General features: G+C 39.8%; 1 protein-coding gene across 3 annotated transcripts; it reads right to left on the reverse strand.

Moving 5' to 3' along the window:
- Positions 1-11793: 11793 nt before the first annotated feature.
- Positions 11794-41400, reverse strand: PNPLA4 (patatin like domain 4, phospholipase and triacylglycerol lipase). 3 transcript variants are annotated; one of them, XM_004063757.5, is made up of 7 exons: positions 41328-41400; positions 39593-39785; positions 35661-35755; positions 35370-35505; positions 25725-25790; positions 15639-15791; positions 11794-14340 (listed from the first exon to the last, which is right to left on the reverse strand). In XM_004063757.5, exons 2-7 carry the CDS (start codon positions 39770-39772, stop codon positions 14209-14211), a joined length of 762 nt encoding a protein of 253 aa, XP_004063805.1. In that variant the 5' UTR covers positions 39773-39785; positions 41328-41400; the 3' UTR covers positions 11794-14208. The 3 variants fall into 3 exon arrangements, with proteins under 3 accessions (XP_004063805.1, XP_018874360.1, XP_030861999.1); XM_019018815.4 differs by having other exon boundaries at positions 41343-41385; XM_031006139.3 differs by lacking the exon at positions 41328-41400 and adding an exon at positions 40943-41108.
- Between the last annotated feature and the right edge of the window lie 30689 nt (positions 41401-72089).

Here is a 72089-nt window from a genome sequence, read left to right on the forward strand (position 1 = left end):
TGTGAGCAGTTGGATAAGCCAGTCTGGGGCCATATGATGGTAAGTCTGGACCAGAGCTAGAAGTTGGGAGTCATCGACTGATGGATTGCACTTGATGCCTGCATTACTCAGCTTAGAATAGTGAGTGGGAAAAGCAGAGGGTTCACAAGATCATCTGAAGAGCTCTGACCTTGAGAGGTTGTGCAGAAGCAAAGAAGGTGACATTAGACACCTAAAAGAGTGCCCAAGGACTTAGGAGGAAAATGGCAGGAGGGTGCAAGTGTTTGGAGACAGCATGCCAAATACTGCCAGGACATGAAGTAAGGTCAAGAATGAAAAATGTCCCCTGCATTTGTCAACTCGCACCTCTTTGGTATCACAGCAAGAGCAATCTTGATGGCATGTTGGGGGCATACCCTACACCACGATGGAAGAAATGTTCCTAGGAAATGAGTAAACGGAGGTGGCAGTGGTACGACTACTGAGAAGTTTGGCTCTGAAGGTGAGTAGAGAGATACGGTGGTGCCTTAAGAGGAAAGTGGGGCCCTGGGAGGCTTTTATTTTTCACATGGGGGATATTGAAGCCTGTTAGTGGTGGAGAGTATGAAGGAGAAAGGGAGAGGTTGATGATGCCGGAGAGGGTCTATACATGGTGGAAAGAGCTCCCCGTAAAGGTAAGATGTGTTGGGCTACAAAGTCAACACACATTTCGGGCTTTGAGAGAGGGAGAGACATTTTCTCCATTTTGTAAAAGGGAAAAAGGGGAAGTTGGATATATTGACCGTGAGGTGATGGACTCCCCATTAGATGTGTTTCATTTCCTCCATGGTGTGGAAGATGAGGTAATATGCTGACTCTGAAAAGAATGGAGGTACCATGATAGATAAGGAGAAGAGAGGAAGAACAAAACCGTTATCCCAGTGGGGAAAGTGAAAGATGAATTTACTAGCAAGCACTGGTTACTGGCTCTTTTTAAGTGTTAAAATTAATTTAATAGAATTTGAAAACTAAGATTTTTGCAAAATGTGGGTATAATAAAAATATAACCTATAAATTATTTTATAAAGCCTTAACCCTCAAATTATTAACAAACCCCTAAAGTGATTCTATCATCTGAGGTAGAAAGACAAATACTATCATTACTTATCTTTTAAAAAGGTTACTACCAAATGCTCTATTAGTTATTAATAGTATTTTTCCTGGAATGGTAGTGGAATTTGTATATTCATTTTCTGTTAATGGCAATGGTAAAGCAATGTTCTCTAATGAGTTCAGAAACTTGCTCACCAACACTACTGTTCTATGTACAGAATGTTTCATAAAATTTCATATGAGAAATAAAACTTTTGATTGGGATATTTTCTGGTTTCTCTCCCAAACTCCCACCCTTCATTTCTTCCATTTTCATCAACCTACCTAACCACAACCTAACCCAGGCAGCCATGACACCAGCAGGCATTGTTGCCATCCTAGGCTTCTTCACTCCACAACCTTCCAGGCTCCCACCTGTCCGGCTCCCACTACCATCGTCCTTGTTCTCTGCTTGCAGTTGCAGACTATTTAAGTGTGGTAGGATGCTATAAAAACATGGTACTGTTTTCACTAATTGTCAAAATACATAATCTCAGCTAGTCTCTTGCATTTTCTCTGGTAGACCCCCACTTTTTCATAGCTGTTCCAAACTTAGATGATTTGCCTTTTATTCTGAAAGACAACAGACCTGCTCATGTTTCTCTTCTCTGTTCCCAAATCCCTTTGTCATAGCCAGCTTCTCTCTCTTCCTAAGATTATGCTTCTCTCGAAGAGTTCTGTCTCAGTCCTCCATCAGTGTTTTTGATCTGCCCTATGCCAACTTTCACCAGAAACTCGCTCAACAAATGGACTGCCTGGGTATTCTCTTCCTGTCTTCCATTCTCTGGCCCTTCTTTATTTGCTGACAAATATGCCCCATTCTTTTTTTCCCATCATCCTACTGTCCACAACCCAAACTAATTTCTATTCACACACCTAACTTTCAATTTTACAGCCCTCTCTCCATGTTTTTAATATCACACATCTTGGGAAAAGTTGGTTTATAAAATACAGCAATGTTGTCTGTATAATCTGTCACTAATTACACACTTAAAAATAAATTTGTATTCCCATCACCATAGAAACCACCATCTTAGCTTTGCTTCTCAAAACTTAATGCGCATACAAATCACATGGGATTGTAGTTAAAAACGTGGTTTTTGTTTAGTAGCTGGGAGATGGAGCCTGAGAGTCTTCATGTCTGATAAGCTCCCAAGGGATGCCCCAGGATTGGTTCACAGACCAGAATTTGAAATGCAAAGAGCCAGTGGATCATCATCCAAAGTCTTGTTAATTTTTTTTTTTTTTACAGGCTGTCATTTGAAGATTAAACCTAAAATCGTGTCTATCTATTTTTATCTTTTCCCTCTTTAACTCATTGCTACTTGTCTTCCAAGTGCGTCTTTCCATACAATCCGTTCTCTTCAGTCATCTCTGCAGTGTCACATCCAATAGATTTTTCCTCATCATCTCACTGGTTGCCTCTGCTGAATTCAACACAGACTACTCATACAATGAAACGGTACAACTGTGGCTTCTATGGAGGAAGAGATTCCCCTTATAGCATTACTGGGTAACATTTATGTTGTGCTTTCGAAAAAACCAAGTCATAAAAAGGTTTAAATATTTACCTCTTTCCATGTTGCTTGAGCCACAGGCCAACAAACTGAACACATGATTTAAAACCGAACTGTCAGGGTATCCAGCCCCTATGCCCACAGCAGGTCAGGGATGATACATGACTTAATCATGCCCAATCAGAATTCTCTCTTACACTTTCTTTCGGGCCTATTAAAAAAAACAAAAACAAAAGAAAGCTTATACTCTGTGGCTGTTAATATGATAGAATGTGAGTTTTGCTCTGAGAACAGCCATCTCACCCACCATCTGTAGATCTGTTGTGAAAACAGATGGCATTTGAATGCCTTCATTTCAGCTGCTATGCCCAGGTGGCCAGGAGATAGCCCTAGACTGTACAGCTATATGTACTTGTAAATTCCTTTCTCTTTCTTTGATCTCTCTGTGGCTTGTGGTAATTTGTGTTGGGCTTCCTTCACATGCAACAAAAAGTTTTGACAATAATCCCTCATAAATAATCTCTTATCTATAGATTTTTATGAGAAAAAATAGCTGAGAAAATGACACATCTACAATAGATAGAAAAATTTGGATATAAACAATCTTAGTAACTGTTTTTAAGTTTTATAAATTACCAATTTAACAATTGGGAAAATAATAAGTTAGCTATGTTTTTATGGGGTTTTCTTCTGTTTGTTTGAGACAGGATCTCATTCTATCATAAAGGCTGGAGTGCAGGGGTGCAATCATAGCTCACTGCAGCCTAGAACTCCTTGGCTCAAGCAGTCCACCCACCTTAGACTCCTGAGTAGCTGGGACTACAGGTGCACGTCACCACACTCAGCTAATTTAAAAAAAAAACATATTTTTTGTAAAAATAGGATCTCACTATGTTGCTCAGGCTGGTCTCAAACTCCTGGCCCCAAGCAATCCTCCTGCTTTGGCTGAGTCACTAGGATTATAAGCCTGAGTCACCAGGCCTGTCCAGCTATGTTTTCAATGTCTAAAATGTTACTTAGTACCCTACATATATATTAAGAATTAACACATTGGAAAAATTCAGCATTGTATTGCTCTTCCTGGAATATTTTCAAATGGCTAAAATAAATGAAAGTAAAAATGAAAATAAAAAGAAAAAGAAATTTCTCTTTACTCTGTTTTCCTAAAATAAAAATATCTCCAGCCAGGAGCAGTGGCTCATGCCTGTAATCCCAGCACTTTGGGAAGCTGAAGCAGGTGGATCACTTGAGCCCAGGAATTCAAGATCAGCCTGGGCAACATGTGGAAACCCCATCTCTACAAAAAAAATAAATAAAAATAAAAATTAGCAGGGTGTGGTGGCGCACACCTTTGGTCCCAGCTACTTCTGAGGCTGAGGTGGGAGGATCACTTGAGCCTGGGAGGTAGAGGCTGCAGTGAGCTGTAATTGAGCCACTGAACTCCAGGCTGGGTGACAGAGTGAAACCCTGACTCAAAAGAAAAAAGAAAAAACAAAAAACAAAAAACCTCTAATACCTCTTTAGAAAAATAGGCAAAAGACAGTGAGAGAAAATTCACTGAAGAATTTAAGAAAGTGAATATTAAGAAATTACATATACAGCATGGAATACTATATAGCCATTAAAAAGAAGGAAATTATGTTCATTGCAGCAATATGGATGCAGCTGGAGGCCATTATCCTAAGTGAATTAACACAGGAATAGAAAACCAAATACTGCATTTTCTCACTTACAAGTGGGAGCTAAATACTGGGTACTCATTGACATAAAGATGGGGACAGTAGACACTGGGGATTACTAGAAGGGGGAGGGAGGAGAGGGGAAAGGTTGAAAAACTGTTGGGTACTATGCTCAGCACCTAGGTTCTGGGATCACTTGTACCACAAACCTCAGTGTCACACAATATACCCAGGTAAAAACCTGCACATGTACCCCCAGAATCTAAAATAAAAGTTCAAAAAAATTTTTTAAATAGATTTAAAAAATAGTTAATCTTTTTTGGCTATTACTGAGCATTTATTCTGCCAATTGAATTTTTTTTTTTTTTTTTTGAGATAGGGTCTCACTCTGTTTCCCAGGCTGGAGTGCAGTGGCGTGATCAGGGCTTGCTGCAGCCTCTACCTCCCGGGCTCAGGTGATCCTCCCACCACAGCCTCCCAGGTAGCTGGGACTACAGGCCCATACCACCACACCCAGCTAATTTTTTGTATTTTTAGAAGAGCCGGGGTTCTGCCATGTTGCCCAGGTTGGTCTTGAACTCCTGGGCTCAGGCAATCCTCCCACCTTGGCCTCCCAAAGTTCTGGGATTACAGGCATGAGCCAGCGCGCCTGGTCTGGCAGATGAACTTTAACATCTACTTGTCACATTTTGAAAACCAAGGTTCTGAGTGCGATTGGCATTTGTAAAATTTGTGGTTTAATATATGGGTACTCAACACCAATATACAACGTAATTTTCCCATTCAGCAACATAATATGTCTAGTATCGCATAAGCAGATTTAATGTGCAGAGTTTTTGAATGTATCTTGCACATTTTCTGTGTGTTGCCATTTTTTTTGCTATTGTGATTTCATTTTTCTACTTTTAAAATTTCTGGTGATATAAAGTATTATTAATTTCAATATATTCTTATAGACATTTGAGTGAATTCTTTAACTTCTCATATTACTTTTTCAGTTGATTATACTGAAATATTTAGGCATTCAGTTACTTATTTATTCCACAATTATTGAGGACCAGTGGTGGGTTAGGTCATGTGCATGATACTAGAGACAATTTACAAATTGTTAGGTTTTGAAGGGAAGGTGAGGGTTAAAAAAAGACACACACACAGAAAGAGGGTGGCTCAACAGCAAATGCAGGCTTTGTGTCCAGCATAAAACCTAAAGAAGTGGGGGACCAGCTTAATGCCAGAGCCCACCGCTGCTTACAGGCTGGGGGTACTTATAGGTATAGGCAGGAAGGGTTTGGGCAGTATGGCTTGCTGCCTGGCGGGATGTTGATAAGATGTTCCCATGATAAGGTGGTTCTGGTCCTTGTTCTGGTGGGATGTCATCATGGTGTTCCTTGGATCTTTGCCCAGCAAGATATGATAGGGACGTTTCTTCAGTTGGGGCTTTGTCTGCCTTGTGATCAGGTGGTTAGGCAGGATGTTTCTCATGGCCCGAACCCCCATGAAATGTTTCACTTTGACCAAGGTCAGCACAATAGCGGGGAGCTTACATAAAGGTGCAGTTTGGACTCACATTCTTGCAAGGTTTGCAAAATAGCGGGGAGCTTACAAAATGATGCAGTTTGGACCAACAGTAATGATTCCAGTATCTTTTTTTTCATTTTATTGGTTTTTCTTTTTCTTTGTTGCTGCATTTTCCAAGTCTTGCAGAACGGTGTGTGGAATAGCAGAGATGTCAGGCACACGAGCCTTATCCCTGATTTAATGGGAATGCTCCCATGCTTCATGACCCAGAATGAGGCTTGCCATTTGACTGTGAGTTTTTAAATGGTATTTTATTGAAACTTCTTTTTATTCTTGAGTATAGCTATTTTATTAATCTATCATGCCCAGTGAAAGAAGAGCATTTTCAAAAGGATGGTCTGCTTTGACTGAATAAAGCCAGAAATGGGCAGTGTTGTGTCTACAAAAGAACTGTATGGGGATGATGCCAATCTCTCTGATACAGCACCTGGAGCATTACACATAACCCTCACAACAACATCAAAAAATACTTTTAAAATTTATTATTATTTTTATTATCTATGATTTTACATTATTTGTGCCAAAAGCATATTAAACTAATCCAAAAGGAAAAGCTAAAGATCAGTCCCAATAGCACTAGCACCATCAGACAAAACAAAACCACTGTGAGCTAATATCTCTAACAACATCTTCAAAACAGCAGCTGGGCCATCATGGCACAATCCTGTAATCCCAGTACTTCGGGAGGCCAAGGTGGGACGACCCCTTGAATCCCTCCAGGAGTTCAACGCCAACCTGGGAAACAGCAACACCCCATCTCTACGTTAATTAGCTGGCTGTAGTGGCATGCACCTATAATCCCAGCTACTCAGAAGGCTGAGGCAGGAGAATCGCTTGAGCTCAGGAGTTCAAGGTTACAGCGAGTTATGCATTCACTGCATAGTGTCACTGCACTCCAGCCTCAGTGACAGAGCAAGACCCTATTTCTAAAACTTAAAAAAAAAAAAGAAAAAAGGCAGCTGATTATGATTGAGCAGGCATCATTCATATCAAAGTCATTGAAGATGTGCATTACAATAGCAAAAATACAATAACTTCCCAGCAAACGGCAATAAACCTCTTGAGGAAATAAAGTCATTTTTTGAATTAATGCAAGGATACTATTGGGAGTGAGGATGGCACTGATCCTGCTACGCTTTTTGTGGGGCCATCTTCCCCCTTAGTCTATAGCACCATAGACTATTTTATTCTATTTATTTTTGTAATTTAATAAAATCCCCATTTTTAACCTTGTTTGTTGACTCATTTACTTGTTACTGCTTTCTCACCCAATAAAACAAATATTCCCTTAAGTCAGGAACCTGCTTTATTTGTTCTCATCTACATATCAAGTATGTAGCACAAATTCTGGCACATAGTAAATTCTCAATAAATATTTATGGAATAGACCAGAAAGCAATGATTAAATACCTTCTTTCTGACCCTTCTAATCCATAGAAATACTTTGCAAATCACTGATATTTTGAAATGTACATTAAAACTACATTGGTACCCTCTCAATCTTCCCAGTTATAGTCAATAATTTAATTACACCATTTAAGATGACATGCAGGCTAACCAGTAAATTGTAGCCACTAAGTAAATGTGATAGATCAATATAGAACATGAATTGTAGAAAGATCTTAAAGCAAAGTATTTTACAATGTTGATTGCATATTCTAACTCCATATGCATTCTTTTTTTAACAGTAAGTTAATTATATTTCACTGACAGAGATAGTGAAGGTATTGTAAAACACAATTAAAAATATATTATATATTGTTGTTATATAAAATAACAACAAATGAAAATGAAATCAATTGCACTTTTTCATGCTAGTGGCCTGGTGTACTAAATTGTTCAAGGACAATCTAGCCAACTGATTTTATGTTTATTGTTGCAAGGTGACAATGACCTATGTTAGATATAAAGTATTTGCATACTTACAGGTATATTTACTTTATCTTAATGTCCACAATGTGGCTAAAAAATAAGAATACTTTTTGGTTTATATAATTAATTGATTACAGAATTTCATCATGGAATGACTATCACCATTTAAGTAGCTTTATATAGATGAAATACATAAACTAAGGAATTTTTATCCATAGCACTCATAGAAAATAATGCTTTTGAGCAGAAATAATTTCTGAGATATTCTGTAGCCATAAAGTTAAATAAAACATATCTAAGACGTAAGAGGAGAAAGAAAAGGAAATTATTTTAAATAAAGTAGTAATTATTTTTGGATGCCATATTTTTTGTAAAGTCTTTTAAACACAAGTTGAGAATTTCAGTGTCTGTGTTGTTCTAAGCTTGCATTAGAATGTTTTCAAACTGCAGATTGTGATCCATTAGTGATTGTGAAATTATTTAAGTGTAGCATGACAATTTTTACAAATCAAAATGGAATAAAAACCTGAAAAAACATTACACATAATAAAAGTGTTTCATAAAAATTATTTTTATTTATATGAGTAAATAGTTACATATTTATATTTGCATATGTATACCTATATGCATATGGAAATATATGTGTAAAATATGTGCATGTATGTATTGGATTACCTTATAAAACAGGTCATATTCAAGAAAGATTGGAAGTCATTGAAGAAAATCTTGTACCAAACATTAGAATACATAGGTGGCTATAACATGCAACCAAAATGTATTCAGTTCTTAGTGTGTGAGGAGGATTTTGCAAAGACTGTCAGCTAAAAACAACTTCATGGTGAAATGTAAGGAATGATAATGTGATAAGCCATTTGATCTCCTTCAGCTCCTCCTCTCAGTTCCTGAGTGTTAAGGATGTTGTATTTGAAGGCGGACACTCCTACTCTTTTACCCCACACGTAAGTTCTAGTTAAGCACCAGGTTCCTAGTTGGGAGACAGATGACAACCTCTCCTGTTTTAAAGACACATGTCAAAGCTGCATATTTGTAAATGACAACCTAATCAAAGCCCCTTTATGTTTCCTAACTTTTAATGCTTACTTTAGGAGGAAAGACCTAGGTACCCTAAAACAAGCACAACTGTGCTGCCCTACACAGGAATTTTTTAACATAAGAAATTAATAAAGAAATAATTGTTAAGTTCTCATCTGCTTTTCACCAGTTGTTGGGCAGGTATTTATATACAGTTCATCTTTGAACAATATGGGGGTTAGGGGTGCTGACTTCCCTGTCCACCACTCCTGTGGTCAAAAATTCACATGTAACTTTTGACTCTCCCAAAATGTAACTACTAAGAGCTTACTACTGACTGGAAGCTTTACCAATAACATAAACAGTCAATTAAGACATACCTTGTATGTTATATGAATTATACACTGTATTCTCACAATCAAGTAAGCTAGAGAAAAGAAAATATTAAGAAAATCATAAGGAAGATAAAATATACTCACTGTTTACTTAGTGAAAGTGGATCATAAGGGTTTTTGTCCTCGTCTTCACATTGACTGGGCTGAGGAGGTGGAGGAAGAGGAGGGGTTGGTCTTGCTGTCTCAGGGGTGGCAGAGGCAGAAGACATAGAGGAAGTGGAAGGGGAGGCAGGCACACTTGGTGTAATTTTTACTGAAAAAATCCACATGGACCCTCATAGTTCAAACCCATTTTCTCCAAGAGTCAAGTGTACATTGACTCTAAGTGGGGTCCTTTAGCAGCAAGTAATAGACCCTGGCTGTGTTAAGTCACACAGAGCAGGTACTGGAAGGATATGATATGAACAGTTCCTACTATTGGCAGCTGGTAGGAGAACAGGCTTCTAAAACTCAGCTACTTGGCATCAGGTTGGCCATCCTAGGTCACTGTGGCTGCCACTGTTTCTGAGGTGACATTGACTTTCCTCAATCATTCTCTATTCCAGGTGGCTTCCTTTTCAGGCACAGGTCAGGTGATCAGAGTCCATTTTCCAGTGACAAGACTCAAACCTTAGGTCCTCAGGGATGTGTACCCTTGCTTCTGCCATATAAGGTTGCAATGGTTTCCCACTAACTATTCCACTAGTGCTGGTTGTAGACTGGATAACTGGAGGGGTTACCCCAATTTCATGCACATTCCTCCCTATCCCCATCATATGGCAGCAAATCCATCTCCCCTTGACAAGTACAATAAGATCATCCATTACCATGATTCTGTTCAGCCAGTAGGAGGAGGAACCAGAAATGGCAAAATAGAACAGATCATTTCCCTCACTGGGAGTGATTGGCGCTAGTAACCCCCTTGGATTTGAAATTGTCAAGAGATAGTTCTGACTGAGGTTGATCAGTAGAGCTAAATTGCCTAGTTCCATGACCTTGCCAGGAACCAAGTTTTGGGGTTGATGTGTCCACAGTGTCAATAAGCCCAGTGATCACCCCTTCGACCATTTTACCTTCTTCCTGGAGTAACTTCAGGATTTGAACATGTGTCATCCTGAGCCTTTCCTCCAGGGGGTCCTCTTGTAAGTGGTGGGTGTCCAGGTGAGTGTGGGTGAGGGGGTAATAGTGAAGTCCCTGTCTTGGCTAGCAACAGACACCAGCACATCTCGCTGTCGGACAAAAGGAGAAGCAGCCACCGTAAATCTTCCTCAAGCTTCCTGGCCCTTTCACATTGCTTGTGTGGCCTGAATTATCTCACATGATTGTTTTCTTAGTTGCTCAGGTGAGCTCCGTGAAGGGAGGGATCCACAAAAGTGCCCAGTAGACTTTTTGCACGGCCCAAGTCCAATCTTGCAAGGGACAGTTTATGAACCAGGGACCCACCTGCAGGGCCATGAGCTTGGCCATAGCTGGAAGGTCATGTTGCAAAGCCATTGAGCCCATCAAGGGAGGGCTGATATTCTTGGATTGGCTGGAGCTGTGGGGCTTTCCAAGAGTAGAGTACGCATATGCACTTTACTAGGTCTGTCCACAAAAGTGAATCTGACTATATAAAGGTTAAAGAGCACTTATAAACTCAGTGAAATCGGGCATTACATAAATGCTGCTTCATCTCGGCACAGTTAAAATGCAGCTGCTGTGACATGTTTTAGGTATGTGTATATGTACATACATATATATGTGCAAGTATGTTTGTTCATATTCATGTTTTTCACAAATTATCTTATTTCAAGATTAAGTTGGATGTGATATTATGACTTGTACATGACTGTGTACTCAGACATGCATTCTAAAGTATGAATAAAGTTAAATCATATTTTTCCCCTCTAAGTCAGTCAAAATGGGGAAATTATACTGAGTTAGGGGATATGTGTGAGGAAAAATAAACGTGTGTTAGCATTAAGTAAGCAGAGCTTTGAGTTGTGCAGTTAGAAAAAAATTGAAGTGCAGAACTAAGCAAATAAATGGTGAATTCTGCCCAAGGAAACTGTCAATTTGCAAATCAGAATCATGATAGCTGTCTAAAAATCTGTCCACTTTACATGAACTGCAATAACTGCCTTCCTTCCTACTTTATTTAGATAATTACTTCAACTTCTGATTTTATTTTGCTATCACGTAGACAAAATTTAGGCAAGAAAAATCCCAAAACACTGATCTTCCATAGTTAGGCTCCTCAATTGTAAAAGTAATAGACTGGATCCAAAAACTTTCTATGACTAATATTTATAAACATGTTTTTATGTAATTGTATTTATCTTTTTTAATCCTCCAAAAAATTAAAAGCATAATCACTAATATCTGTGTATTTTGAGTGCTCATGCTTGTTTAGAATCAAAATTCAATGCCCAGAGTGGTGAGACTGTATCTTTGCAAGCTTCTAGTATACACACCCTGCACCTGATATTAAGAACCCAGAATTAACAGTTTTTTTTCTTTCTTACTTTTTAATATATGGCTTGTTCCTTTAGAGCACTATTGAACTTCAAAACCAAACCTGTTTTCTCTAATTGTCAATGGAAGCACTGGGTTACCATAGTTACAAAGTAAAGTGTCTTATTGAAAAGAAGAAAAGGAAGACTAATGACATTTTTAATGACAGATTCAAATATATAAGGAAATTGCCCCCACAGGGAATTGGGAATTTATCAAGCTGCCAATCACAGTAATTACCCTACAAACATATCAGTATCTGGGTCAGAAAGTCCTTTCAGATTTTCTATATGCCAGTTCTACAATGCCTCAAAATTTTGATCCCACAAGTGAGGCAGATCCTGTTGTGAATGCCTGTTTTCAATTAGTATGGCTGCATGAGCACACACTCCAGCAAAGGTAAGCAGAGCATGCTTGGTAGCATGCTCACAGGAGAATTTGGTGCACCAGCCCCGGAGAGCGCCTAGTGTGCACCAAGTATGTGTTTCATTACACTGCTGTATTCCCCTCATGTAGGAAAGTTGCTGCAGACTGATATGTCAATGATCTTACAGTATTTTTAAAGAAAAGTACCAACACCTGGGTGATAAATTAATCTTTACAACAAACCCCCGTGACACAAGTTTACCTATAACAAACCTGTACACGTACCCCTGAACTTAAAATAAAAGTTAAAAAGAAAAGTACCATCCTCCCACAGGGTCAAATACATATGTAGTCGATACAAGATACTTCAAAAAAGTCTTATACAATGAGATTTGGTTTTGCAGCTTAAATTTCTTCAATTTAAGGGTACATCAACAAGGAATTTATTGAAATACAGTGTATCATACAAATAGAATATTCACATGAAATGATCAAAGGAAGGGGTAAGGAGAAAAGTATTAAAACTGAAAATTTACCTAGAGAATAAGTGGACATAACAATTGAGAATCTATCCACTTCATGTCACTTATGGAAACAACACATTAAGATTAAACTACATGTTTGCTAGAGTAGGAGAAAGCACATACCACAGGGACCATCATTACTCTAGAGTGGATCTATGCATAACTCCTCAAAAAGAGGCCATCGTTGGTGTTTATGTGCTAAAAGTTGTGTATTTTGGCTTCTGAGAACCATAAAATTGACTCAAAGAATAGTTTCAAAGAGTAAAAGAAGAAATGCGTGACAATTGAAGACATGGAATTAAATTGGTTTGTCTCTAACTGCCTCTTAGTAATCAAGAGTTCTTGCTTGGCAAAATCTCATAAAAACAGATTTAGGATTTAAGACAGTGTGAGTAAATTAGTACAAGCCCATACACAAGTCCTCAAAGTGATGGACAACTACTCAGAAAGTAAAAAACCTGGGATCAGTACAACATGATTTAAAAATGAGAAGTGAATGATTATTCTGGATTTAATTCTTATTTACTAGGCTACTTGGTTCTTTGTGTTTAGTAGTATTTTATCTATTTAAGTTCCCATAATAGATGTATCCAGTATATAGAACAATAGCTAAATACTCAGAGAGGCATGGCCAGAGAGAGAGAGAGAGAGAGAGAATGAATGACAACCAGCTTGATAATCTCCTAAACTGGGAGGTGGGGTTTAGGGGAGGAAGATGAGAGGGGATAAGCCTCTTCAAAATCTCCTAGGCTTCTGGATATCTGCCCCTAACTGCACTGGGAGCAACTGCACACACCTGTGGAAAGCAAACTGTTATGGTTTGGCTGTGTCCCCACCCAAATCTCATCTTGAAGTGTATGTAGCTCCCACAATTGCCACACGTTGTGGGAGGGACCCAGTGGGAGGTAACTGAATCATGGAGGCAGGTCTTTCCCATGCTATTCTCATGATAGTGAACGAGTCTCAAGAGATCCGATGGTTTTATAAAGGGGAGTTTCCCTGCATAAGTTTTCTTCTCTTGTCTGCTGCCATGTGAGACATGCCTTTCACCTTCCACCACAATTGTGAGGCCTCCTCAGTCATGTGGAACTGTGAGCCCATTAAACCTTTCTTTTGTAAATTGCCCAGTCTTGGGTATGTCTTTCTCAGCAGTGTGAAAATGGACTAATACACAAACCTTTGTTCCTCCAGTACTGATCAAAGGTCTTTAACCATGAGTTGCCTATTTCTCAAATCCTTCCTCTCCTACCTAGTTCCTTCAGTTCCAGAGCTACAGGGACACAGCTAAGTCACGGAAACACCCATGCTTCACGTCAAGATCATGCCACATATTCTCCATGGAACCTAAGTGGTGGCCCTCCATTTTCCATGTTCCTCAATTTACCCAAAGAACCTATCCTCCTCCATTTTTTAAAGGACACGACAATTCACCAAAAATGATTCCTTATCACCTAAGTGTATCCTTCTTAATGACGTTGTCAAATTCTAATAAAGTGCCTCTTATATCCATGTGCTAAGTAATAATTCAAATATTAAAAATAAACACAAATATTACAAGGAGTAATACAATTGAGTCTTGATAGATTTTCTAAAAAGGATTTGATTAGAAATTTCCATCAAAAACTATCTAAAACGTGTTTTGCATTATAAACTTTTATGCATTTTATTCAAACCAATTTTCTTTAAGTAAAAACTTAACAGTGTCATCAAAACCACACTGATACAAAGATTCCATTTTCCTCTTGCTTGGGGGAAAAAGGGCTTGGTTGAGTCTCACCAGGTTTGCCAGGGACAACTAGAATAAAAAGACCAAAATTTAAGCTGTAGGATATTGCAGTACACGTAAATATACACTATTTTTATAATCTAGGTTTTCTTATCACAGATACAATTAGCAGTAACAAAAAATCAGTAGGAAAAATTTAAACTTCAGAAGTTACCTCCACTGATATACTAAAGGAGGGTTTCTCAGCCTTGGTACTGCTGACATTTGGGGCCACGACGTCTTAACTGTGGGACAGTCATGCGCACTGCAGGACGTTTAACACCATTCCTGGCCTCTACCCACCAGACGCCAGTAGCACCACTGGGACATGATAACCAAAAATGTCTAGGTACAATATCATCCCATGTGGAAAACTATTAGACTAGATTAAGGGAATCAGTATTTTTATGTCAATTATTCATGTGGGTCCCTAAGTTTTTCTCCACTATTTTTATATATTTCATTACCTCCATCTTTCTAAGCAAATAAATGATTTTATTTAAAATTGCTCTGGGCCAGGCGTGGTGGCTGAGGCCTGTAATCCCAGGACTTTGAGAGGCCAAGGCAGGTGGATCACTTGAGCCCAGGAGCTTGGGACCAGCCTAGGCAACACAGTGAGACTTTGTCTCTGCAAATAATTTTTTTAAAAAAGTAGTTGGGTGTGGTGGCACGCGCCTGCAGTCCCAGGTACTTGGGAGGCTGAGGTGGCAGGATTACCTGAGCCTGGGCGGTCGAGGCTGCAGTGAGACATGATCTTGCCACTGCACTCCAGCCTAGGGGACAGAGCAACACCCTCTCTCAAAGAAGAAAAAAATTGCTCTGATATCCTACCAAGTTTATTGATGTAAAAAAGAAGTGAAGAAAAAGAAGTGACAGTTAATAAGCAGCAAAAATGGGTGGGCGCGGTGCATGTCTGTAATCCTAGTGCTTTGGGAGGCCAAGGTGGAAGAATCACTTGAGCCAGGGAGTTTGAGACCAGCCTGGGCAACCTAGTGAAACCCTGTCTCTACAAAAGATAAAAAAATTAGCCCCGCGAGATGGTGCACACCTATAGTCCCAGATACATGGGAGGCTAAGGTAGGAGGGGTGCTAAAAATAAAAAAAAAAAAAATAAAAGCAGCAAAAAAGACTTAATGCTGACAGTCCATAGGAACCCAAGTTCCTATGGCTGATACATGTTATAAAGTATTAAACAACACACTAAGGAGAAGATGCAACTCCTACCTACAATTATCAATGAACTTCCAGTGCTTGGGAAACACGTTGAATTCTGTGGGAATTTTTAGTAGATCAGAATTCTTCAAATATCACTGAACATAATTACTCACCATGATATCCTGCTTGGCGATATTAACATACAGATCTAGCTGCCCTTTGTCCTGCGGGGAGATGTCCAGTCGTCCACTGAAGGGGGAGATGGTTACTGTCCGGCTGACGGGCAGGATGGGAAGAGCGTTGGTGAGGCCTCCGTCCACCCACTTCTGTGGAAAGAAACATCTCACGTCAGCACATGTCAACAACACATCCTGCACAAAGAAAAGCAGCTTCTAATAATATGTGTGCCTTGGATATGCTTTTAAATTGCTATTTTTGAGGACTAATCCCATTGGGGATCTGTTCTGGGGGTAAAACAAATCTTGGTACACATATCACTTATCAATATAAGAACAACTCTGGACAGAATTTAACTAGATTATTGTCTGTAAGACTTGAATTCTTACTGACTACAGTGCATGCTTAAGAAGCCATGTGTAATTAGATTGGGGTTCATTATTTAATCAAACTAAAAAGTCAAATTTACTGTGGATGCTGAACAAAACATCCACCACCAGAGGAGGTTCCATTTTTATTATATGAATTGGAAACTGGCATTTTCTGTGGCAAACTTAAAAAGTAAATACAGCAACTAGAAATGCTTCTAATTCCAAAGTGGTTCCTGTGCTCTTGAAGCAAGGGGCATGTCCTGAAGCCATAAGGAATGGGAGTGCTGCATCAAAGCACACATTCCTCAGTAGGCACTCAGTGCTCTCAAGCCCACCGCAAAGGGGAGTGAATGATGGAGAAGGCAGAGGACAGAAGCATCCCAAGGAAGAAAATGAAAGAGTCTTGGGGCAATGAGGACGGACAATGAGGTGCTCAAGGTGTGTGCAGCCTCAGCCCCTAGCTCTACAGAAGCACACAATGAGAAATGGTGACTGAAGAACCACACAGACAATATTCCTTCTGCTATTCCAAGGCCAAACAGTCTCAATGCAGCCATGATCTGATGTATTCACATGATCAGCTATAGCACTCAATAAACACAACACACATGGAAATAACGCCCAAATTGTCTAAGTTTATCTGTTATTAAAAATAGCCTTCAGATAATATACAAAAAAACAAAAAGTCTGGTAACAGTTGAAAGTCCTGTATGCAGGAATCTTTAGTGAAGTTTGTAAACTGAGTTTTGCTTCAATGTGTAAAATGCAATGCAGATAAAACAAACCTTTGTTATTCAACATAAAGGTGGCAAGAGGAGGGAGAAACAGGCCAAAATAAAATGTTCTCAACTCACTTAAAACCATGCATTTATTTCTTCCAATGTGTCTTTTTCATGTCCTTCTTAATTGTGTTTATTTATTTATTTATTTATTTATTTTTTTGAGACAGAGTCTCGCTCTGTCTCCCAGGCTGGAGTGCAGTGGTGTGATCTCAGCTCACTGCAAGCTCCGCCTCCCAGGTTCACGCCATTCTCCTGCCTCAGCCTCCCGAGTAGCTGGGACTACAGGCACCCGCCACCATGCCTGGCTAATTTTTTGTATTTTTAGTAGAGACGGGGTTTCACCGGGTTAGCCAGGATGGTCTCAATCTCCTGACCTCGTGTTCTGCCCGCCTCGGCCTCCCAAAGTGCTGGGATTACAGGCATGAGTCACTGCACCCGGCCAATTGTGTTTATTTCTAAAGCTGATGACAAAATGACTGGTATTACATTATTTACAAAGGCTCTGGACAGCCACAAACTCCTCCAAAGGAAATAAAAGTAAATAAATAAAAGATAAAAATGGGTTGAAAATTCCTTTTGAGAGAATTGCATTTTGGTGGAGGAGAGAGTATAAGTAGATTGGATTAAAATAAAACTGACCTGCATAATTTGCATATTGTCATTATTTTTAAAAGATATAAAGATTATGATATATTATGTGTTATGTGTATTACACATACTTATTTATATGTGTATGTGTATATGCATGTACACATGTGTTTGTGTATGTGTGTTTATATATGTACCCATACGTATACATAAAATATAGCTGGTTATGTAACTGTATGATCTAAAAGGGAGGTTTGCAAAAAAAAAGGCTCCAAAATATCTGATTCTGTCCCAGAACTTGCTTTTTTTCCCTGATTGCTTTAGGTGTAAATATCAAATTCTGGAATAGGATAATACCCAGAAGGGAAAAGAAAGACAGCTTCCAAAATTATTTCATATTGTCAACAGAAGCTGTCATCAACGATGTAAAAATTCATACAGGTTTCATCAAGAAAAATTAAAGATATGCAACTTTAAGTAACAGCTCTTCTGATTTATTCTACTTAATGAAAAGAAGGGCAATCTGGCTCAGTAAATTAAAAAGTGTTCTAATTTACTGTGGGGTTAATGACTGCTGTTTCAGGGAATCGAAAATCCTTTTTCCAAATTTTGTTCACTCTTGTTAGCTTATTCTGATTAGATAAATGACAAGGGGAAATGTATAGCAGCTTATCAAATCACTTGATTAAACTTGCAATGATACCGGCTCCTTCACAACCCTTGATGCTATAGCCCCACTGCTCAGATATGCTAAATGTGGTACCTCTTACTCCTGATTTATGCTCTCACGAGCTGTATCACTTAGGACAATCACACATTCATTCGGGCATACAGATTCCAGCAGTTTCTGGAAACAACCGTCACAACAACAAATATTCTTCAACCTCCAAATTAAAAGTAGAAACATTTTATATCTTGTGCTCTACTGATAGTTTAAAATCTTGCATAGTAAACACTTCTGTCCATGAATTCTCTGGCTGTTCACAACATATGGCTGTGAGTCATTCCCACCTTCTTGCTTCATGGGCAGCATTTTACATGCTGGTAGCTACTTCCATGAGCTTCTGTGACTCCAAAATTGTCCTTAAGAAAAATAGCTGCTGATCTACCCCGTTAGAGTTTTCCTGTGCGTTTGTCAGTTTTCATCACATATCACCATCATCCTCAAAGGAAAAGGGAGAGCAAGTACATAAAAATTCCAAGGCAAAATAGTTTCAAAATCATACTCGTTACAGGCTGTACAGTGACCACCTCTCAGTCCCACTGCTAGACCTACTACTCTTTTCTCTAATCTTTGGCCATATTCTAAATGTGTTCCACATTCAAGTCAATGCCTGAGTCCTAAGACATAGAAATAAGCAACTGCTCAATAGAAAAACAAAAACAAAACAAAAAAACTCATGCCCAATTGTGGGGCAGACATCTACTGTGATTGTTCTCTGAAAGTTATAGCACTGAAAACTAGAATTAATAGAATCACTTCTAAAGAGATAAGGCTACCCATTACACCTAAACAGGCTAGAATATTCATCTGGCAGTACTTGTTAAACTTTGCTTTAGACATTGATGTGTTATGGGTAGCTATTGAGAACATGCCTTATGAATTCAAGTAACTGCTATTACATAACGCAAGCGGAAAACTTAAGAAAGGACCTGATGAGTTAACCTGTACTGAAAGGGCCAGTTTATTCATTCAGCAAGTGATCCCTGAGCATCCAGTGTGCGTCTGGATGTATGGTAGATGCTGGGGATATGTTTGTGATAGAACTTCCACGAAGGGCTCCATTTTCTTAAGGTATATTTTGCTCAGAAAACAAGTGAATAAAAAATACTTTGCTGGAAGAACGAATGTTGCTATCTATAATTATTTCAAATACCATGGCAGAGGGCCTAGTAGTTTAAAAGTGATTTCACATGTATAAATTAATATGCGAACCCTGTAAGGCAGAAAGGTCATGCTTGTATATTCAGTTCCCTCATGTTACAGAAGAGGAAACTGAGGCTTGCAGGTTTCCTTGCTATAGTTCACGGGGTGGTAAACTACGACCCACCACCTGCTTTAGTAAATAAAATTTTATTGGCACATGACCAGGACCTTTTGTTGAGATATTGCCTGCGGCTGCTTCCCTCTACTACAGCACAGTTGAGTAGGTGTGTTGACAGAGACAATGTTGAAAGTATTTGCTATCTGATACTTTACAGAGACTAAAACATCTATTGCTATAGAATATACAGGCAGAAGGGATAGTTGTCTTTTCACTTCAGGTTTTTTTTCTCGCACACTGTAAAATTCAGGGATGCTCGATGGGGCAGGGCAAATTAGAACTGATTTCTGAGGGGTGAGAAAGAAGTAAATGTGCTTTGAACAATAATTTCTTATTTGCAAACATATCTGCATTGCTTTCACGAGATAGCCTACAGACAGCAATGCCCAACAATGCTCTTGATTAGCAATTCCTAAAATAGAAGGGAGAGGGAAAGAGACAAAGAGATATCCACTTCCTTAGACACAGGTGAGAATCTTCCAATTACGGTGGGAAGAAGAGACAGATGAGATTTTTTAATCAAAGAAAGACAAGTAAAAATACAATTCTAAAAGAGAGGTTGAGAAACCTGCCGTACTAACCTCTACTAAGCATTGATTCTTGGTGCATTGCTTTCTTGGTTTTTGCATGTGTGAAGGATGATTAAAAATGATGACTCCAGATATCTACTTTTGAGAAGGCTCTAAAGGGTTAACAGTTGACCATCTATAAACACCATACAGAAAATTTTTCCTAGAGGACTAACATGTTGTTTCAAAAATTAAACAGACAGTGCAAAAAAATCTAAAAAGTGACTGAAGAATAAGAGCGTCTATTTCAGAATAATTAGAAATTGATATCCAGGTTTCCATCCAGCCAAATCTAGCTGGTGGCAAGGCCAGCTACCACTGTTTGCTATGACAGTGACAGAGCTGCATTTCCATGTAAAAAGTCTAAGCCACGAGGAAATAGAAGCCTAAGGACCACAGTATCAACCTCATATAAAAGCACAGTTACATGGAGTATTCCACAATTCTCTTTCCCACACAAGTGTCAATAATGAAAGGATAAATGACCCATAATGCCAAATCCGCATGGACTAGGGTAATACAACGGTGCATTTTCACGTTCCTGTAACAGTATATACTTAGTCTTAACCAAAAGGCCAAGAAGCGATCTTGTAATACTACACAGTCAAAATATTACTTGAATTCCAACTCAGATGAAAGAAACAATGCAAAATCCTACAGCTTTTCTTTTCTTTTCTTTTCAGACAGAGTTTCACTCTTGTTGCCCAAGCTGGAGTGCAATGGCATGATCTCTGCTCACTGCAACCGCTGCCTCCTGGGTTCAAGCAATTCTCCTGCTTCAGCCTCCCGAGTAGCTGGAATTACAGGCATGCGCCACCATGCCCGGCTAATTTTTTGTATTTGTAGTAGAAACAGGGTTTCACCATGTTAGCCAGGCTGGTCTCCAACTCCTGATCTCAGGTGATCTGCCCACCTCAGCCTCCCAAAGTGCTAGAATTACAGGCGTGAGCCACCGTGCCCAGCCAACCCTACAGCTTTTCTTCTGATCTGCATGTGCCAGTTCTGGAGATGATTTTATTCTGATATTTTAGTCACCTGCCAATGCTAATTCTATCTCTTAAAACAATTGAGTTAAGAATTCCTCTTGAAAATTTTCATTCTTATTCCAAATTGACAAGAATCTGTGAAAACATGGCCTAAATGTGTGAACATTCCTGTGGATTTATTCTACCATTGGAAAGAGTTCATATGTAGTAAAGAAAAATCATTAGTCAAAAATATAGGACTAAACTTCAATTTACTTCCATTCATTCACTGACAAATCTATTAATGAGTATGTACTATAAGTAAGGTATTAAAATAGTCATAAGATGAAGCCAGAGAAAGCTACAGAACTTTTTAAAATAATATTTTTTAAAAAGCAGTTTTCTTTTTTTTTTTTTTTTTTTTTTAAACAGGGTTTCACTCTGTTGCCCAGGCTGGAGTACGGCGGTGTGATCATAGCTCACTGTAGCCTCAACCTCCCCAGGCTCAGGTGATCCTCCCACCTCGGCCTCCAAAGTAGCTGGGACTATAGGCACATGCCACTATGCCTGGCTAATTTTTGTTTTTTTTTTTGTAGAGACGGGGTGTTGCCATGTTTCCCAAGTTAAAAAGAAAAAGCAATTTTCAAAGACATCATTCCACTTTAAATCACTGGTAGAGGGTTTTGAAAGGACTCATACTGGTATTTCCTGTGGTTGAAATTAATCTTAAGTCTTATTAAGGTATGATTCTTCTAAGCGATTAATAAAAACATTTTTTAATGCACATATTGGATCCACAAATATATCTTAATAAAATCCAGTAATACCCGCAATGTAGAAATGAGGAGGTCTGTGTATTTAACAAAAGTCACAAGTGGAGAGACTAGACTCTGCCCCTGTTGGCTGAGTCCCACTTTCTCTGCCTTTCCTGACTCAGTGCCGCAAATATAAGTAACGCTAAGTCCCTTTTTCCCCTTCTGCCACCTCCACTTTCGTCACTTCAGAATAACAACTAAAGACAACAAATACATCAAAACCTGAGCTGTATGAAAACATGAAAATCTAGAAAATAAGAGGTGTATTCAGCACAACTGAAATGTTTATGTAATTTAAATCACATAAAAAGCTTATACCCACATTAAAACACCGCATTTAAAGCAACATTCATGCTTCCCTGAAAATGGAAAGGAAAGATTCTAGAAAACAACTCGGCATAGAAGCCCTATTAGAATGTGGGAGGTGATCAGGCTTAAAGAGAGTTAGTGTTAAGCAGAGAATGGCACTTCTAAATTGTCGCTTTCTGGTGTTACAAACAATGCAAGGCCGTTGTGGCTCTCTGTCAGTCATGTGCATGAGGCCCCCTTATTGTGGACTCCATTAAACAACAGAGGAAAACTGAATGCTTTCAGGAGACATAAGGTTCAACTCTGCAAGTAATTATTGGTGTGCCTCCTATGCACAGACACCACATGATCAGCAAGACACTGTCCTGGGACATTGTCCAGGGTCAAGGGGCTTGGGTGGGTCGCTTTCCATCTTCCTCACAGTTCTGGGCCTGTGCGTTCCCTGCTGTTTAATTGTGGCTGTCACTCTATGTCCATGTCCAAAGTACTTAATCACATCATGGAAAGTTCACTAGAAACTGATTCCTCACTCATGCCCTTTTAAACATTGCTAGTCTTCCTGTCACACACCCACGACATGGCGCTGGGGCTGGACAGGAAGAAAACAAGGAACGCATTGTTTGAAAAGAACTAAAGGGCAAAGCAGAGTAAGAGGCACACCAAAGATAGAAACATTAAGGACTATCTTGGGGAAGTTGACCCCTTCCAAGCTCAGTGACTTCAGTGAAGTAGACTGACGTCTTTACATCTCAATTTCCTCACATGTAAAATTGGAAGTAAGAATCCCTACAGCAGATAGCACTGGATTCTGGTGTATACAATAATAACAAAAGTTTTAGGCTGGGCGCGGTGGCTCACGCCTGTAATCCCAGCACTTTCGGAAGCCAAGGCGGGTGGATCACGAGGTCAGGAGATAGAGACCATCCTGGCTAACACGGTGAAACCCCATCTCTACTAAAAACACAAAAAATTAGCCGGGCATGGTGGCATGCACCTGTAGTCCCAGCTACTCAGGAGGCTGAGGCAGGAGAATGGCGTGAACCCGGGAGGTGGAGCTTGCAGTGAGCTGAGATCGCGCCACTGCACTCCAGCCTGGGTGACAGAGTGAGACTCCATCTCAAAAAAAAAAAAAAAAAGAAAAGTTGTACTTCTTTTTTCTGGTAACAGGAATATCGAGGGCAGGCTGGTAAGGTAGACTCCTCAAATCATTTAGGACCTGGGTATTTCCAGCTCACTATTTGGCCATCTTCAGGGTGTGATCCTTGACCTCATGATGAACAAGAGCTGCTGGAGCTCCAGTAATCACATCTAAGTTCTGGGCAACAGGAAAAATGGAAAGATATACAACTTTCCTTGTACTGTAAGTCCCACAGTTATTCGGCTCACATGTCATTGCCCAACAATGAAATAAATGGCCACACCTAACTGCAAGGGAAGCTGGGATGTATAACCTAGCTGCACAGCCACAGGTTCAGATAAAAATTGGGATTCTGTTACTAAGAAAGAAGAAGAAAGTGTATATTGGAAGAGAACCTGGAGCCTCTACCCCCTGCCTCTCCTTCTAAGATAGAAACACTCTTAATTTGTAAGTGAGAGACTGGCGTAATAGGGACATAGAGGAAAAATATTCTAATCTCCTAAGTGGCAAAGTAATTTTACTTGTCAATTAAACATTTCATTAAGTATTTCAAATGACAGCATCTGAATATGTGGAATTTTACCACTCACTCTCAACCCATTACCTTCTGCTCTATCAAAACATACATTCTCCATATTACCTGAAGCCTATTATGATTTGCACTAGAGAGAAAAGAAAAAATGCCAAAGCTCAGCAAAGCTCAAGGAAAGACACTGATGAGGACCGATGAGATCAGAACAGAGACACTGCCTCGATCCTATTAGCCAAAGGGTTTGTAAAACTCAGTTCTTTTGTTGAGAGACCATCAATTCCTTGAGCACAGGCCTGGTGCTGGGCCCTCAAGGTGAGTGGGTGAATGAATGAATGAAAGATGGTTAAAGCACTTTGTACGTACTCTTTTATTAATAAATAAATATATATTACATATATATATAAAATAAATGTAATTTATTCATCCTGAATATATGCTTGATCTCTGATATACGCTAAATAGATACTTTATTAGATATATGCTAAATACTTTTTTTATTATAAAATATATATCTCTGATATGTATGAAATATCTACTCTATTTGATTATAAAACATCTCTGGCATGTGTTAAATAGGTACTATATTTGATTAAAAAATACATATCTCTGGTACGTGTTAAGCAGATACTCTGATTATAAAATACATATCTCTGGTATGTGCTAAACAGATACCCTATTTGATTATAAAATACATATCTCTGGTATGTGTTAGATACCTACTCTATTTAATTATAAATAGATATCTACTCTATTTAGATATCTAGTAGTTAGATATCTACTCTATTTAATTATAAAATATATATCTCTGGAATGTGTTAAATAGGTATAATATTTGATTAAAAGATACATATCTCTAGTAATTGTTAGATAACTGATTATAAAATACATATCTCTGGTGTATGTGCTAAACAGATACTCTATTTGATTACAAAATATATATCTCTGCTATGTGTTAAATAGCTATTCCATTTGATTATAAGATGCATATTTCTGGTATGTGTTAAATAGATACTGCATTTAATTACAAAATGCGTATCTCTGGTATGTGCTAAACAGATACTCTATTTGATTATAAAATACATATCTCTGGTGTCTGTAAAATAGCTACTGTATTAATTATAAAATGCATGTTTCCAGTATACGTTAAATAAACACGTTAAACCAAATACTATATTTGGTTATAAAATACGTATCTGTGACATATGTGAAATAGACACTATATTTGAGAATAAAATGCTCATGTTGAACCTGTGTCCATGCAATGGAGGAGCTGCCTTGGGTCGAATGGTGAATACTCAAAACAAACTCTGTGTAGATCACAGAAGGAAGCTGGGTCACAGTCAGCGCAGACTTCAGGTAGAAGCCCATGTCTAAACTTCCCTAAAAGAACTGGCATCCTGTCTTAAGTGCCAGCTCCAAGTGAGGAGCACTCTCCTCAAACAAAATGGGTTTTGGCCTTGCAGTGATCAACGTGTCTGGGTAAGTAGAGAGCCTTGGAGGGGAGTGGGTCGTCCCCTAGCAGAGGGGCTGAGGACAGGCTGGAAGGAACCTATGCTGCATTGTCTGGGGGAGGACAAGGTGTGGAGCCTTTAAGCCTTTTCTCACCCTGACGGTGGTACAACTCTGCTTAGAAGGGGCTGTGAAGGGGCTGCTTAGAAGCTGCTTAGAAGCTGCTTAGAAGGGGCTTTACTAGGTGGAAAAAAAATCGTTCATTGCTAACAACAACAGAATATATATATATGATGAAAATAAGAGCATCACAGTCAATCATTCCCATTCACGAGATCTTGATGATAAGTTATCACTGGCCCTGTATATTTTTTCCCTCTTAAAGAGAAACAAAGCTATTTAGGAGGAAAAAACATATAAACTGATTTGAAGCCACTAGAATAATTATAAAATTGGATGTTTCAAAAGAAACATATTAATATAGGGAGGAGGGTAATTCCTCAGTTATAACAAGCTTACCTGCCCTTTGTATTCCACTGGCTTCAGTCCTGCATAAATGGGCACAAAACTGCTGGCTAGGAGGACCTAGATGGATAAAATAAAGAAGCAGCTCATGATTACAGGCATGAACATTCAGACAATACAGTTGATGTAGTATTGACTAGCAAAATCTCGATAAATAAGCCCCACAGACTTCAAGTGCAGCACTGCATGTAATTACATAAAAGATAACACTTTTAATATCAGAAAAGACTCTAAACAGATAGGTACAAGTTGACATACTCTGAATCAATCAACTTCACCTAGGTAAAAATCAGCATTTTAATAGTAGACACACAAGTTACTACAAAATGAAATTTAAGGTAAGTCTAAGTTCCTGAGTATGTAAAGGTTACAGATAAATTATTTGTAATGTTCTATCACATACTGTAAAAATCATGTTACAGTTGCACTCCTGCTTTCTGGAGGAACAAAGCCCTCTGATTATGACAGGAGAGGTTAGTCCACAGCTCAGAGATGTTCTCATTTATGTCACCAGGATTTGCAAAGGGAATGACATATTTTATGTTCCAATGACGTGGTCAGGATATGTAATGGAACCCTGGCAAGCAGTGACATCAATTATGCTTTATCTCCCATTTAAACAGTTGAAAAAGATTGTCATTTAGGAAATTACCATTCCATACATCATGGGAAGTTGGGCTCTGATAGCTTTTCTGAAATGTAAATGTTTTATTTTGCCATGTAGTTTCCAAATCACTAGTGTTCTATTTGAAAACATACAGCATTAGATACCGAATATTTTTTAAGCTATAATCTTTCAACTGATAAGTGAAAGACTCTGGCTGTTTGTTGTCAAAGATTTCATGAGTTTTTTTTCATCATACATTATTCAGAAATGGATTATGGCTCAAATGCTGACTTGCAGATCATCCATTTACAATTATTTAGAACTCAGAAGGCATTTCCTCCAAAAATCAATGTTATAGGTATGGTTTTTGGGTCAGCTCTCAAAAGCCTATTTATTCTGAACTGCAACTAAATTACAGACTCAGTCACCAGCATAACAATTTCCATAGGAAAATCCTCTTTTGAGCTGTGACCCGACACAGCTGAAATCCACTCTTGCCATGTTTATTTCTGTACCAGGTACAGGGAACTTCCATAGCTTTCTTATGCAGTGGTTCTTCCTTGGACATGTCTCCTGTTTCCTCATTACCAAAAAACCCACTGAAAGGAGAGGGACTTGTGTCTGTCCTGGTATGTCCAGCCCTTGGCAGAGTTAGTACTCAACAAACATCTGTTGGGTATCTCTCTCCCTTCTCTGTGATGGGAATGGACCCAACACTCCTCCACCTACCTCAATAGTGGCACTAAAGAAGGTTGCCCAGTGCTGCTGGTGGCATGTTGGTTGCAAAGGCACAGGCCTGGTTGTAACAGCTCCTACAGCAACAGGCTCCTGACAAGTGCCCAAAGAAGCTTCTGGGGCCTCAGGTTTCAGCAGTGGCAAATTCAAGGGTAACAGCACAACACAAGGACTCCAGCAGGAAAGAAGGTAAGAAATAGCCAAGTGTGAAAGGGTTCTATTGCACCATGCTGGTGCTAGGTGCCAGAATCAGTTATATAATTTCTGGGTCCTGTCCAAAATAAGATAAATGCAGGGCCCCCTGTTCAGAAAGTATGGAGAATATTAAGATGTTGACAGCAGAGCATTAAACCAATGGTGAGGCCCTTTGGATAGTGGAGCCACGTGCAAATGCACAGGTCATACATTCATGAAGTAGACCTTGCCTCAAATATAGTGTCTCATTTAATTATTTCTCGACCCTGTCTCAAAAAGATAAAGTTGCTCAAAGGTCTCTCTGCTAATACGTGGTTGAGACTGTCCCCAGAACCAATTTAATATAAAATGTATATTTCTACCAGAGCCAACATACACGTCAGATTTCTCACAATGGGTCTTTTTTTCATCTTTTGGTCAATTTCATGCACATCTATCTCAATCGCTTGTTTATTGAAATATTGAAAGCATGCTAATTTGCAGCACTGTTTCCCAAAGGAAAGCAGGCACTTCTATTTATTTTTTATGTGCTTGTTTATTTATTTATTACAAGGCATAATAATAACCTCACGCAAGGTCTGCCAACCTTCTACAAAATGTCAATGTGGACATGCCTGCACCATGACATTCTTCTCAAAATCTCAACTTTAAATGGCCCGCATAATGCAATACTGTGACATTAGAGCAATCATGTCTCTTTCACAAAGAGGCAAAGCAGGAGTGAGTAGCACCTTGAGTGATTTGGTGAAGATCGCTTAATAAATCAATAGGAGAGAGAGGACAGAAAGCAGGCATCTTCAACTCCAACCCTCTCAGCCCACCGGTAGCAATGACATCATTGGCTTCAGAGAAAGGTTGTTTACGGTTAAGGTAACTGCATTCACCCTAACTAAACCTGACCTTATCATCAATTGGCTATGCTTTTAAAAAAATAATCACAGACCCTAGGTATGTTTCGCAAGCACAATGTAGCTATTTAATGAAGTTATTCAGCAAATGCAACACTGCAAAGCAATAACTAGAGCAATTTGTAGATAGCGCACATATTGTGAAATTACAGTACTTAGAGGTCTTTAAAGAACCAAAGACACTACATAAATATAATGATTTATTTCACTATTCTGCAGAGAGACATGTGGACTGCAAAAAAAATCACTAACCTTAGAATTATGTTTTTTTTCTTTTCCCCCGTGTCAAAGTATAACGTAGAGTTCACAAGTTAATGCTTGCAACTATTTTGAGATATTTGGATGAAAAATGCTATCCAATTACTTTCCTACAGATAATAACAGTAAGAATCCTCCTAAATGATATGAAAAGTGCAATGAACTGGAAAATACTTGTCACTCCTCCAAATCAATGTATTTGTTTTTGTCATAGCTGACTCTCCCTTTATATGGACTGATGATTTGTATATCAAACCAAGTTTAGTTGGGAAATTAGCTTTAGATAGTTAAGAGCTAAGCAGCTTTTCTTATTTGTAGTCAGCTTACTGCCATTTTATTGCAGGCAAATAGGATTTCCTAAGAAAGGAGATAAAGACTGACATTCTAAGGTCATGTAATAAAATATTATGCCTAAACATGTGCTTTTAGTGTATCTCATCTCACAATATTCCCAGTGAAATTCACCTCGCCAATGAACCTCAACACGTCTACAGCACTTGTTCTCAACTGGAGGTGATTTTACCCCCTAGGGACATTTAGCAATGTGTCTGTCATAACCTGGGGTGGAGGGTGGGGGGGGGTGTGTCCTGCTAGCATCTACTGAACAGAGACCAGGGATGCTGCTCAAATTCCTACAAACGACAGACAGCCCTTACTGCCAGGAGTGCAGTGTTTGTGGTTGAGAACGCTGATGTGGAAAGCAGGGGTATACTTTTCACACCCTATCACTTGGTACAGCACTTTAAATGTTGGACATATGTGAAACCACTGATTTGTGTTCTTACTAAACACACAATGATAAAAATGAGAGCTAGTGTCTTCCTGTAGCAACTGTATAAAACATTGCCAGGTGCGCATTCCCGACACGTTCTGATTGACTCTCTTCATTTTGCATTTTACAGAAAAGAGGTATTTAGAAAATTATGTGGCCTAGCTTCCTTAGGGATTAAATTCTCAGCAAGTTTCATTTATGCCTAAAGTTTACTGTGGACTTTAATGACAATTAACTGTTTATACAGAACTTGCTGCTGTAGTTCAAATTCAAAGACAGATTCAAATTTATCTTCCTCAGTTTTTCCAAGATAATGACCAATCTTAAATTCAGTTTTTATTTCACCTTCACAAGGCTAAATGTGAGAGGATCTTGTTAAGAGCATTCTCACACATGCAAAGAAATTCAGGACATCACTGCAACAGAGACAGGGCAGAATTTTCTCAAGACGGCCAGGGACACTATGGTGCAGAAAAGGCTTCCTGGGTACCTCTACCCTAGAGCATTCACACGTGTCAAAAGACCCTTTCGGAAAACACTTGTGCATCAGTCTTAAACATGAAGAATTCAATGATTTGTACCAATTCAGGGAAGTAGTGGAACTCTACGACGCCATTGCACTGTTAATTTACGCATCATTTCAGCTCACCCTTGGAAGTTGCATATGACTTTCTTTTAACCTAGGGGCTCACCTCCCTAGTTATGCTTTGCTGAAGGCTAACATTAAAATGTGTTTGGATTTCCTAGTTGCATGCATGCTTCTAAAGAAAAAGAGCCCACAATAAAATCTGGAACTCGAAATGAATGAGTTGGTATGCAAAATGCACACACTTGACACTCGGGGGATACTGTGTAGAGCGGCACACCAGGAGAGGAATCAGGAAGGAATCATGCTAAATAATGAACAGTATGAAGAGATGGATGTCTGGAGAGTGGAGGCACTTGAAGGTGACCATGCACATCTGGTGTGTACTTAAGAGTTGATGAAATACTTTCATACATACTTCATTTGACCTTGTTCTGAAGATCTCCATCTTAAAGATGAAGAAACCAAGGCTCCAAGAAGTTGAGACTCGCCAAGGGTCCCAGAGCCCACCAACAACAGGGTTAGGTGGATGTGTACCACCCCTCCATGACTCTTTTCAATTCCCTAAATTATCTGCATTTGCAGGAACTGATCTCAGCTTGGTGTTGATCTGCTGGCGACCCACAGACATAAAGGGTCATCCTTGGGGGTAACATTTTTCTGGGTGTGGCACCTGGAAATAAATCTCTCAGACGGGAAATAAAGACATGATTTTGGAGGGGGGCCTCCTGGGGCTCTGGTTAACTCTATAAAGGGGTCTCCCCTCTGCAGGCTGCCTTCAAGTAGTTGAGCAGACATCATCTGTGTTTCCCTTTGTCAGTATAGTTACTATAAGGGAGGAGGGGAATGGTTGGCACCAATAAATTCTGAACAAAGGAATGCCTTAAGGCCTGCACCTGTCTTATAACAGTTTATAAAGTAGAAAAGACTGAGTTAAATCCTCATGAACGTAAGATTCAAAATTCTGTGGAAATTCAACCCCAAATAAAATGAATAGTTGGACCACACAGTCCACAAGGGTTTCAAGAAAACAATCAACTAGCATTGCAGCTATCAAACGAGTGATTTTTCCATGCTACTAAAGGTGAAGCTCATTAAGATAAATTAAGTATGAATCATCACACAAAATTATTTATTTTAAAAAAGAAGGCTTATAATGATGAGCTGTAAAATCAGATGCCGAAAGGTGGCAAGAACTCAGTAGCAACCATTTCCTGAAGTATTACAGATATCGGTTAGCACATTGTTCATGAAGACAGGTAATAAGCAAGGGGTTAAAGAATAACACTGATAAGAAAAAGTAATCCTATTCAGCCTGAAGAAAAGAAAGTTGTGATTTAATATGGCTTTAAAATTTCATGACAGATTCATACAAGGGCGCTGAGCAGGGGTGTGTGTGGGTTATTATGTTATTCGTTCATTATTTATGAAATATTAGCTCCATTCAGCATGCATAAAGGGCTTTATCATTTAAAACACACTTTCACATGCTTTATCTTATTTATTCTGCACAGTAACACTCATTAGTATTACTGTGTGAATTACTCCATTTCAGAGATGAGAAAACTGAGACTCAAAAATAATCAGTCCAAGAGGACAACGTCAGGAAACGACAGGCCTAGACATGATCACCAGGACACTCATAAAACAAGTAATCATTCTTGAGGAGATTCAAAAACACGTCAAAATACACACACAGACACACACACACAAGCACACACTCTCACATATTCTAAGCTACAGGTTTCTAGTTGGATTTTCAGGTACATAGGCACTCTGTAACAAACAGCATCAGTCAGCTAGTGGATAATGAAAAACTAGGCATTTTTTAAAAAATTCAACTATTAAGTAGCAGAATAAATGAGTTAATGATAAAAACAGAAAATACAACATGGAGCAAAGTTTAAAGAAGGTGAAAATCACCAGTGTTTAGTATTTCATGCTCTCCCATGCTCTTTTACTCTAACTTGAGTTTTAATCAACCTCTCTCTTTCTCTCTGTCTCCCATCCCCTCCCATCTACAGAATATCCAGATACTGGGAAGTAGACCTGTATTAGTTCATTTTCACACTGCTGATAAAGACATACCCGAGACTGGGTAAATTATAAAGAAAAAGAGGTTTAATGGCCTCACAATTCCATGTGGCTGGGGAGGCCTCACAATCGTGGTGGAAGGTGAAAGGCACGTTTTACATGGCAGCAGGCAAGAGAGAGAATGAGAGAGAAGCAAAAGCAGAAACCCCTTATAAAACCAACAGATGTTGTGAGACTTATTCACTACCAGGAGAACAGTATGGGATGGGGAAAACCATCCCCATAATTCAATTATCTCCCACTGGGTCCCTCCCACAATACATGGGAATTATGGGAACTACAATTCAAGGTGAGATTTGGGTGGGGACACAGGCAAACCATATCAAGACCCCAGGCTGTATGTTCAGAGCCAGGTGTGCCAAGCCCTGGGAGACCCACAGCTACCCATCATCGAGCTGCTTCAATGCATGGCTTCAGAGCCTCCTGTCTCCACCTAAGGGGAGTGGGGTGACCTTCAGGCAGCCTCCCCAGTCCCAACCAAAAAGGTCGGAAGTACCATCCTCCCATGGCACCACCTCAGACAACATTCTCCCACCAGCCCCTTCTTTCACCGGAACACATATATACTTGATCATGTCCCTACCTGGCAGGGGGTTTACTTTACTTCCTCTTCACACTTCTTCCTTTGCTACATCATCCCTAGTCTTCCCGCACTCTCACTCTTTTCCGCTAAATGCTTCATGAGTATTCCAGGCATAGGTTTCACAGTTTGATAATCACCATCTGCTATCAAGGAACTATTCATCCTTCCTTTTTAGTTCTGAAAAATGTTAAAACATCCTCCTAAACACGTGGAATGTTTCTTGTAGAACCTAGAATAAATGTCAATTATTCCATATTCTCCTTACAAAGTATTACACATTTGTGTCAACAATTTCTCTTCTGTTCAATGAACTCAAGTAATTACACAAATTCTCTGAATAGTTATTATCCAAAACAAAGGAACTAGAAAAACGTCATGTTTTCTTAACAGCAATAGTTTGCTATTGCCGTTATAACAAATTACTACAAATTTAACCCCTTCAAACAAGACACATGTATTGTCACACAATCTGAGGGTCCAAAGTCTGGTATGGGTCTCACTGGGGAAAATCCAGGTGTCGGCAGGGCTGCATCTCTTTCTGGAGGCTCTGGGGGAGAATGTGTCTCCTTGCTCAGTCAGGTGTTAGGAGAATCCAGTTCCATAGGTTAAAGGGCAGATGCCCCCTTTTCTTTGCTGGCTGTCAGTGGGGAGCTGCTTTCCTAGAAGCCTCTGTGCTCCCCTGGCATGTGGTTGCTACATCTCCAAACCAGCCATGACACAGAATCCAGAAAAGGTGTCCACTTTTCAAGATTCATGTACTTAGTTTGGGTCCACTTGGATAATATGGGATCATCCTCCTATCTCAGACCTTTAATTTAATCACATCTACAGAATCCCTTTTGCCAGGTAAGGTTATATCTGGACAGGTTCTGGGGATTAGGGTAAGGACAGTTTTGGGTGTCATTCTTCCCTCTGCCACATAAAAGGGATGGATAGGGAGGATGAGCATTTTATCCAGTGTGGGGTATAGTTAGGGAAGAATGCTAGACACATGAACCACAGTCACAGCTGGGCCCCAGCCAGCTATGTGATTTTGCCCAGGTCATACAGTATGGAGGGCCCAGCTTCTTTCTTTTCTTTTATTTTAAATCGAGCCAGTGTAACAGATGCAACCTTGGTTCATATCCATTCGTTTCACACATACTACGGAGTGCCTACACAATGGCTGGCAGTGTGGCAGGTACTGGGCTGCGGCAATGAGCAAACCAGAGAAACCCCTGCCTCTTGGAGCTTACATTCTGGTGAAGGAGGATGGACAATGAAAGCTAAACAGGACAGCAGTAAAAGAGGTAGCATGCTAAAGAGTGATATGTAAATCAGGAGGGATGTGGGGAGATCAGGGGCTGAGAGTTCTGTCATTGTAGACAGAAAAGCCAGGGATGGACTCCGTGAGAGAGAGCTGGGGCAGAATCCCCCTCATTTTATGTCACAAGAGCACACAGTCTGTTCCTAGGTAAACAAGAGGATGCATGTCTGCCCACCGCAAGCCTTATCTGTCTGTATTGGACATTGATGGCTTAGGACCACTTAGCATGGGTTGCCCAGCTCTTCCCTTGACACTGTCAAGTCTACATAATATTGTAATAAGATTATAGAATAATGTCTTTTTATAAGATAGACTCTTGTAAGTGAGAGAATGACGTAATAGGGATATCGAGGAAAAATATTCTAATCTATTAAGTGGCAAAGTAATTTTACTTGTCAATTCAACATCTCATTAAGTATTTCAAATGACAGCATCCGAATATATGGAATCTTACCACTTACTCTCAACCCATTACCTTTTGCTTTCGAAAACATACATTCTCCATATTACCTGAAGCTTGTTATGATTTGCACTAGAGGGAAAAACAAGAAAAAATTCCAAGAGAAGTACACCCTTTCCACCCTACAAATATTCAGTGCATTACCACAGCAGGCACATTGGTATTTGGAAATCAACCAGCTGAAGTATTTCCCAGAGATGATGAATTCTCAACCAACCAACTTTCAAATGTGTTTGGATAGAAAGACATCAGAACAAAATGGAAGAAACAAAATGGAACATTAGATTGAAAAGTTAAGAGACCTGGGTACCAGAATTAGCTCCCACTGCCACGCAGGATAATCTTGGGTACATAGGTACGTACATCACATAAAATCTTTCCATTCACTTCTCTGTTAAAAACATAAAAGGGATCAGGTGTGGTGGTTCATGCCTGTAATTCCAGCACTTTGGGCGGCTGAGGTGGGCAGATCATTTGAGGTCAGTAGTTCAAGACTGGCCTGGCCAACACAGTGAAACCCTGTCTCTACTAAAAATACAAAAATTAGGTGGACATGGTGGTACGTGCCTGTAATCCTAGCTACTCAGGAGGCTGAGGCAGGAGAATTGCTTGAATCTAGGAGGCAGAGGTTGCAATGAGCCAAGATTGCACCACTGCACTCCAGCCTAGGCAAAAGAGCGAGACTCCATCTCAAGACAAAAACAAAAACATAAAAGGGTCACAATAACACCTACCCTACTTGATTTACAGAAGGACTTGAAGGACTGAATAAGAGAGTACATGTTAAAAACCCTACATACAATCCAAAGTATTAGCCACATAAATTTCGGGAATTATTATTGCTACTAAACTGCATCAGCGACTTGCTTCACATAATCAACATGAGATCTGAACATTGCAGGAAAACACTGAACAAGTACAGGGAGCATTTGGATCACAGTGCATCATAAGGCGGCCTCAGGAGGGATCCTGGTGAATACTTTCATCAAACACGTAACTTACTGAGCACTCAACCATCTATCGGGCCTGGTAAGAGACACAGGATCTAAAGAACGTGGTAATGCTCATTACTTTATATGAAGTATTGAAATCAGCACTTGCTGATTTCTTCAAATAGGAAACATGGCTTTGTTACCTTAATGAGGTCCTCCCTGGAGGAAAAAGTGGAGACTAAGTGATTTTCTCTGGTTTTGGCGTTGGTGATGGATACGTGCAGTCGGTTCTGGGCCAGCTCGTGAGCGCTGGGAGGAAGAATCGACTCCATTCCACTTCTAAAGAAGAAAAAGCAATCTGAATTACTCACCTTTAATTATTGAACTCCCTGTAAATATTTTACAAGAGAGAATGCTGAGCTTGCCACAGTTTGTACAGAGAGTCGTCAACATTCTGTCTTCATGTACTTTCGGGCAAAATGTACTCTGTATACCTTAGTCGGGCCATGAAGTCATAACCAGGCGTTACTGCCCCGAAAGACTGCCTTCTGATTTCTTCGGCAAACTTGTAGGTAAATTGGTTACATTCCTAAAAAAAGAAAATTAAGAAGTGACCCTAGGTGTTGTAAAGAAAACAATCATTCCACTTCTAAAACTTGGGATTCTATAGACCCAACAGCAAATGTAGGGTGTCATGTTATTAAAGGTGTGCAAATTCCCCACCTGGCCGGGGCCTCACCCACCACTCTCAGGCCCTTTGCAAGGTATACACTCTCAAAATCCTAATCTTTTTTTGTTTTTTCCTTTGTAAAGCACCTTAAATGGCCTTTGCCCCATCTGAAAAATCCTTGAAGGCTCAATCTGAATTTTAATTGAGCACATTCTACAAAAGGTTTCCTCAGCGCAATTAACCTTCTCTCCCACCCCTATTTTGTGGTCTCAGCAGCAGTTTGATTACAACCCTGCAACAAAGCTGATTACAAATGACAGCACCAGTGACAGAAATAGGAGTAGTGACGTCTATGGTTTGCACAGACTGAATCAGAGTCTTCGGAGATTCATCTTGGGCACTGGTATTTTATAAAGTCTTTCAGGGATGCTCATGTCTACCCTGGACTGGGATCCACAGAGGTGACACTGTCAGTTCATCTTCACATCACCCTGCAGGGGGGGTATAACCATCCCACTTGACAGACAAGAAAACGGAGGATTGGAGAGTTCAAGTGCCTATCCCAATATCTCATTAAAAATGAGTCTCAGAGCCAGGATTTACATCTAAGTCTATTTTGTATTAAATAATGAATTAATTTGGCAACCAACTGGGCACCAGGTACTTGGCTAGGCACTGGGACTTGGAGAGGACAAGATACAAAGAACCTGTGCTCATGAGAGTCATAAGTGCCTCCAAGAGCAGGTCACAGAGGGCTATAAGAGCCCCCACAAGGGTGTGTTTGGCTCTCATTTAGTGCAAAAAATAAATAACAACAGGTAAACTGTTTTGAGAATATGAGGACATCAAGTCTCAAATTCAGGTAAATCATTCAAAGTCTTCACATTGCAGAATTTCAGTTAAGTGGCTATATTATTGCAGCGGTCTCTCCTCTCCCCACAAAGATGTCCACATTCTAGTCCCTGGAACCTGTGACTAGGAGACCTTCTATGTTAAAAGGGACTTTGTAGATCCAGTTAAGGACCTTGAGATGAGGAGATAATCCTGGATGACCTGGGTAGGCCCAATGTCATCACAAGGTTTCTTGTAAGGGAAGGAGGGAGGTAGGAGAGGCAGAGTTGGAGAGATTTGAAGATGCTGTGCTTATGGCTTTAGAAATCAAGGAAGGGGTCAGGAACCAAGGAGTCTGGGCACCCTCCAGAAACTGGAAAAGGTAAGGAAATGGATTCTCCCCTGGAGCCTCTGGAGAGAGTGAGCACGGACATTTTGATTTTAGCTCAGTGAGACCCTTTTAGACTTAAGACCGCTAGAGCTGGAAGATGATAAACACATGCTGTTTTAAGCCACTAAGTTGAAGGTCCTTTGTCAAATCAGCAACGGGAAATGAATACAGTGTGTGTCAACCTCCAACCTCATGGGTTGCCAAAGGTTTCCCTCCAGTTTGACACCCAGGCTGGGACTTAAATATAAACAGGAGTTGGGCAGAGGATGAAGGTGAAAGCAGAGGATAGTAAAAACAACAGCAAGAACAATTCTGAGAGGGGCACAGAGCTGAAATGTGTCCCTATGGTGAGCCACAAGTAGGGCTAAGTCACATGGGGCCTTGTGATACATGCTGAGAAACCTGGGTCACATTATCCTAAGTCCACAGACAGCCCCTGCCCCGGGGGTAATGAGGTGATCAGATGTGCCTTTGGGTGACATCACTCTAAGCGCTATGAGGTAGGTGGATTGTAGGGAGCTTGAATTGATATAGGCTGTGGGAAGCTCCTGGGTGAGAAATGGGGGTAGCCCCACCAAATGTATGTTCATTCTACTAAGCTAGACTGCCCATCTAGCCTATTTCTTTGTACTAATATTAGTTATATTCAATACTCTCCATAGCCTGGACCAGACTGTAAACTTATTAAAGATGGACTTATTCATCTTTGAGTTCCCCACTGAGTCTAGCACCATGGCTTCCTCGCAAATTGTGAGGGCTGAGGAAAGACTTGCAGCATTGAGCTCTTCCACATCAATGTCTAAATTTGCCTACCACTTAAAATATGCCCAGTATCAGGTGCTCCTCTTAATTATTCATGCATAAGCTCAGAAGATTAATTACACATGTATTTGTCACAACAGTAAAAAGCTTGAGGAACTTACATCATCAGCGAGAACCGAGCGAACACGAATCTGAGTAGGTAGAAACATTTGCTAAGAAAAACTCAAGGCTATCCTACAAGTGGATTATTTCAGATGCTAAAAATAAAGGAACTAAAATAACCTTAAGTCAAAGGGTTACTTTGGCTGAAAAATTATTTTGAAGAACAAATGAGGATGCCCTAAGGAAACTAAGAAAATTATTTTTTACCTTCCCATGGGAGCACCAGATAAAGACACACACCTTTTCATCATACCAGCACCATCAGACAACACAACCCAGTCTCTCATTTAGTGCAAAAAATAAATAACAACAGGTAAACTGATCTGAGAATATGATGACATCAAGTCTCCAATTCAGGTAAATTATTCAATGTCTTAACATGGCAGAATTTTAGTTAAGTATAAATGGCTGTACTATTGCAGTATTTCCAAATCAGGTTAATTCTAAATCATACAATACATTTTTTAATTTGCTGATAATTGGAAACCAAGTCTACATAACTCCAAAGCTTAGGATTTGCCACAGCTCAAGAAAAGACTGCAGTAAAAAGGAAGAGGTGACACCCTGAAAGTCCTCTGCTTCAAAAACGAAACACAGTTATGGGAAGGAGGTAGCTTGTAATTCAAAGCTTATGAATCTGCTAGTTTAGGGGGAATTTTCCCACCTCATTTATACCTTGCATGGCTTAAGGTTCTCGTCCTGTTTAATCTCTGCAGTTTTAAAATCACTTTTCTAGTTCCCTGTAAATCAACCATATAAAGACAGGAAGATAAGTGGATTTCTGAATGATTGGCCTCAAATCTAGCTTCCCTTTGATAAGCAGCTCACAAAAGATCTGAAATGAGATTCTGATGTTTAACATTGCATAGTTTTGGAATTTTAAATGTGACTGAAATTCATTCTTGGGTATGAGGGTGTTAAATTGTTATTTCATTATTGTTCAAAGCTGCTAGAGTATGTAATGATTAACAAATATAATATTCTCCAACTACCGAATCCAGCTCTCACAGTCAGCAAATGATTGATCACTGTCTGGATAGCAGAAAACAGATTTTAAAACATAGATTGCATTAAATAAAGTACTTAATGAAGAATTATTTGTATTACTTCTGGATAAATTGCTTGGAACTCAGAGCTTCCTCTTACTGTGAGAATTAAAAAAGAATTAAATTCCTATACCATTCCACTTAATAGAAACTGCATGCCCACATTTTAATTTATGTATCTATTTCTAAGTAGCAGTGAGGTAAGACTTGTTGCCCACATGTTCAAGGCCTTGAAAACAGGCCCTATGCTCTTCTCATGATCGTAGAAAGAAGAAATATCCTTTGCTTGAAAGGAACAGAGCTGGAATCTTAAGGATAAATAAAAACTCAAGAGTAATATAAGTCATTTTATTTCCTTACTTCACTATCACCCAAAATAATCTTTTCCACAACCAGAGCACAGATCCCTAATAATTATATCTTAAGAGAAAAGTCCTAATCCTTTCTGTTTCCAAGCAAACCATTATTTCTCTGCAGTGTTAACTTAGTAGAGTCAATGCTCGTGTTTGCCTTTGGGTCTTAATTTCTTGATGAGGAACACAGCCTAAGTTACTACTTAATTACCTCTATTTTTTCTGGTGCTGTTAGCAGAACAGAAGCAACCAACGATCCCGCAGACGCCCCAGCGAAGGCTTTGACATCCTTCACAAGTTTTTTGCCGTGTCTGCAAAGGGCAGATGCTGCCCCCAAGTGGTAAATGCCCAGAAATCCACACGCTGCAAATGATAGGTTGATGTGCTTCATTCTAGCTGTAGCACTGGCAATACAAAAAACAAAAATGCTGTAAGTTGGAATAGTTTATCCCACATACTGTGTAGTCTTATGTTGATCATCGTTCCAAGGCTTTCTTCTAACATCATTCTCTGTTTTAAGCACAGTGGTTTCAATTAATTCTAATTAAACACAAGAATCTTTCAAGGAAACCCTTTCTTTCCCTCCTCACCTTGACCCAAGTCTTATACATTAAAAAAACAAAAACAAAACAAAAACATTCCACATTTATTCGGTACATAGATTATGAATCTACGATTTAATTACTTGGCAGGAAACAGACGTATAAATTCCAGTTGACAAGGGCATTTGGTCTTTTCTCTTGACCCTTTGAAACGTTTTGCGGGTGGGGGCGACACTACCATTATGAAACAGAAAATTATTAGAGACCGTATCAAATTCCAAATGAACAATACATTTGTTCTTGGTAAGTGTATCAGAAGATTTCAAATATAGTTCCCTACTCCCCTTCCCAATTTCTATTGTGAGCACCCATGCTTTTATGAACGCCAATACAATTACTCAGTAACGCAATAAGCAATCACTCAACAATGCAATACATTTCTTTGCCAAGTATCTCAACACAAACTGAGGTCATGACTGGTGAAGGCAATTTAAGGCTCTATGAAATGTCAGCCACGCCACTTTATACTTGGAACACATCTAAATACAAAATTACATGTTTTCCTATGCCTCAGTGCGCACAATTTGCCCACGTGAATGAAATTGTGCCTCCACAAGGCTGTCCATTCTGAAGGTCTCAGGGTTTCCTTGGGACCCCAAGGGCCCCATTCAGGGACCCCAAGATGAGGCATATTACAGGGCCTCGAATTTAGGGACCTAAGACCGCCTGTTCCTGATGCACCCGGCCAGGCCCTGTGAGGGCAGGTGGCTCGGCCGCCGCAGGCTGCGCTGGCGTCCGCGTAGACTGAGTCCCAGTCATCGATCCGGGGTCAAGCCCCAGTTTTGATTCCACTTCTGCAAATGGGGACGGGAAGGGGGTTGGGTGTTTAGCATCCAGGCGGCCAGGTCCAGCCAGCACAGGCTCAGTGCCCTCCCGCGGCTTGGAGGCCGGCAGGGCCGGGGTAGTCCCCGCATCAGTCCCGCAGGAGCACACCCTTGCTGGGCCCCAGGGCTCCGTACCAATGCAGCCCCGGGACACTTCCGTGTTGAACGAGTCCCTTTAACCAGATGGCGGGGCCGGGCCGTCACTCAACGCCATTCCGCCACCAACGCCGCGCTACGCTCTCCGCGAGCCGGCCCAGAAAAGTCCTGCGGCAGGGGTTGGTACCTCCTCCCGCGCAGGTATGTGACGTCATCGCGCCGACGCAGGCGCCCGCTAGGCCCCGCCTGCTCTATTTAAACTTCTGGACTCAACCTGGCCGCTAGACCGGAGCGTCCTCCAGCGCAGGCAAGGATTCCTCGTTTAGAGTCATGTTATCTTCGAGTACCTAGAGAGACATTTTAACCCACACCCTACAGAGGCGTTTTAATCCCTACGTGTCTTTTAACGCTACTTGGCCCTTACCTGCGAGCAACTGACCTTTAATAATCCTCATTTTCTGTGCCCCGGAAGTGCCTTATCCTCTTCGCGTCTGTTTCCCGGAAGTGGTTCTTCTCCCTCTCCACCCTTTCGCCCGCCTGGGCGGTCCAGCTGCCCCTAGGGGCCAACTCCAGCGGCTATTTTGGGGCTGGATATCCCGCAGCTTTTCAAGGCGTGCCTTTGGTTTTTTTAAGAAGTGCTATCTAAAGGAAAAGCTGGACTATGACTCTGGGGAACTTTCATATCCTCAGTTGACCTTAGGCTGTGTGACCTTGAGCAGGTAGCATAACCTCTCTGAGTTTCCCGCGTGCCTTATGTGCAGATTGAGATGCTAAAATGAGAGAGCTAAATTGGAAAGCTTTTTCCACATAGGGGGCCGTGAGCAGGTGGCTGTTTTGTCCTCTGGCACCTTTGGCTCAGACTTAAGCAGCTTCAACGACCGCCAAGATGCCTGCCATGCCCACCAAGATTTAAAGGACTCTGATAATTCTTTCTCTCCCCAAACAGTGTTTTCCTTATCTAATCCTAATAACCAAGCCTGGAGGAATCTCTGACTTCGTGATTGAAGGCTCTCCAGGTCCCCTAGTTTAAGGGCAGAGATTTACTTTCTCTGAGGCTACGAAGGAGCATCTGCGAGAATGTCTCTACCTTACACAAAACAGGGAGGAGGGGTGGAGCTCTCCAAATTGCCTCTGGTTTGGGCTTTTTCTTTCTGTTTTGGTGTATCGTCTCTGGCCAGCAACACCTGTGAGTCCTTGATGTGACGATTAGGGAAGATGTTTTTAATTCACATAACTATTCTTTAGAGAAAATTGATCCTGAAACACCTTATTGCCTTATCATAGAATGACTGCGTTACTCAGAATTCTTTACCTCCACCGGAATTTAGTGAAGGGAAGGCACAACGTACATTAGGAAAATACAGGACACACTCCAGTCCTTAAACCTTCCACAATCTTCTAGCTCTTTAAGGTCGAGTGTGATCCTCCCCAGAACTGCATCTTCCAGGAAGCTCATGAGAAAGGAAGGATCCCAGGTCCCATCCCTGATCTGAGTCGGCATCTGCGTTTTAACAGAATCCTGAAGCAGTGGTCTAACTCCTTTGGTGGTGTTATGGTTTGCATGTATACCTCCAAAATTCACATATTGAAATACTAACCCCCAAGGTGATAGTATTAGGAGGTGGGGCCTTTGGGAGGTAATTAAGTCATGAGGGTGGAGCCCTCATGAATGGGATTAGTACTCTTAGAAAAGGGACCCCAGAGAGGTCTCTTTCCACCATGTAAGGATAAAAGTACACGGAGAAGATGGCAATCTGCAAACTGGAAAAGGGCCCTCCTCAGAACCTGACCATCTTGGCACCTTGATCTCAGACTTCCATCTTCCAGAACTGTGAGAAATAAATTTCTTTTATAAACACTCAGTCAATGCTACTTTATTATAGCAGCCTGAATGGATTAAGACAGGTGGTCTGGTTTAAAGTGATGTGGTGGCATCAGAAGTTTAAGGAGAAACTGGATTTACAGAACCAGAATCTGGGATGCTGTTTACAGAGCAAGTTATTTCCTGCATTTGGACACTGTCAGCAGGTCGATTCAGGAGACAGGTGAAAACTTTATCACCGGGCAGCCTGGATGAACACCACAACTATGATATCTTTCACTTAAAGGAAAGATAAGGGCATCCACTATTTCTACACCTGGCTGGCAGAGTGAGAGCTCACCAAAGGTAAGTCTCTTTGGAGCAGCAAAATGCTCCATAATTTAACTCTTAAAATTTTAAATTTATTTCCTCCTTACTCCCTTCTATCTCGTATCATATCTCCATGTAACTAGTTAAAAGTTCAGCTCTCAGCTGGGTGAGGTGGCATGTGCCTGTAGTCTCAGCCACTCAGGAAGCTGAGGTGGGAGGATTGCTTGAACCTAGGAGTTCATCTTCAGCCAGAGCAATGTAGTGAGACCTCATCTCTAAAGAAAAAACAAAAAAACAAAAAAAGTTCAGCTTTCTAATGTAAGGAAGGATATCATATTCATTCACATTTGTCTTTGTCATCTCATCGCCAAGCTTAGCACTTGGCCCATAGTATATGATCAATAAATATTTGTTTTGGATGTTGGATTTATGTAAATTACCATTGTGATCTGAATATATAGTAATTTAATTGCCCTTTGAAACTTTTTTCTGTAATTAACTTGCTTATTTTTGCTCGTCTATTTTCCTTAGTAATTTAGTTTCAAACGGGTTTGTTTATTTAGCCATTTACATAATTATTAATCATCTGTTGTATACCAAGTGTTACGTTGGTACAGGGCATACACAGTTGAAAGAATTCAGCCCTTATCAGGGATGCAGAGTCCAGTGGGTAGGGAGACATCTGATGTGTAATTACAGAGGCGTGATGATGTGGTATTGCAAAGCCATGCACAGATGCCCTGGTTGTGCACACCAGCTACGGAGTAGGAAACCTTTAGCTTCGGGAGGTGTCTACAGTAGCACCCAGCACAGAAACAAAATGCCCCAGCTTGATGGCTCCTTTTCCTCTCCAGTGCTTCCTCTCAGGAGATTTTATCCTGTATCCCATAAGGGAGGAGAAATGGACATGGATAAGTGTTGCTTGTCCACACCTCTGCTCCAGGGAAAGGACCATATCTCAGAATCTTTGAGTCTAATCTGTTCTTTCAGTCTACTCTCCTTGTGGTGTTATTTCATTTTCCAGTCTTGGCATTTTTTTTTTTTTTTTTTTGAGACAGAGTTTTGCTCTTGTTGCCCAGGCTAGAGTGCAATGGCGCCATCTCAGCTCACCACAACCTCCGCCTCCCAGGTTTAAGCGATTCTCCTGCCTCAGCCTCCCGAGTAGCTGGGATTACAGGCATGTGCCACCACGCCCTGCTAATTTTGTATTTTTAGTAGAGACGGGGTTTCTCCATGTTGGTCAGGCTGGTCTCGAACTTCTGACCTCAGGTGATCTGCCCGCCTCGGCCTCCCAAAGTGTTGGAATTACAGGTGTGAGCCACCGTGCCCGGCAGGCATCTTAACACCTCTTGTCGGTAAACGTTACAAGTGCTTTGGTTTTTTAAAAAAACAAATCTCTTGTCATGTGTATTCAATATGCTTTGCTTATTCTGCCTCCTGCTTGATAACTGCTCTTCTTTGTCACTTCCTCCCCAAATCTTGCAAACTGATCCCGATGAACTGTGGAGCTTGGATACATGCACTTTAATTTCAGGGGAGTGTGGCAACACTGCTGGAGCACTGCCCTTTCCATGGGGGCTTCAAAGTAATACTCATGATAACATGCCCTCTGTGCCTAGTTTAAGCAATATCTTGTCTTGAGACCACCATGGAGTTCAGAGAAAGGAACTTTTGCAATCTTGGAGTAGAGCTGCCCATCCGAAACCATAGAAAGAGGGGCTACTTCCTTCCTATAGATCACCATCTCTAGGAACACAGTGAGGGAATAGATGAAGAAGGTCACGTGTGAATGCCACTATGTGGAGGGAGCCAGCCTGAAAACAGAGGCAGCTTAGAGGGATCCAGAGCTGAGAATGAGGTAGAGAGAGAGAGAGAGAGAGACAGACAGACAGACAGACAGGCAGGCACCTAGGTGTGGTTGCCCTTCTTGAGCCTGTGGATGCAAATGTAATATTATACATTGAACTGAAAAATAGAGATGGTAAGGATTTCCTGAGTACTTCTGTTATTGTATTAGAATTCCTTAATTACAGTGCTTGTAACTGGTGTTCTAGATAAGGTAGAGCAGGTAAGCTTTCAAAGGTTTCATGCATAAACAATATATTTTATATTCCTGACTCACTTTCCCCACTATACCTACCCTTTTCTATTTGTTAAGTTAGTTAGCATTGAGTTTCTAAAGCTTGCAAACCAAACCGTTCGTACTAATATAAGTGCTTTTTACATTGCGCATGGCTGTTTTCCATTAGAAATATGCTACAAAAACTGACTACTTAAGGGAACACTGGGTAAATTCTTTCTAAATGTAATATACTTTCAAAAAATATGAATTTTATATATATACCATATTATATAGATTACATTATTACATATTTCTGTTATATATATGTTTACATATTTATATAAAACAAAATAAGACTTTTCTTTGATAGCATCTGTGTTTTAGTCTGTTCAGACTGCTATAACAAAATCCCCAAAACCGGGTGGCTTATGAACAATAGAAATGTGTTTCTCACAGATCTAGAAATGAACATTCCAAGATAAGTCACTAGCAGATGGTGTGTGTTGAGGTCCTATTTCCTGGTTCATAGATGGCACCTTTTTGCCCTGTCCTCACATGGTGGAAGGGGCAAGGGAGCTCTCTGGGGCCACTTTGATAAGGGCACTAAACCCATTCATGAAGCTGCACCTTCAGGACCTCCTCCCCTCCCAAAGACCGCACATCCTAACACCATCACCGTGGGGGGATAGGATTCAACAAATACATTTTTGGGATGGGACACAAACATTCAGACCATAGCAGTCTGAAAACATAATTCAAAATAGCCATCCTTTGGAAATATAATTTATTTATGACTCAATATATCTGATAATATATGATAATCTTTAGATCTTTTAACATGGTGTTGAAACTAAATATCAGACTATTTCTATTAAAGAGAAACATTTTTAAAATGTGACATTTATTTTATAAACTTCATTTTAATTTAATATGTGAAGGGTTCCAAACGTAATATTATGCATTGAGCTGAAAAACAGAGATAGTAAAGTAGGCAAGCTTTCAGAGTTCTTATACTTAAACGATATATTTTATAGAAAACGGGTTCAGATCCTTGATAGCCAGGTGGTGAGTATGTGGTACCAAATGTACACATAATCCTAAATATTTTTTAAAATCCCAATCAAAGAAAACCGGTATTCTCTGCTCTGTGTACTTCATCGCAAAGCAACTATACAGTGGACATGGCTGCTAGGGGTCCACCAATTGTTCAGACATAAATAGTCCTTTCTAGCCTTCAAATATTTTTCTTATCATGGAGCCGATTACTGAGGAAATAATATCAATATCAAGTAAGTAATATTGTTGGGTGACAGGTGGACAGCTTCAGTGCCTTATGCTCCATCAAATTCACCAAAATACTGTATTTTAATTTGGAGTACAAGATCTAGTCATTACCAGTGCTGTTATCAAAATGAACACCGTAACTACTAAAACATTTAATTATCTAATCACCTCATTTCAAAGAGACAAAATAAAGATTTTGGTCTATTCTTTGTTAGTAAAATGCCTTGCTTTCCTGAGCTCCCACTCCTATTATTAGAATCTTATTATTAATATTTACTACACTTATTGTCTGCCCACTCCATGCCAGTCCTTTATATGCATTGTCTCATATCACTTGTACAGTGTTAAAAGATAGAAATATATGGGCCGGGAGTGGTGGCTTACGGCTATAATCCCAGGGCTTTGGGAGGCTGAAGCAGGTGGATCACCTGAGGTTGGGAGTTCGAGACCAGCCTGACCAACATGGAGAAACCCAGTCTCTACTAAAAATACAAAATTAGTCGGGCGTGGTGGCACGTGTCTATAATCCCAGCTACTCAGGAGGCTGAGGCAGGAGAATCACTTGAACCCGGGAGGTGGAGCTTGCGGTGAGCTGAGATGGCGCCATTGCACTCTAGCCTGGGCAACAAGAGTGAAACTCTGTCTCAAAAAAAAAAAAAAAAAAAAAAAAAAGAAATATATAATAATATATAATAGATGACTCAAATAAAAAGAGAAATATATAATAGATGAAAGTTTAAGGTAGCCTTTCCATATCTGTGCAGAGATTATAAGGCCAGGTTGCCCTGCTCTAAAGCCTGTGCACAAATTAGTAAAATACTAAGCTTTTATGATGTGCCAAGCTTTGTGTTATTTGGCTACTCTGAGTCTCAGAATCTTTCTTCCTGTAATTCTTTCTCAGGTCAGAATTTGTGATTGGTTTCATATCTGGATGTTTATAATTTAAAAATGGTAAAAGTCTTAATAGATGTTATATATGAGTTTATAGCATTTAAAGAACTTGTTCGCGTCTTGAAAAGAAAAATAAAGCAAGCCTAGCAATTAATTAAAACTACCCTTCTCTATTGATCATTTGCAGCAGTAACTCTTTTTTATGTCTCCTTTTCCTGGAAGCTATGTCATAAAGTAGGTGATTGTAAAACAAACATAATTTCCATTAGGAGCAATGTTATAAAAGGGGATTATGTTATTGGCTAAGGTCTTAACTACAAATAAATTATGTATCTATTCATTTGTCTTCACGCCTTTGCTCTCATTAGATAAACTTTTTGTCCAATATATGAAAAGAGCTGGGCTAGGCATTACAAATATATTTTAAAAGAATCTTAAGGTAAACTGTTCCTTTAGTTCACTGTATTTTCTTGTTCAAATGTCCTTTCATACTTCTGTGTCCCATTAAGCCCTACTTTTTCTTCAAGGCCTAAATCAAACTCTACTTGTGGAATACATTCAACCACCTCTGTTAATCTTAGCCACACCCTCATCTTTGTTACTATGTGTACATTATTGTTGTAGCATCTCTGACCTTTTATTTCAGTTAGAGATATGCTCGCCACCACTCTCTAGGTTCAGAGTTCATTTGGAGCAGGGACTATGACTTGTACTTTTTGGCTTTCTCCAGCACATAGAAGTTAGCTAAAGCATAGGAAATGAGTAAATGTTTATAATAAGAATCTTTAAACTGGGCTGGGTACACGCCTGTAATCCCAGCACTTCAGGAGGCCAAGGTGGGCAGATCACCTGAGGTCAGGAGTTCAAGACCAGCCTGGACAACATGGTGAAACCCCGTCTCTACTTAAAATACACAAATTAGCCAGGTCTGGTGGTAGGTGCCTATCATCCCAGCTTCTCGGGAGGCTGAGGCAGGAGAATTGCTTGAATCCGGGAGGTGGAGGTTGCAGTGAGCCGAGATTGCACCATTGCATTCCAGCCTGGGTGATGGAGTGAGACTCCATCTCAAAAAAAAAAAAAAAAAATCTTTAAACTGCATGTTTCAGATATCTAGCTAGCTTTAGCAGAGGAAAATATGCTACTTTAAATAATCAAGGTGCTAGAGGTAGTGCTAACTGCAGATATGGCTCGGTCAGGCACTCAGTGAATGCTGTTAGGGCCATGTATTAGTCTGTTCTCACACTGCTATAAAGAAATACCTGAGACTGGGTAATTTATAAAGGAAAGAGGTTTAACTGACTCACAGTTCCACGTGGCTGGGAAGGCCTCAGAGAACTTCTAATCATGGCAGAAGGGGAAGCAGACATCTTCTTCACAAGGCAGCAGGAGAGAGCAGAGTGAGCGAAGGGGGAAGAGCCCCTTATAAAACCATCAGATCTCATGGGAGCTCACTTATTATCGTGAGGACAGCATGGGGGAAACTGCCCCTATGATCCAATCACCTCCCTTCCTTGACACATGGAGATTATGGGTCCCTCCCTCAACAGGTGGGAATTATAATTTGAGATAAGATTTGAGTGGGAACACAGAGCCAAACCATATCAGATCGCCATTTTGCCACTTCCTCTCTCTGTTTCTCTTCTTAGTCTCATTCTGCAGGCAGCCCCTCATCTTCTTAGCTTATCAGTGGAAAAGTGCTTTTATCACTGTCTCCCTCCCAAATTTAGAAAAAGACTCCTGTTGGTTCTGTTTTTATTACATGCATGTCCTTGCAATAATCAGTGTGAACAGCAAATTATGATACATGATGGTTTGAGCCCATGATGAGATGAGCATGGGCTGTGCAGACAGTGGGTAAATATGAATGGATGCACTGCGGGTCCAGAGACAGTTGGGTGGGAAAGCCCTCCTAGGAAGAGGCCTGGCAGACTCAATCCACCTGTCCACTGCAGTATTTGATAAATATTTGTTGAATTCAATGAAAGCAAAAGGGCAGCTGTAATCTCTGTATAAAATGGGACAATTTGCTTTACTCCTTTTGATACATAAAACTATATAGTACATATCTAATTGGCACACATTCCGCCTAAGCGAATAGGAACACAAGTATGATGTTTAGTACAACCAAAAGTTAGTTGCAATATTAGATATGTTCAAATTAACAGTGTGTTACTTGGCATCAGTGTTGTCCAGCATTGAATTAACTATAGGGTTACTTGGCTTCTTTGAATTTCATGGGCTATTTTGGATGTGAGAGGGGGCATAAGACTTGCTCACCAAGTCAGTATAAATGAATGATGTTTCATTGTGATAAATTTCCCCATAGGGAGCTGTGCTACTTAGAGTGGTGGCAAGAATCTTATCTTACACATGGGATGAAAGCAGATGCTAAGTAAATGTTTGTTATTGACATCAGTGACAATAATGATAATGCTTTTCTGCCAAAAATTTTTAAGTAGTAGGAGGAGATCCCAACGTTCTCTCCATCATCTCTTACTTTAGAACATAGCATCATAAGGCATTTTGAAAAAGGCATTTTGAAAAAATGTCACCATTTAGTGGACATCCTTTAAGGTATCATATTTTGTGTTAAAGCCATAAATAAATATACTATTGACATAAACTTTCAAAAATGTTCTTTACAACAACTTCACTAAATTTCTAACAAAAGTAACATAATATCCCAAACTATACAGATGCATTCCCCATTTGGAAAACTACAAAAAGAATAGGTAAAAGTGGGCCAGGCGTCTGAGCTGGAAGTCGCAGTGAAATTCCAAAAGGGCCCTAGCTGACATGTAGAAGGTGGCTGTAGTTTCAGGCTCTCTTATTATGACTTGAATTCTCAGAAAACCAGCAGAGAAGTAGGGGGCTGATAGAACCCAATAATATGTGGGACAAAATGTTTGTTGAATTGTATGGATTGATTCTATTATTCCTGGTGAAAAAATTCCCAAGCTCTAATGAACTGTCATTGATTCCTGTAAGCAGCTAAATGTAAAATAATGAAAACACAGAATTCACCGTCTGTGAAGGAAAGAGATGGCAAGTTCAAAGTCATTCCAACAGCATTAATTACACGGGAAAGCCTATCCCCAGGTATACCTGCCTAAGATGTGTTTTGCATTTTTAAAATTCCCAGACGGAAGCTGGAGAGCCCTGTTTATATTGTCCTTTTAAGCACCAAGCTTTCTTTCCTATATTTTATTCTCTCACCTCATCTTGAGGGAGCATGATCCCACTCTTAAGATGCACTAGAAATGTCATATTAAGACAGTAAACCTTTCATAATATAAACATTTGAGTAGCCACATAGCACCTTCACATCTCACTTAAAAAGCGACTGTAGAAGCCGGGCACGGTGACTCACGCCTGTAATCCCAGCACTTTGGAAGGCTGAGGCGGGCAGATCACTTGAGGTCAGGAGTTCAAGGCCAGCCTGGTCATCATGGCGAAACCCCATCTCTACTAAAAACACAAAAAAATTAGCTGGGCGTAGTGGCAGGTGCCTGTAATCCCAGCTACTCGGGAGGCTGAGGCAGGAGAATCGCTTGAACCCGGGAGGCAGAGGTTGCAGTAAGCCGAGATCGCTCCACTGCACTTCAGCCCAAGTGACGGAGTGAGACTCCATCTCAAAAACAAAACAAAACAAGACAAAAAACAAAAAGCAACTGTAGAAAGCAGAACACATCATAAATATACCATAAGGTTAAGGTTCTTCAAAAGGCTCATTATCATTCTGGAATTTAGTTTTCCTGTATCTTCATGTATATCTACACCAAAATTTAGAAAATTCACTGAGCACCAAAGATGAGGACATTTTTCTAGTTTTATCAGAGAAAATAATTCAGATTCTGTAGGGTATAGAAACATTTACAAGATAATATTTTAAAGAGAACTGAGCTTCATTTCACCATTCTGTGAACCTAGGCAAAAGTTACATTCACTTCTGTTGGAAAAGAAACTGAAATGACATTTTTGCTTAATTGTTACAAGAGAAGTACCTTCTGTTAATGCGGACAAACACATTGGTTCAATGACCCCAATTTTACTTACACTTAACATCCACCCAAACTAAATTTTCATTAACTGTTGATGTGATTGTTGAAATTGCAGGCCATTTTCCATCACTTAGATGTTTTCAAATATCTTTTCTTTTTTTACTTTCTATACTCATTTTGTTTTTTACTTTGTATACTAGAATGGCAAATTATTATGATACTGTATGCAACACAAAACCTCTCTGTATGTACTTTTAATTTACTTTATATTTTATGTTGTTAGAGGAAAGAGTGTTAAGTTTATGTTTTTTTAATTTACTTAACACACACTTGCATGGTGTTTACTGTGTGTGTCTTCTAACCACCTTACAGATATCAATGCATTTAATCATCTTAATAACGCTGTGAGGTACGTACTGCGCTGGCACTAACATTTTAAGGGTGGCTAAATGATCGACAAAGAGACTAAGTAACTTTCTCAAGATCACACATTTGATCAGTAGCAGAGCCAGGATTCATTTCTTTACCATTTTGCCGTGGTGCCTCCCCAATGCCAAAGTCAAAAGTAGCAAAGTAGACCCATATTCACAGGTTGTTTATGGCAGGCATTTTCATAGAGACATTGATAAGTGAATTGAGAAATGAGGCTGTCCAGCTGTACCCCAGCAGGATCTTGAGAGGCTCTTCCTCCTCTACCAAGCTATTAAATGTCGAGTTATCAAGACTTAGACTTGGGGTCCATTTCCTTGTGCCAACTAGGGGACACCATTCCTGCCCAAAGCTTTGGTGTGGTCTCTCAGCCTCCGGCCCCCACATCAGGTAGTGTGGTAACACGAGGACTCCTAATTTGGACTGCCTACCTGTGCAAAGGGGCCAACTCAGGATATAACTCAGGGAAAGCCCCTGCCTAGGTAAAGGGGGAAAGCCCATCCTGCCCACTAGCACAGTCGAGGTGTGGGAGAAGGAAAAAGGGCTACCGAGGCAGAAAATTAATGTGCTACTTCCGCCACCTTCATGGTTCTATGTTGGGAGTGCTCTTGTAGACGCACACAGGAAGGTAAAGGGCATGCCTGTTTTCCCACACATGGCCTTGGGGAGCTATAATACTCTAGTACAGTGGTTCTCAATTCTGCTGCTTTTGATGAGTTTAGGATGGAGCCCAGGCATCAATATTATTTTGGTGGTGGGGAGTTGGCGGGGTGGGGGTGGCGGGGGGAGTTGAGGGGACCTCTCAGGTGAATCTAATGTGTAGCTAGGGTTGAGAACCACTATTCTTAGAGAAGTTCTCTGGTTGGTCAACATGGCACCAGGACTGTAATGCAGGTTTGGGAGAGGGATATGCCTAGATCCTGAGCTAACATAAGCCTCAGCCTGGTGATCAAGGGATCTGGAAGGTTCTGCCTACCCCAATGAGGAGTGACAGAATAGCTGAGCAAATCCAGGCCGGCCTGAGATGGGGATGCAGTCCTGGGGGTATAGAGAACAGAGGCAAGGACCAGGGCCACGGAGTCCAGCATCAGGAACATAGCTGGTGCCACACGTGCCAGGTGCAACCTCAGGGAACGCCAGTCCAGGAACCACCCAGACCAGCAGAGACAGCACAGAGCCTTCTGGTACTTGATCACACCTCCCATTTCTCCCCCGTTCACAAAGTCCTAGGAACAGTGCTAGATACACAATTTGCAGGGTCCAGTGCAAAAGGGAAATGAAGAACCTGTGCACAAAGAGCAGGAAAAAAAAAATTGCCATTACTAGCTTTTTCCTTATTTCTGTGGCCTATCTCCCTCAATTTGTTAAAGAGTTTTAAATTTGCTATTTGATGTCTAAGTAAAGAAACAATGGTAAATAATTAGCATGAAACTTCATCATTCATGTTTATATTGCGTGATGCCAGTTTTACAGACAAATATCAGAGCATTTAAGTAGGATGTGGGATTATCACAATCACACAACCCATGTTTTGTAGCCTACACATGCACATGCGTTTCATTCTGGCCTGAATAGTGAGGATGCCGTGCAAGAGTAGCCCAACTCTTCTGATTCCACTTCTTGATATGCACACATTGCACCAACACTCTCCACCTGCTGAGTGAGGAAGGCCTGAAAGGAAAAGAACTGTGGGCTCCTCTATCTTTTGCTTTCCTCTGTGTCATCATTTTGAGCTTAAGTGGCTGGCCAATCCAGGAGATGACATGGATAGGTAGGAAAGGTTATAACAGGCTTCCTTGGTCACATGTGTTTCTTTAGTATACATTTGCTTTCTCTCTGCTTTTGAAGAAAATTCTGGTTCAAATGGGAAAATGTGGCATCTGAGGCTGGCAGCATTTTTCCTAACTCAGCCATGAGTATAACACTGTCCCTTTGTACTTGCTTTGAGACTGTGATCTCCCACGCATTGTGGGTGTATTGTTCTTCTGTGCTCATGAAGCGTCACAGACCCTATGTGTACGAAGCAGGCAGCTGGGAACAGCAGACGTGCACATTGCCAGTATCTCCTCTGCTCATGTTTATACATCAGTGTCCCATCAGATGTCCCTTAGAAAACACAAGTTCAAACATAAAATTACTACAGATTTCAAGATGGCCACAGCAGAGCGTTAATCCAAGTATGGGGTCATTCTGAGCATGGGGTCCTTTCTGAGCATGGGGCCCTGTTTGACTGTGCCAGCTACCTCCCCATGCATCTGGTCCTGCTCAGGGATGCTTTCCAGTATTCCCAGTTAACATCTCACAGAAAATGGGGAGAGAAGAAACTTTCTGCTCTGCATGAAATGAGACTGTTGTGATTATTAGATACTAGTGATAACGTGAAAGAACAAAATAATTTACTCTTGGCTGTTTGTTTAAAATTTCTATTCCTGAGATTCATTGCCTTAGTTAAGACTGCTTTGGTTGCTGAGAGAAAAAGCAGAAATTATATGTGGATAAAGAAGATTACTGTTAGAATATACTTGCTAAAAAAGTAGATTTCAAGTGTTCTCGTCACAAAAAAATGATAAATATAGAGATAAGGCATGTTAATTAAGTTGATGTGGCATTCCACAATGTAAACATATTTCAAAGCATATTATACGTGATAGTTATATAAAATTTTTCTTTGTCAATTAAAAAAATAATACAGAACCCAGGGAAGGGGGGATGTCTAGGGGATTGGCACTAGGAAGTGGAAAGCCACCGGAAACCATGTGTCCTCTTTGGATTTCCAGGGTCTTGTGGATTCTCACTTAGCATCTCTTGCTTCCATTCCAGGAGATCCACTTTCTCTGATTCTCAGTGTGCACACCATAACCAAACGTGGCAGCCTTCAGCTCTGGAGTTTACACAACCTCAGCTCAGACAAACAGCACAGACAGTGTAGAGTCTCATTTTTCCTAGTCCATATTTCTGGCAGAGAGAACGTGATTGGACAAATGTCCCTGGTCCTAGCAGTGATGAATGGTGAGGGCTGGGGGGCCAGGACTTGGAAGCTCATGGGATGGATAACATTCCTGAAGTTTTCTACTGCACCCTTCATACTTGGTTAAATGTCCTGGTCATAAGTTAACTTTCTAATAGATAAATCATACATCTATATCTAGATATCTGCTTTTTCTCTTACTATTGTTTACATTTCTTTTTTTGGTAACTGGATCAATACAGAAGATGAGCACAACATTTTATAAATAAAAGATAATAAAAATAATCTGGGAGCAGTTGCAGAGCCCACGCTGTGTGCCAGTATCTTTGCTCATCGTGTTGCATTCATTGTGTCAGTGTCCACAATAAGCACCCTGGAGCTGGGTAAAGTCACTCACCCCAAAATGCCAAGGCACTTTCCCAGGGGCCTGGACAGGAAGGAAGCAGAGCCAGGAAAGAAATCCAGATTCAAATCAGTGCTGAGCCTGTACTCTTTTTACTATAAAATAACAAACACGAGCTGGCTTGATTATATACTCTGTTGAGAAACTATCATCATTATCATTATAGCCCTCACTTTCTGCCTGGTTATTCATTGACTGCTGTCAGAGTTCAGAAAACGTCTGATGCTTGATTTTTTTCAAGGAACTCAATTAAAAAGATAGTAGCAATTAAGCACAGCAGATTGTCAGAAATGTTTGCCCTTAGTTAATGAGTGACTTTCAGAATAGTGCTAGTGTGTCCTCCAGGATTACATGCATAATCCCACAAAAATTGATGCCAGGTGGGCCTGACCTGCGTGTGAAAGTAGATTTCTTGTGTTTTCAAGATGTTTTTCTATAGCCGTTTCCAGTCAGCCCTCTGCTGGCTCCTGAGAATTGGATATTGCAAATCACAGACCCAGGCAAGTAAATGCCAGAGAGAAGCCACAATTCCCTGGGTTGAAAGAGCCAAGGAGGTCTCAATCTCATAAGGCCTTAGTCCATTCAGAAACCAACTGACTCTCCCACTACCTGTATTTTACCCTTTCCCAAACCAACTCCAGGAAGGCGTCAGGAAGTTTTCAGATCAATGTTATCCTCTGCTTGCATTTACCTGTGCTGCATGGCAAAAGGCTGCTTTATGTTACTTATCTGAGTCATGATTGAAATCTCAGTGCAAAATTAAATTGATAAAGATTGAAAAGAGAATAACTTAGATTAGTGTTCATCATTTTTGTGTCTCTTGTTTCATGCATCCTTTACCTTGACTCTGTGGAGCTCTTACTGATTTTGAACATAGATGAATTTGATTTTGTCCAGAATTAAAAAATCAAACAGTCATAGAGTATAGCTACTTGTTCAGACTGTTTTCAATTTTTATTTTTATTTAAAATGTTCACTATATTACCAAATAGTAATTACTTTATTAAGCCCACTTTATGGATTCATTTTATTTTTTTGGTGAAGCAAACTAAAGGTTAAAAGTGAGCATAAGACAATTTCTACATTAAGTAGCATAATTATTCATTAGATCTTAAAATTAAAGCTACTGCTAATGTAACCTTTAGGATATGAAGCTAGGCTTTAGAATTTTTTTTTCTGATTTCCAAAGAAATGCATGTTCACCATAGAAAATTTAAAGAATACAAACAGGAATTAAAAGACTACCTATATAAAATTATATGTATGATATATTCACACACATATAGGTAAAAGCATTTTGTAATTTACTTTGTAGAAATTTCTATGTCAAATTTTAATACAAAACATTATATCAAAACTACCAATATGTTATAACCTAGTAAAAGAGCTGCCAGTAATTTAAGTTCTTACATAGTAAGTTACCTAATATTATGAAATATACACGACTCCTTTTTACATATTTTGTTTCCAGACATCAATAACCTAGACTCACGAATATCATTTTTGCACATAATAGTTATGGATAGGAGACCAAAGATTGTATTTAGATGTTGGTGTTTGATTATTTACTAGGCTTTGTCACCACTGAAATGACTTCTCACCTACTGTTTTTAACAACCTTGCTGGTGGAATTTGTGTCCTAATAAATTTATAAATTATGACATGCCAGGGGCCTCAATACTAGAAACATTAAATGCATGAATGGCAAGGATGTCTATAAAGTAATAGGATATATTTTTTAACACATCTATCAGTACTCATACTTTCAAGCAAGTGTTTTCGTCCACATAGGTTAAGAGCTTACCAACTGTTTCCATAATTGATGAATGTGTTTCCATGAATCTATTTATTCATCAGTATCAACTGAGAGTGCTCTGTGTCTTGGCATTTTCATAGGCACTGTGGACATAATAATGAATGACACAGGTAGTCCTCAGTCTAAGGACGGGGGCAGATGATAGCCATTGCAATACAGGAATCTAAGCTGTAAGTGGAAGGTGGTACAAGACAATGTGGGATCTTACCCACTCCAGTCCCAGGGGTCGGGTCACATGTGAAAACAACATGATTCCTATGCTCAGTCTTGGCCATTGGAATTCCAGGGCGTGGCTGAACAGTTGAGAAGGTACCTTAATCAGGATTGTATCATAGTCCCAGAAAAAGGAGAGAGCTGTTTTGGAATTGCCTTCAAAGGTTTAGGGTATTTTGTTGAATAGCCTATAGGGAAGTAAATGATAACATGTGATGTAATTTGTATTCTTTTTCTCTAAGCTAAAGTCTAACGTAATACCTGCTGCTAGGTCAGTGTGGTATTAGAGTCACACTGACCTTTTAATAGCTCCAGGGTTTTAACAGAGGGACAAGCATGCAGTAGATGCTCAATGGATGCTTATCAATAACTGACTACAAGACAGCTAACAAAATGATTGAAGCACAACTGGAAAATTCTAGTCTAAAACCAGATAGATGTGAGTGCTGAGACAGATTTGCTTGTATAGCTTGCTAGTTGATTATATTGCTTCCAGGAACTCTCCTGCAGTAAGAGACTCATTTGAACAATTGAGGGCAGGTTGCCAATCCGAGTATTGGCAGCCTGAATATGCCTTGACTATTCAAGTTGAGTACTTCGACGAGGGCTATAAGCATTTGGATTTTAACGTTCTGATACACTTTAAATCAAACAATTAAATATACATGTATGTAAATATATATGTAAATATATATGTAAATATATGCATGTAAATATATGTATGCAAATATATGTATGTAAATATATGTAAATATATATGCGTGTAAATATATGTGTATGTAAATATGTGTATGAAAATATATGTGTATGTAAATATATGTATGTAAATATATGTGTGTGTAAATATATGTGTATGTAGATATATGTATATAAATATATGTGTATGTAAATATATACATATATATATAAAGTTCACTTTAAAATTAGTTTGCAAGTGTGTTGATACTTTTACATATATACACACATTCACAGACTGCAGGTTTAATTGATGTGACTTAAGTCAGCATTTGCTTTTCTTGATTCATGCAGATTACCTGGTTCAAATCCAGACTCTACCGTCTATGGTTGTGTTACCTTGGGAAGGTTACTTAACCTCTCTGTGCCTCAGTTTCTTTCTTTTCAAAATTTTTTTTATTTTCAATTTTTGTGGGTACATAGTAGGCATATATATTTATGGGGTACCTGAGATGTTTTCATACAGGCATGTAACGTGTAATAAGCACACCAGGAAAAATGGGGTATCCATCCCCTCAAGCACTTATCCATTGAGTTGCAAACAATCCAGTTACACTCTTTATTTTAAAACGTATGGTTATTATTGACTGTAGTCACCCTCTTGTGCCATCAAATATTAGGTCTTATTCATTCTCTTGTTTTGTACCCATTAACTACCCCCACCTATCTCCCACCCCACCCCCGCTAATCTTCCCAGCCTCTGGTAACCGTCCTTCTACTCTCCGTCTCCATGAATTCAATTGCTTTGATTTTTAGATCCACAAATAAGTGAGAACATGTGATGTTTCTGTGCCTGACTTATTTCACTTAACATAATTACCTCCATTTCCATCCATGTTGTTGCATATAACTGGATCTCATTCTTTTTTGTGGCTGAACAGTACTCCATTGTGTATATGTACCACATTTTTTTATCCATTCATCGGTTGGTGTTGGTGGACACTTAGGTACTTCCAAATGTTAGGTATTGTAAATAGTGCTGCAACATACATGGGAGTGCAGGTATGTTTTTGATATACTGATTTCCTTTCTTTTGGGTATATACCCAGTAGTGGGATTGCTGGATCATGCAGTAGCCCAAATTTTAGTTTTTTTAGAAACCTCCGAAGTGTTCCTCATAGTGGTGGTACTAATTTACATTCCTGCCCATAGTGTACAAGCGTTCCCTTTTCTCCACATCCTCACCAGCATTTCTTATTGCCTGTTTTTTGGATATAAGCTATTTTAATTGGTGTGAGATGATATCTAATTGTAGTTTTAATTTGCATTTCTCTTATGATCAGTGATGTTGAGCACCTTTTCATATGCCTGTTTGCCATTTGTATATCTTCTTTTGGGAAATGTCTATTTGAATTTTTTGCCCACCTTCTGATTGGATTATTAGATTTTTTTTCTAGAGAGTTATTTGAGCTCCTTATCTATTCTGGTTATTAATCTATTGTCAGATGTATAGTTTGCAGGTATTTTCTCCCATTCTGTGGGTTGTCTCTTCACTTTGTTGATTGTATCCTTTGCTATGCAGGTTTTAAACTTGATGTGGTCCCATTTGTTCATTTTTGCTTTTTTGCCTGTGCTTGTGGGGTATTGCTCAAAAAATTTTTGCCCAGACCATTGTCCTGGAGACAATTCCTCAACGTTTTCTTGTAGTAGTTTCACGATTTGAGGTCTTAGTTTTAAGTGTTTAATCCATTTTGATTTGATTTTTATATATGGTAAGAGATAGGGATCTAGTTTTATTCTTCTAAATATGGATATCCAGTTTTCCCAGCAACATTTATTGAAGAGACTGTCTTTTCCCCAGTGTATATGCTTGGCACCTTTGTCAAAAATGAGTTCACTCCAGGTGTATGGATTTGTTTCTGGGTTCTCTATTCTGTTCCACTGGTCCGTGTGTCTGCTTTTATGCCAGTACCATGCTGTTTGGGTTACCATAGCTGTGTAGTATAATTTGAAGTCAAGTAATGTGATTCCTCCAGCTTTGTTCTTTTTGCTTACTATAGCTTTGGCTATGCTGGGTCTTTTGTAGTTCCATATAAATTGTAGGATTGTTTTTTCTATTTTTTGAGAAGAATGTCATTGGCATATTGGTAGGAATTGCACTGAATCTGTAGGTTGCTTTGGGTAGTATGGACTTCTTAACAATATTGATTCTTCCAACCCATATACATGGAATATTTTTCCATTTTTTCGTGTCCTGTTCAGTTTCTTTCATCAGTGTTTTATAGTTTTTATTATAGAGATCTTTCACTTCTTTCATTAATTCTTAGGTATTATATTTTATGTGTGGCTATTTTAAATTGGATTACTTCTTAAATTTCTTTTTCACCTTGTTCACTGTTGGCATATAGAAATGCTACTGAGTTTTGTAGGTTGATTTTGTATCCTGCAACTTTACTGAATTTGTTTATCAGTTCTAATAGTTCTTTTGTACAGTCTTTAGGTTTTTCTAAATATAAGTTTATATCATCTGCAAATAAGGATAATTTGACATCTTCCTTTCCAATTTGGGTGCCCATTGTATCTTTCTCTTGTCTGATTGCTCTAGCTAGGACTTCCAGTATTATGTTGAATTAACGGTGGTGACAGTGGTCTGATTTTCTTTTCTGCTTTAATAGAACAGCACTGAGTTAAGTGCTACTGCTGTGGGGCGTGGGGTGAGTGGCATTGGTGATTCAGGACTGTTTTTTTCTCTCTTTAGTGCCTCTTTCAGTGATATGAAGTTAAAACCAGGCCCTATGAGTGCTCATCTGATATTTAGTTCTTATGAAGGTGTTTTTTTCTGTGTAAATATTTGTTAACTTGGTGTCCTTGCTGGGGGACAATCTGTAGAGCTTTCTGTTCTGCCCTCTTGTTCTACCTTGTGGAGTCCTGATAAGTAAGCAACAACAAGGAAGGGGCTCCAGGTCGGGGAGGTTCCCAGATTGGGGAGGGCCCCTAGTGAGAGTGAGCAGTGAATTTGTATTGAGAGACAGCCAATCACAAACAACCCACTGACACAACTACCTTCCTGCGCACATAACCCCAACAGCATGACCTCATTCCACCGGTAGCCCCCTCCAGCACAACCCTGTAAGACTTCCCTCCACCCCCTGCCTCTTGGCAGACAGCCCCTTTTCTGCTGTGCTGCCTGTTGCACCCTTGCAATGTATTTTCATACTTTCTCTAATAAATCTGCCTTTCTTTACCTACAGCTGTCTTGGTAAATTCCTTTACCTCACTCAACACTGGCCCCAGCCTATTGCACCTGCGACATGCCTCCCTCAGTTTCTTAATCTATGGACTGTGGATAATGATTATGCCTAAATTATAGAATGTTTATGAGGCTAAATGACCTAATATACGTAAGGAGCACAGGATACTATTTGTCAAGTGTTCAGAACAGTTGAACTATTGTATTGTTATCCTAAATCATGACAAGATTAACATTAAAAACATTTAACTTAGTAGATCAGAGTAATCAATAAAATGTGTGTTAAGAGGATAATGGTTATACTTAAGCTTTAAAATGTATCTAAGGCTAAATGAGTTAATATATGCAAAGAGTATAGACTACTGTTTGTCACACAGCAACTATTTTGTTAACCTTAAAAATATTTATATTAAAAACATTTAGATTACCAGATCAAACTAATATTTTGAAATACTTTACTATTTTTATTTAGCATGAAGCTTTTTGATTATCTTTAATGTTTTAAATATGTTGAAAAATAAAAATTACTAAAACAAGAATGAAATTCAATGGTTAACATGAGCAGTAATTTAGAACACCTTTTCTCTCCCCAGATGAAAAATGTATCTTCAAGTAATCCAATTCCTTGGAACTAAATACATTTTGAAATTCTAATTCACTTTCCTATAATTTATAGATCTAACATTATTAAAATATTCATATCTTTGAGCTAATGTGGCTTAACAAATTTAATTTGCAAAACAAAGATGACGTGAAAAGAGCATGATCCATAATCACTTTTTTCCTAAGCCATATGTGGTAGGCACTCCATTAAAAAGACAAGCTAGTCAACCTTATAACTCCATAGAACTGTCAAAATAAATAAGCTATTAGAAAACCAGGAAAATAACAGAATTTTGGAACAAAGTGTTTCCCTAGAATTTTTTTTCATTATTTCTCAAATAAGTAGAGTACAACCTTGGATAGGGTTGTTTAAGGTGTGTGGAGTTGTTTGAGGCTGTTATTTTGCACCTGGGGGGCTTTTGACCATGGTGCAGTCTGAAACCTGTGAAGGGAAGTGGGAGTGGAGGAAGATTGGATAGGAAGATCCTCAGGTGTCATTGCGTCTCTGAGGAAGGTTCAGCCAGCCCAGGGGTCTCCAGTGCGAAAATCATTCATAGGGTAGCAACACAGAAGACAGAAATGGGCATACCCTACTGTTTGGTCACCATACTCCACCTTGGCTAGGAGCTCCCACAAGAAGAGTGTGACTTCCACATAAACACAGCAGCTGATCTTGAGGCATTGCAGCTGGAGGCTACCAGCCAGCTGTAGTCCCTGAAGCTAGTAAATGACTTCTTTTCCAAAGAGAGCTTCTGGTGGCACATCTCCAAGGCTGCCAGTCACCTGTGTTTCTAAATCCATTCGAGTATCTGTATAGAGTCTGTTCCTGTGCTATAAATGCCAAGGATTGCCAGAGTTTGGTATTGCTACATTTCTGGGTGTTTGTTTCTCTACAGTGTCTTACTTGAAGACTGTTCATGTGTGGTTTGTTTTATTTAAGAGTGTGTGGGAGGAGGGTAAAGATGAGCACAAAGGGCTTCATTGTAATTAAGCTTGTTTAGTTGAAGGGACACTTATTGATATTGTTTGGCTTTGTGTCCCCATGCAAATCTCATGTCAAATTGTAATCCCCAGGTATTAAGGGAGGGACCTGGTGGGAGGTGATTGGATCATGGGGGTGGTTCCCTGCATGCTTTTCTCATGATAGTGAGTTCTTAAGAGATCTGATGGTTTTATAAGGGGCTTTTCCCCCTTCACCCTCTTTCTCTTTCCCACCACCTTGTGAAGAAGGTACTTGCTTCTCCTTCTCCTTTTGCTGTGATTGTAAGTTTCCTGAGGCCTCCCCAGCCATGCAGAGCTGTGAGTCAATTAAACCTTTTCTTTATAAATTACCCAGTCTTGAGTATTTCTTTTTTTTCCTTTTTCTTTTCTTTTTTTTTTTTTTGGAGACAGAGTCTTGCTCTGTTACCCAGGCTGGAATGCAGTGGTGTGATCTCGGCTCACTGTAACCTCCGCCTCCTGGGTTCAAGCAATTCTCATGCCTCAGCCTTTCAAGTAGCTGGGACTACAGGTGTATGCCACCATGCCTGGCTAATTTTTGTATTTTTAGTAGAGATGGGGTTTTGCCATGTTGGTCAGGCTGGTCTCGAACTCCTGGACTCAGGTGATCTGCCCGCCTTGGCCTCCCGAAGTGCTGGGATTTCAGGCATCAGGTACTTATAGCAGTGTGAAAATGGACTAATACACTTATTCTGCCTTTAATACTGTCTTAGTCTGTTCAAACTGCTATAACAAAATACCATAAACTAGGTAGCTTATAAACAACAGAAATGTGTTTTTTTTTTTTTTTTTTTGAAGCTTTGGAGGCTGGAAGTCCAAGATTAAGGAGCCAACAGATTTGGTGTCTGGTGAGGGCCTGTTGCTTGGTTCCGAGACAGCACTTTCTTGCTGTGTCCTCACATGGTAGATGGGGCAAGAGAGCTCTCTGAGGTCCCTTTTATAAGGACATTCATGCCATTTGTGAGGCCCAATCCTCATTACCTCATCACCTCCCAAAGACCCCATCACCTTGGTAGTGAGGATTTCAACATAGGAATTTAGAAGGAGTAGGGACACAAACATTCAGACCATAGCAAACAGGGATTATATTATGAGTTCTAATAGTAGTAGTAATGATAGTAGTATGGTAATTACAGTGGTAAAAGGAAGGAGAAAGAGTGGAGGAAGAGTAGTAATAGCACTAATAGCAGTGATTGTTAATATTTATTGGACATAGTACAAAGACATTTCATGTAATACCTCATGAAATACTGGCATCACTGTGAAGCAAGGATTAATATTATTGTGACTTTAGAGATAATGTTTAGGTTAAATGACTTGAACCAATCTATAGAGCTAATAAAGAGACAGAAGTAGAATTCAGACCCATACAGGAAGAGGGCCAGGCACCTTCTCTTATCTGCCACCATTTAGAATCAAGACATGGGCTTGATTATTCCATTTGCTCTTTGTATAACTTAAATCTGTATATTTACACTTTGTAAGCAATGATTTCCTCTCCTACAAAAAGTTGATAATAATAAACCAACCTGACTTTCTCACAGGGTTAAGGTTAGAACTTAAAAAAAAAAAAAAAGGATGACACTGAGAAAGTGTTTTTGCAAACTGCAAAACACTTTTGCAGTAAACTGCAAACTCTTCCTAAATGAATATTGGTTATTGTCTTACTGGTATTCAGTAGTTATGTGTTCTAGATATGAGAATAGTTTGCAGTTACACAACTTGGCCAATAGCAAGTGCCATAAATTTATGCTCAGAAATTATGATCCCTGAATTTGAAAGCCAGAAAAGGTTTTAGAGATGATCCAGTTCAGTGTGTGTGTGTGTGTGTGTGTGCATGTATTCTCCCAAGATGATTCTAATGTATAGTCGGGGGACAAAAATGACTGAATTGGACCAACACACTTCTTTCTGATAATTACGATAACTGTATATTTACCTAGGGCAGTTACAGTTGACACTTGTTGCTCAGTGTCCCATCTGATGGTCCTGCCCTCTTTCACTCTCAGGTGTCACAGTTTGGATGATAAATTGTGTAGTCCCTCTGCTGATAAGGAACTGAGGCTTAGAGAGGCTGTTTCCCTTCTAAAAAGGAACTAAATATAGTGTCTGACCTGGGCTTTCAGAGACTCCCTTGGAGTCATGTTGAACACCATGTGGGTATGCAGGATGCTTCTTGGTATTCTTAAGGTGAGAGAACTTCTTAATTTTTCTGTGACAATAAAACTGTTAAAAATAGAAATATGCTGTGTTTCCCTGTCACTCAACTAAGTAATGCAATACTGAGGTCTGTTATCTCAGTCCAATTCCTTTATGAGGACATTTGATTATTGCTTACAATTGCTGGAAAAATCTTCTCATGCATGCCATCAATTGTTCTTTAGGAAATTCTGTTTAGAAAACAAATCAAGAGCTTTATCAACTGCCTTGACACTGGTTTTTTGAACATCATCATGCATAGCAATGTGGATCCTGCTGTATGTGACACGTCTCATGATGACATTTAATGAAACCTCTAATCAAAAGTCTTGAACACGCAATTTGGACGTGGTGATGCAGTCTTCTTGGTTGAGACTTCTGCAGCCAATGTCAAATTTAATTTTAGCATTTAGGTCATCATAATCCATTATGTGCATTTCTCAGAATAATGAAGATACTTTTAAGCTAGTATAAAGGAAGTTTGTATTCTGTTCGCATCAAAATCTATTGATATGGGCACATTTCTAGAGTAATAGTTAAGTGTTTCTTTTCATCATTGGGCATATTGTTCCAGTTTGACCCAATCAGAAATGTAGATCTTGAAAAGTGAAGGTTTGCCTCCAGAGGTGTTGCCATTGAAACCCATCAGAATGAAACTAAGGACAGAATAAGTTCTTTTCACCCAGCATTAATAACTTCACCTACTTGGGGAATCCAGGGATTGTATGATATTCCAAGGATGCAGTGTGCATCACCCTGGTGGAGACTAGAGTGTTCACCCATCTTGCTCATCGACGATTGTGGGTGAAAGTCAGAAACTGATTGAGTAGCAGAGATTCTTTCTATTACAAAGTCTCAAGAAAGCCTTTGCAAACTACACTGGGACTTCCTTTGATGTAAACAGTTCCATGGCCTCACTGTGAGTGTTGGGAACTGTGTTATAGCTGTGCATATGGCCCCTCAACAAACTCTTGTTATTTGCCAAGTGTATTTTCTAACATTGAGATTTAGAGTCTGGGAAATCTATATTCTTATAATTACCTAATTTAAAAAAGAAAGATCAACAGATTTCCCTAGACATAGAGGAAATGGGACACTTGAAAGTGTTTTTCCTGGTTCATTCAATCCTTGTTGAGTGCTGCTTCTCTGTATTCCTAGTGCAGTATGCACATCCCTTTATCGTGATTCATAGCACATTGTACTGTAATCATTTGTTTGTGAGTCTTTCTCTATTACTAGACTGGAGAGCAGAAATCAGGTCAGACATATTTGCATCCCCCGCACTTAGCAACAAAATTGGAACACAATGGATATTCAAAAACTTTGAGTGAATTAATAACTGCCCACAAAATGAAGAGCACCTTGAGTATCCAGTCAAGCCGTGTGACCTCGGAGTCCTTCCACACACACTCAGGGAGCTATAATATTTAAGCTGAAGCCAAAATGGTAAAATGAAATTTCCTATGAATGAGACAGTTAAACTCATTCAATGTCTAGAGAGAATCACCGTCTTACTATACCTCCTTGGAAGAGCAAGGGAAGTAAGAAAGGCTTACCAAAATCTGTTTTTGCTCAAATGGAACAATTTATTTTAATAACTCTTCTGAGGATGCCGAAACAGTCATGCCCATCAAAATTCATTTTGAGTTAATCCAATCTGTGTGGAATGTCTTTCAACATGGAAATGGCCAAAGCTTCATTGGTACCCTTTCTAGAACAATGTTATTATGAGATCAACCGAGGATGACCTAATGGGAAGATTTTAAGAAGGCCTAGAAAATTCTGACTCACTATGTGAGTGAAAATCACTGCATATATCAGAAACAAGGCTGGACACAGTGGCTCGCACCTATAATCCCAACACTTTTGGAGGCTGAGGCAGGCGGATTGCTTGAGCCCAGGAGTTTGAGACCAGCTTGAGCAACATGGTGAAAGCCTGTCTCTACCAAGAAAAAAATACAAACATTGGCCAGGCTGTGGTGGCACGAGCCTGTAGTCCCAGCTACTCAGGAGGGTGAGGTGGGAGGACTGCTTGAACCCGGGAGGGGAGGCAGAGGTTGCAGTGACCGAAGACGACACCACTGCAGTCTATCCTGACAGAGTGAGACCAGTCTCTGTCTCAAAAAAAAGAAACAAAAGTGAGTTACTAATCCTACTATCACCTGCCTCATCAGTGACAGCCCTTTCTAAAGAGGTGGTTCAGCTGTCAAGTCCAAAATGTAAGAGCTCTTAGTCTGTTAGACTTTCGATGTGTTTTTCTTACATAAAGGTGCCACCTTTGAGCCACTGCATCCCCTACATGGTAAAGAAAAAATTTAAAAAAGTATAGAGAGTTGGATTCCTGAACAGAAAGCTGCTTTTTGTAATGTCAAGCAGTTACTGATTTCCAAGCGTGTGTTCAAGAGTATAAACCACCTGGCTGAGTTCAGTTGTGCCTATCCATAAAATGCCAGATGGCCCCGAGACACCAGTTTTGCTTACTAATCAAAAGCGATGTCATGTATATACCAGTGTAATGTGTAGGTTGATAAAGTTATGCAATTCTCGTGGGAGTAGGGGAGTTTTATAACCGAACCAGTTTCTACACCTTCACAATTTGTAATGTTTACAGGCTGCTTTGGGAATTTTTCTCCAAGGATAAATCAATCCCTTTAATCTCGTTACCATCTATACATCACTGAGGTATTTTGCTCTGTGCTTTTGCCGTCTATACATCACTGAGGTATTTTGCTCTGTGCTTTTGCCGGTTTGCAGGATGATGGGAACTCTTCCTTCTGGATGCCAAACCAGCATATGTAAGGAACTACTGGGCAACCTCAGACTACTGGAAGCCCCCTCACAGTCTCTAATCCCCGACCCACCAACATTACAAAATAACAGGGATTTGGAACTGTATTGCTGTCCAGAAAACAGATTTAGAGAAAAATTTCCCTGAAATTAGCCCTAGCAGAGGTGGCAGAGTTGACTAATTCATCTCTCCTTTCTTCGAGTGTCCTTTGTTTGCCTGTTTGCTTGGGAAGGGTAGTTGATATTTACTGCTAACCACCATCTGCCTTAAAGAAATCCTGCAAAATAATTAACTTCACAATTTACTGATGACAGAAACTATTTCATGTGACTTGGATAAAAGTGATTATGTTTCTGTTTTTCTAAAAACACAGGAGAGATGTTAAATTGTAATAACCTTGGACAGCAGTATTACTTTTTAACAGGAATATATTATACATAAGCTGCAGTGAAAGAATAATTACCTCATATGTTCGTATGAATATTGTTTGTCTCATTTCTATGTGTCAGTTCTTCGTTTTTTTAATCTAATGAAATCATGTATTTTAGAACTAGGAGATAGTAGTTCTAATTTTCAGGACAGACATTTCTGAAGATTATGAAAAAAATATTTTTGGCTTTTTCATAAGCAATTGAATTACTTTTCCCAGGAATAAAACCTTTTTTCCATAAAATCTGCACCCTATAGTCGTGATAGTATTAATTCCAGTTTTCAAAATGATGAGGAAATCAGCATACTCAATTAATTTCTAAAGGTGTTACTATTAGAACTTTCTGCCACTGTGTTAATTCTAACTGTGTGAACTCTTTCTGCAGTGGAGGTTAGATTCCATTTTTAAAATAGCTCGATAAGGGATCTAGGGTGAATGCAAGACCCAGAAATCCATTTATATTTTCAGCCTTTTAATACAGTTGTGGTAGAGAGATGCAGCTTCTCAGTCCTAGAGAACTAACTGTAAATGACCCAGAATACTTGTGTCTGCTTCATGCTCTTTCTTGCAATAATCATGAATATCCTTTTGTATTTTATAGACCTGCCTGCTCTGCTTAGTTTAAGATTTCAGACAGTGCCTAGTAAAACTTTTTGCAGTATTTGGTGACTCACTGGGGCTACTGGCTTATCCTTGTCCAAACTGTCAGGAAACCATCAGTGTCTCTTCAGATCAGAGTGTTTCTGCCCATACTCCATGCAGGTGATGGCAGTTCCTGTCTGAGGTGGAGTCTGACTGGATTGCCACCCTTGTCTGGGCAGGTGATCTATCTGCTCTCAAATATCATGAAGCCCAACATCCTAAGGAGAGCAAAATTCTGTAACTGCAAACACAGCTTCTTATCTCTCAAATATATCCAGATATTTATGTTAAGCTGCAAGGAATCTCCATCAGTTAAAACTAGCAATTACATTCCAATGTAACATGACTGATGATTTCAAGAGATTAGGGCCTTACTTGATTGCATCTAAATGCAACTTAATTCTCTTCTTGTTCAAATATCCTGTGTTATCTATCTTGGTTTATTGCATAGTTCCTTTGCAGAAATTCTGACTCAAAGCCCTTATTTAATGTGTTATTTTGTGAAGCCACTCTGTATCCTAGGTCCAGACCCCTTTCTGTATGCTGCCATAGGGCAGTTATCTACAAGATGCCCTACCTTGCAGGCACTTATTTGAACTGATACTCCAGAATTCACTAGAACCCATATTTCTCTCTTTTTATCCAAATGTGTGGAGTTTTAATAATTTTCTAAGTACCCACTATGTGGCAGGTATACACACTAGACAGCATTTTATCATTTATTCTACCCAAGAGCCTGAGTGAAAGATGGGCAGTCATTTGATCCCCATTTTAAGATCAGACACTTAAAGTTTACTGAAGTTAAATTAATTTATTAAGGTGACATAGCTAGTGATTCGACCAACCAGAATCAAAGATCTGTATGATTCCAAAGTCAATACCCTTCACATCCAGGATGTCTCCTGGTTAAGAGCTTTGCTTCCATCACTTACTTTCTACCAGGTCTAATGAGGTCTGATTGGCTGGGGCACCCGGCCACATTTTCAGCAGCAGCACCCAGCGCCTCTCTCTCTGTGTGTCCTACGTTTCAGTCAGGGTTGTGTTCTTTCATGCATTCCTTATATGCATACACAGCTCCCTGTGTTTTTCTGCCAGTTTCCCTCTGCCCTGACCATTTTGCTAACTCCTCCTCACCTGCATCACCCACTTAAGCATTACGTACTGTGTATGACTTTCTTGACTTCCCTCCTGGCTTCATCATTCTAAGCTCCGTGGCATCCCTCCATATGTTGAATTGTAGTGACTTCGGGTGTGTATCTCTCTGTTCTACTATGAATTCCTTAAAAACAGTATCAGGTTTTAATCATCTTTGTGTTCTCAAGATCTCATACGGTGGTAAGACCATAATAATGATGGAATATATACTTATTTCATTTGAATTAACATTTCCTGCCACTTTGCTCCTACAGCCCTGTTCTGACTCTGATTTTTAGTCACATTACCACAGGATCTTACCAGCTAAGAGCATGCTTCCACTATATCTTCTCCACTCTCTTAAAATGGACCCATCAACATCTCATCCCTTCTGGCGTGGGGTGTGGGCATGTTGTGAACAATCTGACCTCAAACTCTTGTTCATCTGATTTTCCTTGTCTAGAAACTCTTGTCCTCCCGCTTCACCCACCTCCATCAAATTCCACGTGTCCTACTTTTACATCCATGTCTACCTTGACCTTGTGTTTGCCTTGTGCTTCCCTGGAATGGTTCTCAGTGATGCTTATGACTGCATGGTTAGTTTACTTGCATGGATGTAAGGCCTTATTATACTTGACTTTCTGCTTTCCCAGAGGGATACAGGAGCTTTAAGAACAGAAACACCTGTGTGTTTTTCACCTCTTGGTGGAAGTCTTTATGAGGAATAATTATATTCCCCATGCCACTCCTCAATAAGCCCCAGTAACTGTGTATTCAGCACCTGGTGAGTTATTATCAGATCTCTATAATTCATCCTCTCTCCTTCTCTCCATCTCTGAGTCTCTTTCTCTTCATCTCTATATATCTCTGTCTCCCCATCTGTCTCTTTATCTCTCTTCCCCCATTCATTCTTCTCTGTTTCTTCATTTTTCATTTTAAATGTTGATCTTACACCTTCAAGTTAAGAGAAATGAGGAGGAGGAGGAGCAGGAGGCATTGCTGAGCACTTGTGAGAAGAGCTCCTTTTTTATGCCCCTCCCTGACTCTAGCACTGCTGAGACCAGCTCGGCTGGGGAGACCCTAACCCAGCGGCACTAGAGGAATTAAAGACACACACACATAAATATAGAGGTGTGAAGTGGGAAATCAGAGGTCTCACAGCCTTCAGAGCTGAGAGCCCCAAACAGAGATTTACCCACTTATTTATTAACAGCAAACCAGTCATTAGCATCATTTCTATAGATGTTAAATTAACTAAAAGTATCCCTTATGGGAAACGAAGGGATGGGCCGAATTAAAGGAATAGGTTGGGCTAGTTAACTGCAGCAGGAACATGTCCTTAAGGCACAGATTGCTCATGCTATTATTTGTGGCTTAAGAATGCCTTTAAGCGGTTTTCCCCACCCTGGGTGGACCAGGTGTTCCTTACCCTCATTACTGTAAACCCACAACCTTCCAGCTTGGGCGTTAGGGCCATTATGAACATGTTATAGTGCTGCAGAGATTTTGTTTATGGCCAGTTTTGGGGCCAGTTTATGGCCAGATTTTGGGGGGCTTGTTCCCAACAGAGCACTCTCTCTCTTCACCTGCCACCCTCCCATATGTCAAGTGCCTAATCAACCTATATTCTCAATTTGCAAGGATCATAAGTTTTCTTGTGCCTCTCTGCCTTTGCACAAACTGTTCACCTCACTGAGGATGCCCTCATATTAGTCTGTTCTCACATTTCTGATAAAGACATACCTGAGACTGGTAATTTATAAAGAAAAAGACATTTAATTGACTCACACACAGTTGCATGTGGCTGGGGAGGCCTCACAATCATGGTGGAAGGTGAAAGGCATGTCTTACATGGTGGCAGGCAAGAGAGAATAAGACCCAAGTGAAAGAGAAACCCCTTATAAAACCATCAGATCTGATGAGACTTATTCACTACCACGAGAACAGTATGGAGGAAACTGCCCCCATGATTCAGTTATCTCCCACTGGGTCCCTCCTACAACATGTGGGAATTATCGGAGCTACAATTCAAGATGTGATTTGGATGGGGATCCAGTCAAAGCATATCACTCTCCCTTCTCCCCTGTCTTGTTTGTTTGCCTGGAATCTCCCTACTGGTCCTTTGGACCAGCGAAATTTCTCTTTACTTGAGTTGGCATTTCAACTTATGTCCTTCCTACATAAGGGAGAAATAGAAGTCTTCTTGATACTCTATTATAATGCTTATCAATTGGTTCATTACTGGTTATTTTCATATACATGATATTT

Source organism: Gorilla gorilla, chromosome X (genome assembly GCF_029281585.2).
Source record: "Gorilla gorilla gorilla isolate KB3781 chromosome X, NHGRI_mGorGor1-v2.1_pri, whole genome shotgun sequence".
Taxonomy (NCBI): domain Eukaryota; kingdom Metazoa; phylum Chordata; class Mammalia; order Primates; family Hominidae; genus Gorilla; species Gorilla gorilla.

What these genes read in the sequence shown, in the direction of transcription:
- PNPLA4 (XM_004063757.5), bottom strand. Translation starts at nt 39,772, where the DNA reads ATGAAGCACATCAACCTATCATTTGCAGCGTGTGGATTTCTGGGCATT. An exon ending in GACTTCATGGCCCGACTAAG is followed by an intron (nt 35,506 to 35,660) that starts GTATACAGAGTA and finishes TTTCTTCTTTAG; the next exon opens with AAGTGGAATGGAGTCGATTC. An exon ending in TCGCCAAGCAGGATATCATG is followed by an intron (nt 14,341 to 15,638) that starts GTGAGTAATTAT and finishes TTTTTATTCTAG; the next exon opens with TTGTCCCTGGCAAACCTGGT.